At 43.7% G+C, this 72,089-nt stretch overlaps 1 protein-coding gene across 1 annotated transcript; it reads right to left on the bottom strand.

Moving 5' to 3' along the window:
- Positions 1–13,842: 13,842 nt before the first annotated feature.
- LOC149454434 (glutathione S-transferase P 1-like) lies at positions 13,843–70,753 on the bottom strand. Its single transcript, XM_089687554.1, has 7 exons — positions 70,632–70,753; positions 24,180–24,215; positions 22,234–22,343; positions 20,152–20,239; positions 17,624–17,727; positions 17,428–17,535; positions 13,843–14,111 (listed from the first exon to the last, which is right to left on the bottom strand). Coding segments are annotated over exons 1-7 (636 nt in total). The 5' UTR covers positions 70,633–70,753; the 3' UTR covers positions 13,843–13,922.
- Positions 70,754–72,089: the final 1,336 nt, after the last annotated feature.

The raw sequence follows: 72,089 nt of genomic DNA, 5'->3' as shown, positions 1-72,089 counted from the left end.
GGATATCTGTACTATTCTGACATTCTCGGACCTCAAGAAATTAGATTGGCTGTCAGTACTTCAGGATTGATCAATATTCAGATCTATACCATAAATGTGAACTCTATAACTTTCCTACAAATTTGGGTTATTTTCACCAAAGACATGTAGTAGAATACAGTTATTTATTTGCAAACTTTTATAACAGAAACAAAGAAAAGCGTGGGGTTTTTTTTCAACATTTTCGGCCTTTTTTGTTAATTTAGCAAAAAATAAAAACCCCAGCGATGATTAAATACCACCAAAAGAAAGCTCTAGTTGTGTGAAGAAAATGATAAAATTTTAGTTTGGGTACAATGTTGTATGACCACGCAATTGTCATTCAAAGTGTGAGAGCGCTGAAACCTGAAAAATGGCCTGGGCAGGAAGGTGTAAAATTGCACAGTATTGAATTGGTTAATTTTCAAACTGAGGTGTGTAGGCAAGGACCATAGAGTTTTTTCATAGATAGAAAACTGGTTACAGGGACGCTTCCAAAGGGTGATGCTAAATAACGTGTACTCCGACTGGTCTGGAGTGGTAAGACTTTGGAAACTCATTTATCCAACTTAATGTTTGAAGGAACTGGATTGTCCTTGGACGTTGGCAGCCAAGGTCCTGGCTGAGTAGTCCTTCAGCAAGTTCATCCAGGTAACCAGAGGTGGGGAAGGCACTTTTATGAACAATTGTGGTGCAGATGAGAGCCCAAATAGCAGTGCCACCAACTTGAAGTGCTGATCTGCCACAGCAAACTGGAGAAAGCATTGGTGGGATGGGAAAATGCAAATATGGAGATTGGCATCTTGTATGTCTACTGATGGCAAGAAATTACCCCTGATCCCCCGAGAGGCAATCGGATACTCCCTGGATCAACTTTACCTATAAATGTTAGTATCCAGTTATATTCTGTGTATCTAAGAAATAATCCAGGCCTTTTTTTAAGCAACCCACTGAGCTGGCCAGAACCAACTCTTGAGGGAGTCTATTCCACATTTTCACAGCTCTCACTGTGAAGAACCCTTTCCATGTTTGGAAATTACATTTCTTTTCCTCCAGATGTAAAGAGTGCCTCTTGTCCTCTTTGTTGACCTCAGGGTGAATAGCTATACATCGAGTTCACTATATGAACCACTGATGTATTTATACATGTTGATCATATCCCCCCTTAATCTCCTCTTTTCAAGAGAGAATAAATTCAGTTCCTCTAATCTTTCCTCATAGCTGAGCTCCTCCATGCCTCGTATCAGTTTAGTTGCTATTCTGTGTACTTTCTCCAGTTCCCCAATATTCTTTTTGTGAATTGGTGCCCAAAACTGAACTGCATATTCCAGATGAGTTCTTACTAATGATTTGTACAGGGGTAATATGATATATTTCTCTCTGGAGTCTATACCTCTTTTAATGCAGGGGAGGATTTTGCTCGCTTCAGAAGCCGCAGCTTGGCATTGCATGCCATTATTAAGCTTGTGATCTCCCAGAACCCCCAGATCCTTCTCCACCATTGATTCCCCCAGTTGTACCCCCCTAGTATGTATGATGCATGCATATTCTTAACCCCAAAGTGCATAACCTTACATTTATCAACATTAAATCTCATTTGCCACATAGTTGGCCAATTAAACAGTGCATTGAGGTGGGCATCTGCAAAAACTGAAGTGGGATTTTTAATCTCAGACCCTATATCATTTTTAAATATATTAAAAAGTAAGGGTCCCAACACTGAACCTTGGGGTACACCACTGATGACCCCAAACCATTCAGAGTATGAATCATTAACCACTACTCTCTGAATACGATCTTTTAGCCAGTTTTCTATCTATTTACATATGGATTTTTCCAAACCCGTAGACTTTACCTTACAAATTAGCCGTGTGTGGGGAACTAGGTCAAACGCTTTTGCAAAAACCAAGTATACTACGTCCACTGCCACCCCTCTGTCCAAGGTTTTGCTCACCTCCTCATAAAAAGAAATCAGATGTGTTTGACAACTTCTGTCTTTCATGAATGCTGTCTGTTGCTTAAAATATTTTTTTCCAGAAAGAACTCATCTATGTGGTCTTTTATTAAACTCTCCAGTATCTTCCCAACTATAGAATTTAAACTAACAGGTCTGTAATTACTTGGTAAAGATTTTGACCCCTTTTTAAATAGAGGCACCACATTGGCCTTACACCAATCCAGTGGTACTATGCCAGTCAATAAAGAGTCCCTAACAATGGCTTTGAAACGACAGAGCTCAATTCTTTAAGGACCCGTGGGTGTATGCCATCCGATCCAGGTGCTTTATTCACCTTTATTCTGTCTAAATATTTTTGGATGATATCAATTGTGAGCCAATGTGGATCATCTGGAGCTGTGTCAATACCTTGCCCATTATGGACAAGAGCTCCCCCATGCTCCTTTGTATATACAGAACTGAAGAAGGTATTAAATAAATTTGCCTTCTCTTTGTCCCCAGTCACCCACTCTAGATTATTTTGTAAAGGGCCTACATGCTCAGAACGAACCTTTTTACTATTAATATATTTGAAGAATTTTTGGGGGGTTGGTCCTGCTATCTTTTGCAATCTGTCGTTCATTTTCAATTTTTGCAGCCTTTATTTCCTTTTTGCATTTTCTGTTATATTCTTTGTAATGTTTAAACGATGATAGTGTTCCTTCATTTTTATATTGAATAAAAGCTCTTTTATTATTATCTATAGCCTTTTTAACTTTGGCTGTAAGCCACATAGGTTTGATTTTTAGCCTTTTAAACCTGTTGCCCATGGAATATATTTTGCAGTGTGTTCACATACAGTCTTTTTGAAGAACTCCCATTTCTGTGTTGTGTTCATCAATGCCAATATTCCCTCCCAGTCTAAGTCTTGGAGAGCAGCTCTCAGCCTTGGAAAATTACCTCTCTTGAAATTGAGCGTTTTTATTTTTCCCGTATGTGCTTGCGGTTTACAGCTAACAATAAATGAAATCATGTTATGGTCACTGCTACCCAGATGTTCTTTTATATGGACATTCATAATAAACTCTGCATGGTTTGAGATTACCAGGTCCAGCAGAGCATCATTCCTAGTAGGGGCCTCTATGAACTGTACCATAACATTTTCCTGTAGAAGGTTTAAACATTTTTGCCCTTTAACTGTTCATGCAATACCATTACTCCAGTCAGTTTCCAGGTAGTTAAAATCCCCCATTATTATCACTCTCCCAGCCCTTGCAGCCCTTTCGATCTGTGCAAGAAGCTGAGTTTCCACCTCCTCATTAACACTGGGAGGCCTATAACAAACTACCTTTGTAGTACGCACCCCCCATGTGCAGTTCCACCCATAATACTTCAGCCTCATCACACTTTCCATCAACGAGGTCCTCTTTCATACTCGCTCTGAGATCACTTCTCACATAGAGACATACACCACCACCTTTCCTATTTACTCTGTCTCTCCGAAAGAGAACATAGCCAGGAATATTAATGGGCCAGTCATGCGAAGAATAAAGCCAAGATTCAGCAATGCCAATTAAATCATAGCTTTCCTCATGCAACAAAGCTTCCAACTCATCTATTTTGCTTGGCAGACTTCCTGCATTGGTGAACAAACACTTTAATTGATTGACACCTTGTTCACACGTATTTTGCATATTTTTTATTCTCAAACAAATGGTACCAATTCCACTGGTTGTTTGTAACATGGGAACCTTCTTATCATTTGCCATAGCCTTCCCCCATCTTTCCCCATTCCACCCAACAATAAGTACTGACCCCTGTCTGATCTGTCTACCCCGTTATAATCTAATTCTCCCTCCCCCCTCGATCCTAGTTTAAATACTCCTCCAGCCTTCCCATAAACCTCTCCCCCAGCACAGCAGACCCCCTTCCATTTAGGTGCTGACCATCTCTAGCATATAGGTTGCAATCCAATGAAAAGTCAGCCCAGTGCTCTAGAAACCCAAATCCTTCCCTCTTACACCAGGTCTTCAGCCATGCATTGAGTTCTCTAATCTCCCCCTGTCTTTCCTGAGTTGCGTATGGCACAGGTAATATTTCAGAGAATATCACCTTGGAGGTCCTTCCCTTCAACTAGCAGCCTAGTTCTTTAAATTGAATCTTAAGGAGCCTTTACCTTCCATGTATTCTGTCATTGGTTCCAACATGAACCAAGACAGCTGGATCATGCCCAGCCCCTCCCAGTAATTTATGAACCCAGTCCACCACATGCCGAACCCTGGCACCAGGGAGACAGCAAACCATTCGGTTAAGGCGATCCTGGCGACAAATTATTCTATCAGTCCTTCTGATCATAGAATCCCCTACTACCACCAGCTGTCTAGGCCATCCTGCACTACCCTCAACACCCCTCCCAAATGGTCTGCCCTCCCGGCTGTTAGGGATAGCAGTGACATCCAGGGCTGCCATCCCTGAGCTTGCCAGCCCCACATCTTCACCCAACTTGGCAAATCTGTTTGGGTGCTCAAACCCAGGGCCAGCCTTCCTTTTCCTTCCCTACCACTCCCTCTTGTTACAGTAACCCATCTTCCTACCTGATAATCCTGATTAGCCCATCCGCCCTCCACATCAATCCCATAAACTACCCGCTCAGAGAGCAGAAGACCCCTTTCAAGGTTGATAGCTCTGCCCAGTGTTGCAACTTTCTCCTCCAGACCTCTAATGTGAGATTCCAGAAGGGCAAGCTGCTCACATCTGTCACAGCAATAACCATCCTGGAGCTGTTGCTCCATTGCTGCATACATGCAGCACACTGTGCACTGATCAAAACCTTCAACCCTGCTAGTACTCATATCCCAGTTACAATATTAACAGGAAAGATCACTTGTCACTTATAGGTTAGTAGACTCCTATTTATAATCTCCTGTTTTCAACTCTGGTTTTTTTTAACTCCACTTATCAAAGGTCCACTAAGGCTGGCCATACATTATACAATTATCTTCCAATTTTCTGCCCAATTTCCTTTAGATTTACCTTCAACTGTGTAGTGCAAGGGCCTGCCTAATTGGATACAACTGAAAGTGTTGTTTAGGTTTGTCCTCCTATTATATGGTTTTTGGTAAATCTAAACCAAAAATCTCCAGATAATTGTATAATGTATGGCCAGACTTATGCAGGCCATAGATGGGTCGAAAATCGGCCGATTTTTCGGCCGAAAATAAAATCGGCCGATTTTCGGATCGTTAGTGGGCGATTTTTTTTGGTAAAGTTGGAAAAAAATCGGCCGATTTTGCCGATCGGCCGATTTTCGCGGCAATTAGTGGGCAAATCGGTCGATTTTTTACCGATAAAAAATCTGCGCATGAGCAGTGACCTGCAAGAGGAAGACAAAAAGAAGAAAAAGAAGAAGAGGAAGACGATGAAGAAGAGGATGAAGAAGAAGAAGAGGAAGAAGAAGAGGATGAAGAAGAAGAGGATGAGGATGAAGAAGAAGAAGAAGAAGAAGAAGAGGATGAGGATGAAGAAGAAGAGGATGAGGATGATGATGAAGAAGAGGATGAGGATGATGAAGAAGAAGAGGATGAGGATGATGAAGAAGAAGAGGATGAGGATGAGGAAGAAGAAGAGGATGAGGAAGAAGAAGAGGATGAGGATGAAGAAGAAGAAGATGAAGAAGAGGATGAGGATGAAGAAGAAGAAGAAGAAGAGGATGAGGATGATGATGATGAAAAGAAGAGGATGAGGATGAAGAAGAGGATGAGGATGAAGAAGAGGATGAGGATGAAGAAGAAGAAGAAGAGGAGGATGAGGATGATGAAGAAGAAGAGGATGAGGATGATGATGAAGAAGAAAAGGATGAGGATGATGAAGAAGAAGAAGAATAGGATGAGGATGCAGAAGAAGAAGAGGATGAGGATGATGAAGAAGAAGAAGATGAGGATGATGAAGAAGAAGAGGATGAGGATGAAGAAGAGGATGAGGATGAAGAAGAAGAAGAAGAAGAGGATGAGGATGAAGAAGAGGATGAGGATGAAGAAGAAGAAGAAGAAGAAGAAGAGGATAAGGATGAGGATGAAGAAGAAGAAGAAGAAGAAGAAGAGGATGAGGATGATGAAGAAGAAGAGGATGAGGATGAGGACGAAGAAGAAGAAGAAGAAGAGGATGAGGATGAGGATGAAGAAGAAGAAGAAGAAGAGGATGAGGATGAGGATGAAGAAGAAGAAGAAGAAGAAGAAGAAGAAGAAGAAGAGGATGAGGATGAAGAAGAAGAAGAAGAAGAGGATGAGGATGAGGATGAAGAAGAAGAAGAAGTAGGATGAAAATAAGAAGAATTCCAGTCCAGCATAAAGTGTATCTGCAGAGAGCTCCGCTATTTCTGACAGTTCTCTGACAGTTCCTTGACATTTACAGCGGTTGAAACATTGTATCTATTTGTTTCCGAATAAAAACATCTGTATCCTAAATGGAAACAAATAGATACATTGTTGCAACTTCTATAAATGTCAAGGAACTGTCAGAGAACTGTCAAAGAAATAGCAGAGCTCTCTGCAGGGACACTTTTTGCTGGCTCTAGACGGGTAGAAAATCGGCTGATTTTTTTTACCATTGATGGTAACGTCGGCCACTTGAACAACCGATTTTTCGTTTTTTAAAAGAAAAATCTGCAGTTTTTCTCCCCATCTATGGCCTGCATTAGTCAAAGGTCCAGCAAGCAAAATACAGGCAAGCTCAGAGTGAGCTCTACAGCAAGTTATATAGGACTTGTATCACCTGTGACCAATTAACCCCTCCCCTTAATTAGCAGAGTGAAGGAGGACAAGGAAAGGAAGAAAAAAAAATGCTATTTAAAAAGTGACAGAAAAAGATATTTAAAAAAAGTAAAAGCTTTTAGCAAGACCCAAAGAAGAAAATAAAACAACTACAAGCACCAGCAATCACCAGCAGTCAAAAGTAAAACGTTTTCAAATTTCCCACTCTTTTTAGTGATCAGCCAGCATAAAATGGTTGATTTACTAAAATTAGAGAGTGCAAAATCTGGTGCAGCTCTGCATAGAAAAATCAGCTTCCAGGTTTTTTGACAAACTTTAATTGAACAAGCTGAATACTTTTGGCAATATAGTGTATATACAGTCAGGACATCTCCCCATAGCAACATTTACTGCTCTCAGCTTACCCTTGGCTGGTAGCAGTTTCTGATGTATACTGCTTATCTCTTTCCTTATTCTTACCCTATTACTACACTACTCTAGGGATCTCTCTCACAGCCTGGCCTCGTTAACACTTAGGCGATTTGGTATATATATATATATATATATATATATATATATATATATATATACTGTACACTGTATTGCCAAAAGTATTGAGGCACCCCTCCAAATCATTGGATTCAGGTGTTCCAAATCAACTCCATGGCCACAGGTGTATAAAATCAAGCACCTAGGCATACATATTGCTTCTACAAATATTTGTGAAAGAATGGGTCGTTCTCAGTTTCCACCTGTGCTATAAGTCCATCCTTGAAATTTCCTTGCTACTAAATATTCCATGGTCAACTGTTAGTGGTCTTATATCAAAGTGGAAGCAACTGGGAACAACAGCAACTCAATCACGAAGTGGTAGGCTATGTAAAATGACAGAGCGGGGTCAGCGCATGTTGAATTGTACAATGTACAGAAGTTGCCAACTGTCTGCAGAGTCAATAGCTAAAGACCTCCAAACTTGGTGTGGCCTTCAGATTAGCACAACAACAGTGCATAGAGAGCTTCATGGAATGGGTTTCCATGGCCAAGTAGCTGTATCCAAGCCTTACATCACCAAGTGCAATGCAAAGCGTCGGATGCAGTGGTGTAAAGTATGGCACCACTGGACTCTAGAGCAGTGGAGACATGTTCTCTGGAGTGAAAAATCATGCTTCTTTGTCTGGCAATCTGATGGACATGTCTGGGTTTGGCGGTTGCCAGCAGAATGGTACTTGTCTGACTGCATTGTGCCATGTGTAAAGTTTGGTGGAGGGGGTATTATGGTGTGGGGTTGTTTTGCAAGGGTTGGGTTTGGCCCTTTAGTTCCAGAAAAGGTTACTATTAAGGTGTCAGCATACCAAGACATTTTGGACAACTTCATGCTCTCAGCTTTGTGGGAACAGATTGGCAATAGACCCTTCCTGTTCCAACATGACTGTGCACCAGTGCACAAAGCAAGGTCCATAAAGACATGGATGAATGAGTTTGGGGTGGAGAAACTTGACTGGCCTGCACAGAGTCCTGTCCTCAACCTTTGGGAGCAGAGACTGCGAGCCAGGTCTTTGCGTCCGACATTAGTACTTCACCTCACAAATGCGCATCTGGAAGAATGGCCAAACATTCCCATAGAGACACTCCTAAACCTTGTGAATCTTCCAAGAAGAGTTGAAGCTGTTATAGCTGCAAAGGGTGAGCCAACTCAATATTGAAACAAGAAGACAAACACAGCGCCTCTAAGTGTAGACTGTAAAGGTAAAACATAAGTTTAACAACTCATATATGAATGGTAGTAAGTAGGCTCATAAAGGGCTAAAGGTGCACAGCACCTCTTAGCTGGGTTCGGGAAACAATGGGCAAGGATGCTGGCTGGACAGCAGGGAGCATTGGAGAGGTGTAGACATGGAAAGCCTGGCAAGTCTCTGTGAACTCTGGAGCAGATGAAGTGTGATGTCATAAGCATGTGATGCTTTTCTGAGCATACGCGGGATCGAGGACTGGCGCGCTCCTTTCTCACGCATAGGGGGAACACTGACACACAGGAGCCTTATATTAAGCAGGGGGAGGTGTAGAACAGAATGGGAAACACATAATAGATGACTTAAAGGAGAGAGGGGGGACCAAAAGGTGTCTATTATAAATGAATAAAAATGGCAATGCAAAGGAGAGGAAACAATGAATGGACCAGGAAAACTGACCTAATGAAGAATAAAGAAGGAATGATAAATGAAAAATAATAGAAAAACAATAAAAAAAACTTAAAAAGGGGGGAAGGGCAAGATAATGGTACATTATAAAAAGTCATAACATACACAAAATGGATAAAAATTAAAGGAATACAGGTTACAAAATTATGACCTTGAAATGAATGATATAACATCTTCCAATAAAAGAGATATAAATAAAATTGTTAATAGCATATGGACCATGGATACGTGATATAACGTTATCCAAATAATATAAAATTATATAATACAATATATAAAAGAATATTTAAAAACTATTTGAGAACTATACGTGCATGAAAAATGGCAGCTGATGGATGTACGTTTGAATGGTATAAGAGTTGTGAAAAAGTATGACAAATGGCAACCTATCTGTCTGAGGAGTGAATACTGGAGACAGGTATATAAAGGCATTTGCAAAAAAGATTTTTATCTTTATATAGACCAGCAAATGTTCATGGGTAAACGTTCTTTTTGGCTGACTCATATCAAAACTCTATATATTGTATTATAAATAATATAAGTAATCCAAATTGATTCATTCTTTACATATGAATTGTAAACCAACAATAACTCAAGGAGAACAAGGAAGAGAGACCACCCACATGAAGAAATTAATTAATTAAAAGAGCAAAAAAATATATATATAATAAAGAATAATGATTATGATGCAGAATCATAGAGTAGTACTAAACAATGATATTAATCATTAACAGAGGAAGAATGTATATATTATATTATAATTTAGTAGCTATCTCTAGTTCTTCATTGAGGCCAGCAGGGGACAGTGTGTCAAGAGTATGGATCCAAAAGGTTTCCCTATGGCAGAGCTTGTGGAAGCGCTCTGCCTTTGGAAGGTCGGTGGGCATGGACTTGTTCACCCAGACCCAAAGTCCAGTTTTGCACTTATTATGGACCTCTAGAAATTGTCTGCGAATACTATGTTCATCTTTTCCGCCCTCGATTAGGCGACAACGTTGACCAAATCTAAAGCAGAGGGTCCGGATAGTAAGGCCCACATAAAGGAGATCACATGGGCACGTAAGGCAGTAAAAGTCACCCAGATTGTAGTTTCTGCCCTTGGTACTAAATTCTCTTTGACCATTCTCTTTGACAAAAGCACAAGTTTTGCATAGAGATTTCTGACATTGGTACATACCAATGATGGGTGTAGAGAACAAATAAGGTGCTAGAGCAGATTGAATAGATTTTAGCTTACTGGGGGCTATTTTATTTTTCATATTGGGAATTTTTACATATTTCTGTAAGTGATGGTGGGTTTATTGGGAATGATGTCTTTCAGATGGGGGTCCTCAAATAAGATGTTCTAGTGTTTTTGTAGGATGTGTTTCATCTTTCGATGTTTGTCATGGAAGCTGGTGGTAAATCTGACTATATGGTCAGGCTCAGCATTGGGCCTGATTGTATTGGGTTTGCCTGGAAGGTACAGAGTATAAGCTTCTTCTATTAGTAGCTCAGGGTAGCCCTTTTCCCTAAATGTATTTTTGAGAGTAATGCTGAGATTGATTTAATCAGATTGTTTCATACAGTTTTGTTGGAGGCTGCAAAATTGGCTCTTTGGTATATTGTGTATCCATATAGGATAATGACAGCTCTGACAGTGTAAGAAAGAGTTCCCTGCTGTTGGTTTAGTGTAATTTTTGACTATAATTCTTCCATTATCATGGCTCATTTCTAAATCTAGAAAGGCAAGACGATCAGGATGTTTCTCTGATGTGAAAGATAGGCCAAAGGGATTGTTGTTACAATGAGCGACAAAGTTGTCTATAAGGGGTGTGGGTCCATCCCAAATGACAATAATGTCAACCATGTAGTGACCAAAAAATATGAGATGTGCAGCAAAGGGATTATTATGCCAAATATACGTAGAGATCACCCCAATAGCCCATGGCTAATTTGGCATAGGAGGGTGCAAAATTGGCACCCATAGCAGTCCCATGGAGCTGTAGAAAGACGTCTCCATTGAAATTGAAGTAATTGTGGATTAAATAAAAGTTGGTAGCTTAAAGTATAAAGTCAGCTTGTTTGGGATTGATGAGGAGGTCATAGGATAAAAAATACTGTAGGGCCTGGAGCCCCAAATGATGAGGACTAGACGTGTATAATGAGATAACATTCAGAGAGGCTCAACTGTAGGTGGAATTCCAGTCATATGGTGTACTTACAGCATATGACTACATGTATAAGGTGGGCTGCATCTCTGATGTAGGTTTGTAGACCTTGAGCTAGTGGCTGTAAGAAAAAATATATGTACTCAGAAAAACAGCTCTTGATACTATCTATGGAGGCGACTATAGGTCTTCCAGGGGGTTGGTTAAACTCTTGTGCAATTTTGGAAGATGGTAAAAATAGGGTGTGTTGTAAAATGTTTTACGTAAAAAGGAGGCTTCTACTTTGGTGATAACTCCCTGGGAAAGGGCAGAATCAACCAGGGAGTTGGCCTCTATTTTAAATTCAGGTAGAGGGTCTGTCTTCAGTTTGGTATATGTGATGGAATCAGAAAGTAGTCTGGTGTCCTCAGCTATATAGTGTATTTGATCTTGTAAGACTATGCCGCCACATTTGTCTGCAGATTTAATGATAATATTGGTGTTGTTAATAAGGTTTGTTAATGCTTTTTTTCTCAAAGGGGTGGAGGTTGTCGGATGCAGATGTTTTGGTTTTACATAATTTTATAAGATCTGAATAGACCACTTAGTAAAAGGGGGTGGTGCTGCGCTACCCCAATACCAAATATAGAATAAGTGAAATGAATAGAATGATGGGAACTATGCAGCAAGTGAACAAATAAATAAGTGGATCATAAATAGCCATTGTCTTGTGCTAGTATTGGTGTGGCCCAAATACAGTAGTGAGTAATGGTAATTCAATGAAGATAACGCGCTGTTGTAAATGCTTAAAGCAAAGATCTCCTGGTACTGAGGTGTAAGGGTGTCTGCATTCAGTGTCTCTAAAGTGTTGTCAGAAAGAGGTTGGGTATTCGCCCACTCGAGAATCCCATGGATAGCATGGCCTCCTAAGAACAAGGCTCTTGCACAGGCTCTTGGCTGTTCACAGAAAAGTGCAGCATTACCGCCTGATAGCCTGTCAGTGCAGCAAGTAGAGATGACTAGCTAAAGACTGGATAGTGACAGTCCCAATGCAGAGAAGCTGATGCGATTCCAGCGTGGCGATGGCAGTCACCGCTGTGCTGAACTGGTATGCAGAGTCCTGCAGTGGTAGCCAGAAATCTGTCTCCGGAGGAGAACTGCAGTCCCCCTGTGTTCAGCTCTGAATCCTGCATCCGTAGAGTGAGACAGTTCCTTACTCTAGAAAATATCTGCTCTCCCAGCAACCTTCTGGTCCCCCAGCTCTCTGGTATTTGTAGTTCACTCAACACTCAGAAATGCAGTATGTATTGACTACAGGTTCCAGGAACTTCCACTGTCAGAAGAACTGGATCCACTCTGCTAACAGTAAGTTATGTGGTAGACCCAGTAGTGGGCAGTAGGGGAAAAAAAGGATTAACCATAGTCTCATATGTAAATGTCCCTGAATGGCATAATGATATAGCCAGCACCTGGCTACAGTAGCAAAAAAGAGTCCCACCGAGTGAGCAGGGTTCTATAGGTATGCTCTATGGGCAGGCCTAGCAAGGGTTTTTCCCAGTCACCTGAAGTTAGAATATAACCCATGATCTATAAATACAAGTTCTGTTCCCTGTACTGTTCAATTAAGATAATGAGACAAGTGCAATATGGTTCATGGACAGCCATTCAAAATTAATGATATGCCTTACTGCAACATGTTTTAACATGCATGCAATAATCATTGCAACACAGTGGGTTAATGTGAATCCCCCTTAGAGATGATACAGAAAGCTTAATTGCTGAACCAATAAAGAAGTGTCACCTGAATAGATGTGCAAATCACAAGAGTTGGCAGAAGGATGTACAGAATTTCTCTGTAGAGAAAACACATTTCAGTTGTCTATTTTGTTGTCTGCCTTAGGGTTCTACTTACATTTTATGCAGCAAAGTATAGGTAAGCTAGATTAGCCTGCCTCACCATACTCCCTGCTGTGAGATTTGGAAAAGGTTGTGCTCTGTACCTTGTACAATAATTCTCTGACCAGCCATATGGCACTGTAACAAAAGTTCCAGGGTGCATCAAATGAATTATCAACACAGAATGACCATGTGAAGAACTGAGGCCCAGAAGGAAGAGAAAAGTCCAGTATCAAAAGCACTATCCATGTTGTATCTCTAAAGTTCTGTTACCAGCCATGATCATGAGAACCAAATCTTGAAAAAATATTTGGATGGAAGCATACACAAACAAGATGATGGCAGCCAAGCTGGTCATACACTGGAGGCTGAAAACACCCACACACCTCAGTTTTCCAGTCTTGCTTTACAAGGTAGTTGAACAAATCTCCTGTTACAGTGAATTAATTTTGACAGCTGGCCCTATCAGCTTACAAAATACCTGAACAGCGGCTGCAGCTGACTGGATGTAACCGCTTTTTAGCTGACAGTGCCACCCACTATGTGAATTTCAGCTGGTTCCTTAAGAATTTTGTAAAGTGTATGGCAAGCTTTAGTCAATTTTCCAAAGCACGCTAAAAACACAACCAAATCAGCCATGAGATAGCATTACACTCCTTATCCCTGAGCAAGTCTTCCATTAGTTGAGCCCAATGCTGGATGGAGAAGAGGATCTTCCATTGCTTTTTTTTTTTTTTTTTTGTAAAAAGGATTGGAATTTTAGTATAAAAACAATGTGTTACCAATGTAAGCACATGATTTATCACAGAACCAATTTTACTCACACATACACCAAAAAAAGTTTAGATGCTTCATTGTGTATCATAAATTTGTATAGATTAACAGGTGCTTAAATGCCAACACCAGGAGACAAAATATCACTGTATTATGTTTTGTTTATTACTGAAGACACAGCCCAAGATTAAACATTGTCTCATATCATCAAGGACAATATATTTCACTGCTTGTCGTTGCCATTGATTGGTCTGTTCTTGTGGGCATCACTGGAAAGGAAGGCTTTAACCTTAGGACGACTGGTGATGCGGGTGACATAGGCAGACAGGAGAGGGAATCCCGAGAAGCAGCCTGGAGCCAACACCTGGTGGTTCATGAGCATGTCCACAAGGTTATAGTCTGCATAGGAAATCTAGAGTGAAGAAAAAAGTCTGTCAGTATTATATGGCTCAAAAAGGTTCAAGAAATTGCCCTGAATGTGTCATACAGTAATGTCCTTTTACCCTCTGGAGGACAAAGCAGGCCATACAATGCCCTTTCCACATATAATGTGGATGTGCACCTTTCTGCACTGCCGACACCATATTTTAACAACCTTAGCATTGTGTTAACTTCATGAAAACATGCAAAAATGTTACATTTTATGCCACACACGTTAAAAAATTTGCATTTTAGGTCTTTCTTCAGTTCCCCAATATTCTTTTTGTGAATTGGTGCCAAATCTTCCACAGGGACTGCACTGTCTTACACTGCAGTCACATCAAGCCCGACTTTGAAATCATGCGACTTACAGTGAAGTCACATGATTTTAAAGTCAGGGAACATGCAAATTTCATGTGCGATTTGCAAGACATCTGACACAGATGTCTATGCAAATTGCACCAAAAGTAATGCATGTACTACTTTAGAAATCAGTGCGGCTCTGACCAAGTCAGAACCGCACTGATGTGACCACTGTAATTTTGGACAATAGGGTGCGACATGGCATACGATTTGAAAGCAGGGCATGTAAATCGCATGCAAAGTTGCACCCAGTGTGAACAAGGTCTTAGTGAGATGGCATGTTTCTACGGTTTAAACTATTTTACCTCTTTATTAGCACCATTAAACTGAAAGGGGTTCTAATTCTTCTCCACTGTATCCATCCCACTTGATATCAGGTCATGAGATAAAATATGTTATTTCATCAAAGTGTGAGGTATTTTACCCCTGAAACCAATGCGATATTTTATCTCAGATTTTAGGAGGAAAAAACCTCTTTTGAATTGTGCCCCCGGTCCCCAGACTATGAATTTACTTGTAGTTTACCTTGTTTAGATATACCAAAGGCCCAAGACTTTTGCTGGGCACCACCATCTTTGATGTTATGTCACCATTTCTATCAGACTCACAGCCATCATTAACAGTTGTTTCTTAGGAGACACATTCACTCCAGTCATCCCTCTCTTTTGTGGTCTGTGCTGGCCTAGCAGAGGAGATGGGACAGCACAGACCATACTCGGACTCCCAGGAGAAAAAGATAGGGCTATGACATGGTAGGATGGAGGCAGCAACTAGAGTGGTCAAATCTTCTAGCCAGTTTAAACAAATGCTGCAAGTAAACCTTTAGAAAGCTTTTAACTGCATATTTTAATGTAGCACCCTCCTAGATAGCTAGGTGGAGCTGGTGAAAAATTCAGGTCAGAGCTCTGCAGGTCAGTTCTTTGATACCTCCCCCTGCTCTAGAGATCTTGGAGATCTTGAAGATTCTAGAAGCAGTGGGAGGGGCTGGCCTGCACACTTAGGAGACCCTAGCCAATCCCCAAGTAGGAGGCTTTTCATGGGGCAGGGCAGGGCAGCCCTTAAATGTGAATGAGCATGCTCAGCAGCAGGAGAGTTCAGGTGGAAGATGAAGTGAGAAGCTGGAGAGCAGGAGCCTGGAGGGAGCCCAGGTGGGAAGGGGCTCACCTACAGGAAGGGAAGCTGGAAAGGAGGAAAGCTCAGGATCTCATCGGTCCCCAAAGCATGGACCACAGTAAGGGAAGGAGTGACCCAGCAGAAGGCCTGAGAGCAGCCACCGACCCATCAGCTCACAGACAGAGGACTGAGTGAGTAGAACTACACCTCCTGGGCCATTAAGGGGAAGGAGCACTTTAGTGGGAAACTGGATAAGCTTATATTTAAAGTGACAGGCACTGGATCCCCTGCCCAGGGATTCATGCAGAACAGCTGGATAAAGGAGTATCTGGGGTCTGGGGTGGTACATCAGGAGATACTGGCTAGCTCTCTATAAGATAATTGTTGCTGTAAAGAGACTTGTACATAGTTACAGAGAGATTGTCCTCAGTTGCCATTTCCTTTGGGCATCCCATGCATCCCTTGCCCATTCAAGTTCAATTCTCCTAATAAAATAAAAAAAAAACAAGCTCAAAGACTGGTCACTGTCTCCTGGATGCAACTCTGTGTGAAAAATGCATGTTGCCTGGCTGTGCAGGACTATAAGGGGACCCAAAACTCAGCGACTCCTAAGGGGGTAGTGCTATATTATAATAATGGTGAAGAGTAAAGGAGGCAAGACTTATCTTATGGTACATGACCTAACACTGCAACAAGGTGACAAATCACTATTGTGGGGGACTTTTGCTCCATTATGATGGCTGGAGGCTGCAGAGATTAAGCTGTGCACTGGCTTTACAATGTACTATATGAGGCAACAGAACATCTAGATGTAGGGAGTCAAGTCCTCAGAGTATGAGCAACAGGGGCATAGCAAAAAGGTAGATTGTCCAAAACAGAGCCGCAGACAGACACTGGAGCTTATATAGAGAAGAAACGAACCATATAGATTGGGAATGCTAGAGCAAAAGAAAGGGAATGAGGAAAACAATTGTTATGGATCCTGAAACAAATCAGTTCAGGATCAAGCATTTCACACGCTGAATGTTCACAGGAATGACTGCTGTGGGCTGGAAACCACCATGGCCGGGATTGTCACTGGCAGAAGTATGACCATCTTTGAAACGTTTGACAGTATTCAAATGTGCTATTGCAGCTGAGCGTCTTATCACTATACTGTACTTGAAGTCTTCTGCAGATATCAGCAGGTTTTATACCTTTGCTTACAAGAAACTTCATCACCACATGCTTTTCCATGCACACACCAACACTGCTGTCTGCCATCTTGATTAATGGTCTCTGGACTGGCCCGTGGCATGTGCGCCGCCTATCAGTAATATGACACAGTTATCACTTACCATAGTGTGTAGTAGTACCATAGTACCTGTAAAATTAAAAGTCCTGGTTTGACTTGAACACCCCTTGTATTTGCTTATTTGTAATGTAGCATGCTAGACTTGAAACATGAAAAACGCTAAAGGGTACCATGTCCTTTTCAGCTAGAAGTCAGCCTGGTAGCATAATTCCTCAGCACTGAAAGGTGCTAATGTGGGCTAAATGAACCAAAGGCCATCCACTAAAGCAAGGCAAAGCCAGTAGAACAGAAGGTATCGACATGTCAGGCATGTAATACAAATCTAAACATGCAATAGATTACAGCCAAAATCCATGCAGCCTGAAATATGACCAATATTTGTTAATAAAAGCCTAGAGATCCATAGTCTTAAATGTGTGAAGTGTTTTAAGATCACTTTTCCACTCTGCAATTTGTTTTCCAGTTGCAAGAATAAAAAGTTAGAACAAGAAATTAAATCCCCGGATAAATCTACTTCCACACAATACCAGATTCTCACCTGATCTCCCACAAGAAAGCCTTTTCCTCCTTTATTTTTAAAAAGGATACGCTCAAAATGACCGTGCTCAGTGTGAAGAGCCTTTATATAATCTTCTTTTCCATTTTCCTGAAAGAGGGAAAACAATTCACACACCTCAAATCAATTAAGGGTGAAGACTTGTGTTACAAAACCTGTACTGCCAAGTCATACTTACATAGTTTTCGTAGATGAGATTAACATACTTCAGCCTGAGATCTTCCACTCCATCATTTACCATGTCTATCTGTGCAGCCTCAACTGGAGTTTTCCCATAGAGACCTAGAAAAAGAACAATTTTTAAAGGATAAGTTCATCTTTGGGAACATGCTACATGTTCCAACCGTTATTGGGGCTCCTCCACTCCTCCTACCACTCCATCCCCCACAGCCATTTCCTCCTGTACCACTATCCCCTCCCTCCTAGATTGTAAGCTCCAAGGAGCAGGGCCCTCGAACCTCTCGTGTATTGTATTGTTACTGTATTGTCTCATGTTCTGTCCCCCCACTATAATGTACAGCGCTGAGCAAACTTTTTGGCGCTATATAAATACTGTATAATACTAATAATAACAACATGTAACATGTTCCCAATACTGCCCACTGCCCCCCCCCCCCTCCCTGTGACAGAAGTATGGGGAGAAGTTCCCCGTTCTAGCTGTCCCTTTTTAAAAACAGCGCGGCCGTGTGGGGCTCAGTGTTCTGTGAAGTCTACAACTACTGTGAAGCCGTGGTAGTTCATTGAATCATCTTGTCAGTATATCTGCTTGCCCGCACATCTGGTGCAGGCAAGTAGATACAGATCTGCAGGAGACCTGCGTGGCATCAGCAATCTACTGATCGCTGGTGCAAAGCTTTGCAGACTCCTGCAACCGAAAATAATAAATGCACATTTTTTTACCTGAAAAAAATGTGCATTTGTTTTTTTTGGTCAAAAGGTGAACTTATCCTTTAATTCTAGCTGACAATGGTGTAGAGCAGTGGTCTCCAAATTATGTCCCTCCAGCTGTTGAAGTACTACAAGTCCCATCATGCCTCTGCCTCTTGGATTCTTTCCTGTGGCTGTCAGAGTCTTGCAAGGCCTCATGGGACTTGCAGTTTCTCAACACCTGGAGGGCCATAGTTTGGAGACCAATGGTGTCCAGCTACCCTCTTGAGGGCTGCTGTGTTTCTTGGTCCCTTCAAGCTTCACACAGCCACGCAACATGCATTTTCCACACTTGCATCCACAGTCAGTGAACAGTCAATGAGCTTGATATTTTGTTATTTTATTAGGGGAAATAACTTGGATAGGGTAATAGGGGCTATGGGATGTCCGACTTGATTGAATCAATGCACAGGGACAACTTCCTTCCTATTTACAGAAACAGATCCTGGACTGTTCTTCTCCTTGAATGCGGTCAGTCTTTACAGAACAGTAGCAAAAGCACTTTATGGGCTAGGGACTCTCAGCCCTCTGAAAGTTGGCTTAGATTGTTACAATCTACGTGCATAGATATTTGCTCTCCTCTGTAGAACTGCTCCCAGGTCCACAGCCTGCAGACACTACCAGCCCTCTTAGCTGCTCTGAAGATCTCCCAGGGCAAGGAGTAAAGGATAATTTCACCTTTCGTAACAAGTTACACCCATATATTCAGGGTGTAACAAGTTATGATCAGATCAGCCCCGAATCTCCCCCTCTCCCCACTTTGACAGCTAGCGGGGGATCTAATCTCAACTCTGCCCGCGTCACTCATTCACAGTCCTCTGTGAATGAGAGATTATAAGTCCTCAATGAACTACCACAGTACTGAGGTAGTTCATTCATTCTTCCTGTCAGTATATCTGCTTGCATGTATGAACACCCCATACAAGCAAGCAGATATACTGACAGATCTGCATGAAACCTGCATTGCACCTGCAGACAAAAATAGTAAATGCACATTTTTTTACCTGCAAATAAATGTGCATTTATTATTTTTTACTAAAAGATGAACTTATCCTTTAAGCACAATGCTGTCCTTTAAAAGCTTGCTGCATGTGGCAGTCTCTGCCATTGTGAATCCCTTGGTGTGCTGATGTACTCACTCTGTCCTCCTTGCTCCCACGCAATGATCCTGTTTATACCGTGATGCTGAATGGATCTTCCTGAGCCAGCCTGAGCCCTTCCTGGAGGCTAGCCTCACTAGACCTTGGGAACCCATCCCAGGCCACCGACAGCCTCCTCAGCATTCCATCTTCTATCTGACTCCCCTGCTAGCCTGACTCTCCCATATTTATGGGTTTACCTCACCACATTACCAGGGCCTCCAAGCCTGGGATTGGTTAGATTCACATAAACATGCAGATTTAGGTGTCCACCCCTTCCGCCCACTGGCTTTTGAAAGCTTCCATGATCCTCCAGAACCAGGTGGAGGTGATAGAGTCCCAACCTGCTGAGTCACCCAGCCTGACCTGCAGTAACCTGACCTAATTACAGATTCATGCAGTTACCATTAATCCTACAACAATAATTTTACCTATACTAAAACTAGTAGCACACTATAGGGTGTTATAGTAGAAAAGGAAATCTGTCACTGTTCAAAACCAAGTGGAGCCACAGCATGTGGCAGGTTACTAGGCCTCAAAACACATGAAAAAGCACATAATAGCTGCCATAGGACAAGAGAGTTTATTTCTCAAGGACCTGTATCCCTTCCAAGACAGCCAAGTTAAAAAAAAAAATTACCATGATTCCTAGCAAGATGGCGGAGAATGGCATTTGACTGATACATAGTGAAGTCTCCATCCTTGAATCCTGGAAGTTGACCAAACACCTGTAAAGCACAAAAACAGTCAGAAAGGAAAGCTAAATGCAGGTAACAGAAACCTTTACTGAGAACCCACAGTCTGCTTTTGATAACCTGGAATAAACAGAGAAACCAATATACAGTATAGGCTCTGCGTGCTCAAACAACAATTGTGCTAAAAAATGAATAAATGTAAATATAACAATACCATCATACTATATGTACAGTGCACTTATATGCAAAAACAATATATATATATTGCTGAAGTCCCAATCAGCGTGCGAACATATAGAAGTTCCAATGTGAAAAAATGTTGGGCTCAGTGGAGGATTGGGAAGGAGCTCAACATGATGGATGACTTTCTGAATAAGACTGAACAGCCAAAACAGCAAAGATCTGTAGTACAATATACTCCTAACACTGTAAACAAAGTGCAACTTAGCTGTCCAAAATCTTTGAAAAATGCCAATAAATGGCATTGATTAACTAAACAAAATATAAAATATATGTTAGAAATCATGAGGCCTCATACAATCTACCTGGCTGGGCCCCCTACCCCCTTAATATATCAAAACTATATTTTCACTAAAGATACACTACACTCTGATAAGAGGGTGTGATGGTGTGAAGGATCTATATTTATGTGTACCCTCATGGGCACAGTTGAGGTGTCTACAATTTACTTTGGACTTATACTGTATATTGGGACTTTTTATATTTTGTTTATTCGCTTTTTGTTAATAATTTTGAAAGTGTTTCACTTTATTTTATGTTATTTATTTGAATTTGTTTGTCAGCAAATTGAGTGAGCTGCTATTTTTGCAATATCCAAGCATGGGTGTGTTTTGAACAATTTTTGGTAAACGATACACTAAAGTCATTATTAGCTGACACAAACAACCTAAGTTACAAAATTCCTGCTAAAGCTAAAAGAGTTTAAAAAAAAGTGTGTGTGAATGAGCTAATGGAGTTCATTTGCGAGGAACTGTGGCCTGTACAGTATGAATCAGTGTTTTTTATTTTTTATGTGGCTGCAGCTGTTTCCAGGCAGCTTATGTGATTCTCTGACAAGCATGTTAGTGCAGGTCTATGGCCCCAAACACAAACAGGTTGCATTAAGGGCCACTCTCTCACATGTGTCATAATAGGACCTGCGGCTGTGTTTATACAGCTGCTGTGTCCCCATAGAGTAACAGCCCCACAAACAAACCGCTCACACTGAAACTGGTCAGAAAACCTGGTGAATGAGTGAATGATTTATTTACAATTTTTTTTCACAATGCTGTTTGGGGGCGTTAGAGAAATATCAAGAGTCTAAACAAAAGCCATGATATCTCACATTTGAGACAGAGAAAAAGAAATAAAGAACAGAGCACACAGATTTCCCTGTTCATTTACAAACTGAAGCATAGAAAAACAGTCTACTAGGCTTCAGTTTTGAATGAACACAGTGAGTGATCAGTATATTCACTCACTGTGTTCATTCAGAAAATGAAGGGGCCAGTAAATATGACCTATATACTGCTTCCCACCTTCACTCTCCATCCTGAAACAATCCCCCTCTGAGCCCTGCAGCAGCCAATGGCAGCAGAGCTGCAGGGGAGGGGGGCACACAGGCAGGCACGGGCAGCAGAGGGAAATGGAACCTGGACAGAAAGGGGTGATCAGTGCAGCAGGGGACAATTACTAGAACTTATCCCTGTAGTTTTCCCCTGTAGCAGCTGAAAGCTGGCGAGAGGGAGAGGAGAAAAGCCAGCTTGCAGGGGTGAACTACAGTGGGATCGGTTACAGGAATTGCCCACTCCGCTGCACTGATCACCCTCTGCTGTCCAGGATCCCCCTTCCTCTACTTGTCACCTGCCTGGGCCTCCCTGCTGAACTGATGGGGCCCGGGCCCCAAATAGGAGGGCCAGCGATACCCCCTTATTGGTGGCCCTGGTTGGGGCTGCTCATTTTAAAATGTGCAGTTATACACTTTTTGTCACCATCAAAATAGACAATTCCTTTTTGAAAATACTTACGGTTTCTTTTTTGAGGTCCCCTTTCAGCCAGTTATCATCATATATCACCACCTCTTCTGTCCAATCCACACCCTGATCAGCCATTAGCATGCGCATGGATTCACAGCGACCTGAGACACAAAGCAACAGTAAGGATATGCTAATAAAATATTTGCCAAAAATGTAAGTAGCCCCTACATTTGTTGCCTATTTTTTGAGCATCCAATTACCTTGCACCATATTTGAGAGATATTGTGTATGGTATTTGGTGCAGCCAAGTTTGGCATCTTGAATTTCATCGCTAAAAAGAAGATCCACCTCAAATGTGCCTGGACCCAGACAATTGGTCCATTTATTTGCTCTCAGTGCAGTCCGTGTCAGTATTTGTGGCTGCCATTTTATTGGTTGGTAGTAAGGTGTGCCACAATTCAACTAATCATGCAGGAGGCACATACAGTTGAACTGTTTCAAATCCAGCAACATAAGGCTAAAAGGGTAGAATGTCTTATCTTGGTTTTGAGTAGCATGGTGTTTGATGGTCAGTTTGACTTTTCCTAAGTTGCCTTGCCAGGTTAAGCTTTGATGCATGCCTTATAAAATTATATAAAATGGCACCCCTTGGACCTAACGCAGTACCCATTTGTCTTCCTTTAAGAAGACAAGTTCTGATTACCAAGATTACATTGAAAGTGGAAAAAATGATATACAGTTTTCTTCCCTATGATTGCTACGTCATTCTTACATGATCATACCTATTTATAGGCAAGCTCTGATCGGTGTAAATGGTACATCAAGTCATGTTCTATGGTATGAGATAGTGGGCATAATAAAGTCAGAAGACCAGCCTTTTCATTTTCCTTTATGTCTGCATGTAGATGGGGTGGGGTTGGGACCACACACCATGTAGTGTGCAACTAAACTAATTAAAGCCATGTAAAATAATAGTTTAAAAATTGGCTATTTACCAACACTTCTTTTATTCCAATCACAACTCCATCTTTATTAGAAAGAATGATACAACTCTTCTGCAGGTCAAATTACTTTTATTTAGCCATGATTTAACTTTTACACACATTTTGCAGAATAAGGTACTGACCAATTAGCCAAAATTGACCAATTTCCCCAAGGGTTATTTTACCCTCTTCTAGGTCCAAACTGAAGTTGTAAAAGGTTGAACTTCTTGGGCTTTTTCCCTGACCTGGTTAGGTAAATTCAAACTATAGCTTTATAACTTTAATACCCAAAAAACAAATTAACTTTCAAAATCACATAAATGATAACTTTTCTTTTTACAGTTTAATTCTTAAGTTGACCATAAATGATCAAAATTGAATCCATTTATGGCTGTTCCTGCATGACAGAAGTTGATCTAATGGACTGCTCTCGAACAGGACTGTTGGAAAACTTTACTTACTAGCCAGTTACAGCCGCTGATCATCATATAAGCTGAGGAGTCCCACTATCCAAATGTATTAGCAAAGTAAGGAGGATTCCTCCATCCACCTTGCTTGTGTGGATGAGGGAATTCAATTCATCCTTCAATCCTTAAGTCCTGTCAACCATTGCCTGAACAAAATGCATCTGAAGTCTTCCTAAAGATATCAATGATAACTTCAGACAGGGAAAATATGTAAATCAGACATATAAACCTGGCAAATTATGGTTACATAGCAGGGGCGGACTGACAACTCATGGGGCCCCCGGGCAATAGGGGATCATGGGGCCCCTGTGTCCTTGCCCAAATTCAAAAAAGCCTATGAAAAAGGTACCAGGGGCATCTCATGGGGCCCCCTACTAACCCCCGGCCCTCGGGCAGTTGCCGAGTTTCCAAATGGTCAGTCTGCCCCTGTTACATAGCAAGTGAAGGAATAGGTCTTGCTCACTTAGTTAACTACTTTTATGCAACTAGCGACAAGATGGAGATTGTTTCAGAACAAGGTCCCATAACAAAGATAATTTCTACTTACCTCTGGCATTGAAATACACGATTGTATATTTAGGCACTGAAAAATAAAAATGTGAAAGTGATGAAGGTATGATACCAACAACTGTGCTGAATGTATAAACCAGTGATAAATGCCGTTATTAAGCAAATAGTAACTGTGTATAACCACATAAGCTAAGCTGCCACTTTAAAAATAAATAAATCATATTAAAAAAACATTTTAACAAGTATTCAAGTGGCGCATAATCAATACCATACCATGCAAAAAAACAGTAAAGTGTATGAAAGTGAATAAAAGTATTCCGCACAAAAAAAAAAAAAAAAAAAAATATATATATATATATATATATATATATATATATATATATTTGAAAATAATTCTGCATAGTCCAAAAAAAGTCCAAATAATATCAATTAGTCCATCCAAAAAAAGATCACCACGTGAAAGAATCTTGTGCACAACAAGTGAAAAAAAAAAAAGAATAAATGTGTGTGTGTGTGTGTACTCACCAGCAAGTGTTGCCTCCCACTCTCATGGTTGGCAAACCAGGCTTAATAGACGATCCTCAAGAGATAAATCAAACCTCCTCCTAATACTCCATACTCAAATGGCCAAGGGAAAGAAATGAGAAAATCCCAATGGGGAAGTACCAGCTAAAAGTCTCTTTATTGCCACAATAGACTGACACAAGATATAATGAATAAAAAGCCCAAAGATGTTAGCTTAAATCAGCTTAGAGTGAAGAAAGCCGAGCCAGTGCTCTCACCACCACCGGCCCTCGATCGCTGATGCTCCCACATCACTTCCGGTTGCCGCACAGCCATGCCTTGACGCATTTTGTCACATCCGGCTTAATCATAGGGGTGGCTGTGTGGTGCAGTGTACCACCTTTATAGTCTACTCAATTACCACAACGAAACCGATGATAGGTAAATCCCTCTTAACTGGAAGTTCCACCCAAAACCTGGCGGAAACATCGCTCCATGCAACTAGGGCAGGAGGGCAAACTCACTGAAAATACTTTTAAAAGATCCACTGAAAACTAAATGTTAATAATTGTATTACAAATATGTGTTTAGGTATTTATGCAACACCGTTGGGCTTAAATTACAAACCCTTATATAAAAAACATATATATATAAAATACATATATATATACCGTATTTTCGTCTTATACGCCGGTATACGGCATGCTGACACTTTTTAGGGGGGCGGTGTGGTGCCGCCGCCGCCCCCCCCCTTCCAACGGAAGTGAAACTAAGTACAGGGGTGGGCAGGGGCTTCTGTTTCTTACCTGGCTCCAGTCCCACGACGATCCGGTCCAGGAAGCGCAGCTGCTCCCTCCTTCAGTTCGGCCACTGGATGTTCGTGCGGCTGCTCGGCTCCGCCTCCTCACCGGTGATTGGCCGCCAGAACTGTAGCTCAGGAAAGGCACACAGGTGGCCAATCACCGGGGAGGAGGCGGAGCCGAGCGGCCCCGCGAAAATCAAGTGAAGGTAAGTGTGCCGTGCACAGGTGCTGCTGCAACCATATATGCTTGCTGCAGCAGCACCATACTGAACAGGGGTCAGCAAGTGTCAGTGGGAGGAATAGTGCCCCATCATTGGTGTCACTGATACCAATGATGGGGCATTATTCCTCCCACTGACACCGACGATGGGGCACTTCCCCCCCCCACTGACAGCAACGATGGGACACTATTCCACCCCCCACTGACACCAATGATGGGGCACTATTCCACCCCCCACTGACACCAATGATGGGACACTATTCCACCCCCCACTGACACCAATGATGGGACACTATTCCTCCCAATGACACCAATGATGGGGCACTATTCTTCCCACTGACGCCGATGATGGGGTGCTATTCCTCCCACTGACACCAATGATGGGGTGCTATTCCTCCCACTGACACCAATGATGGGACACTATTCCTCCCACTGACACCAATGATGGGGTGCTATTCCTCCCACTGACACCAATGATGGGGTGCTATTCCTCCCACTGACACCAATGACTGGGCACTATTCCTCCCACTGATACTAATGATGGGGCACTATTCTTCCCACTGGTGTGCATTGGAAGAGGGGTAGTCTTATACGGCGAGTATAGCCCAAACATTACATTTTAACAGGAAAAGTAGGGGGTCGTCTTATACGCCCAGTCGTCTTATACGCCGGAAAAAACGGTATATAAAATGCATATACTGTATATAAAAAGCATATTCATCACAAATCTTGTGATCAAAAAATCTATTAATATTAATAACATATCAAAAATATATTATTAAATAGAACAAAATAAAAATAATAATAATAATAATAATAATAAAATAAGCATAAAAATCAAGCACAAAAATTTTAATTCAAATTAAAAGAGTGTATGGCCTTGACCCACAATGAATGGATATGAATAGCTCCACATCTCCAAACAATCAAAAATTGCCTATGAAGCAGTTAATATCCAGTTCTACATTCAAACCCACAGGTATCAGAGATTTAAGCAGAAAAATCAATTTTGTCTCAGTTTGGGAGAGGTCTCTTACTCTATTTGATCCCCTCCGTTTAGGGGGAATCCAATTGACCCCCCAAAATTTCAACATGGAGGGATTCTTCTGATGATATCGTGCAGTGTTCAGACTTCTATACTCAACACCTTGAACATATGCTATCTGACGAGACCGTCTATTGTCATTTAAACAAGGACCTGACCCATAAGTATAAAGAAGAACTTAACAATTTGATTAATTGTGGTTACCGAACCCATGTTCTCACTAAAAAGGAGAAAAGGTATCTTATACTGAACACTTGTAGGATACCAGTCATCTATACACTCCCCAAAATTCATAAGGACGCATTATGTTCACCTTGCCGTCCTTTAGTAAACGGTATAGGTTCGGTTACCACTATATGGGGGAATATTTGGACAAATTCCTTCAGATTAGTGTCCTACGTAGTAGGGCCTACCTGAAGGATACCAAGAATTTGCTCCAGTTATTGGGTGATATTAAACTTAGTGATAAAAAGGAAGTCTATTTAGTAACAGCCAATGTAGCATCACTGTGCACAATAATAGGTCATGACAATGCTTTGTTGGCTTTGAATTGGGCCTTGAGCAAAAGAGATCTTTCACATGCACAGAAAGTTTTTTTGGGAAGAGCTTTGGACTTTTGTCTCATGCACAATTATTTTTGGTACATCAACATGTTTTTCAATCAAATGAGCGGTGTCGCAATGGGAGCAAAGTTTGCTCCCACTCTTGCCAATATTTTTATGGCTGAGTGGGAGGATAGATTTATTTTTCAACATCATAAACCAGAAGTAATACTCTATAGAAGGTTTATTGATGATTTATTACTTATTTGGGAAGGTTCGGAATCCGATTTACATTAATATATAGCTGCATTGAATAACAATAATAATCACATTAAGTTAGATTATCAATGGAACAAATGCTCCATCAATTTTTTGGATGTTACTATAGAAAGGCGAGATAGTGCACATACCACTAAAGTGTTTTTTAAACCAATGGATAGGAACAGTTATCTGTCAATTAGGAGTGGACATCATCCAGTGTGGTTAAGGAACATCCCTCGTGGACAGTTTATGCGTGTCAGGAGAGATTGTTTCCCATGAAAGTGATTATATCTCCTATCCAACATTATTAAAACGAGATTTCTACAAAAGGGTTATTCTCGGGACTTTCTTGATCAAACTATGCAGGAAGTCCTGTTGATACCCAGAGAAACATGTTTGTTGAACCAGGATAGAGTAAGTGATGACAAATATCAATGTAATTTCTTGTCTGATTATCACCGCCAGTATAAAGAGGTCGAATTCATCATACGACACTGTCAGGGAAGGCCTGCCGTAGTACAGGTGAAGCTCCACAACGCACAAATATGCACATGCGCAGGGTTCTGGCAAGCCGAGCAGATGTGCGGGCACCTGGACAGAGGCTGTGGTTGTCTCATTGCCGTATGGTCTTTTCCCCCTACTCGTGTTTCCTGACTTCTGTGATTGATTCCTGTTGCCAAACCAGCCTGTTCCTGACTTTTGCATGATCGCCTCCTGCCCTGACTTCTGGCCTGTCCTCGGATTATTCTTCTGCCTGCCGTTTTAAGCCTGATCTGTCTCGCCAATATTGAACCCGGCTCGTCTGACTCTGCTTCTTCAGCACACAGTGCTCCAGCATCCATCCATCCACGGATACATCTGCACCCTGCTCTGGCCTACTACTCATCAGTCCAACAGCTGTTACCGAACAGATCTCAGGCCCTCATACCCCGCCGAGCTCCTGCGACCGCTGTCCCACTATCAGCAGTCCCTGAACCGGAGTTGTATGAGAGGTCTGCCTCTTCACATCAGGCTCACTACCCAGGTACATGACAGTACCATATGGCCATGTCTGAGCCTGCAAGAGGACCCTCTCCACTGGATGAGATATGTCATCACCTGGCAGCACTCACTCAAGCAGTGAAGACTCTGCAGGATGGATATGTGCACCTGAAGGAACGCATGCAAACACTGGCTACACCTGCTCCTGTGTCTGTAGATCCTGCTACGCCAGCCACGGCCAGAGATTCCACAGAATCCCGCACCAACACAGTTGTCACGATACCACCACCTGAACCCCGTGTACCTACTCCTGAGCGGTTTAATGGAGACCGAAGCAAGTTTAGAGCGTTCCGTAACGCATGTCAACTGTACTTCAATCTCCAGCCAAGAACCTTCTCTACAGAGACTGTTAAGGTTCATTATTTCCCTGCTTCAAGGTGAACCACAAAGTTGGGCCCATTGTCTGTTAGAGAGTCATCACCCACACCTAAATACCATGACCACTCTCTTTGACGGAATGGCCCAACTATATGATGACCCACAACGGACCACCACCGCTGAAGCAGCATTACATGTGCTCCAACAAGGTCGCCGGGCGGCCCAATATTATGTCACAGATTTTAGACGTTGGAGTGGGGATACAAACTGGAATGACGCAGCCCTGTGTCACCAGTTCCGCTTGGGTCTGGCTGAACCCCTCAAGGACGAACTGGCTTGGGTTGGCATACCAGACTCTCTGGAAGACCTGATCGCTCTAGCCATCCAGATCGATCGTCGCCTACGTGAACGCAGGCTAGAAAGGTCCAACCATATTCCTAGGCCCACATTGATGCTACCTAAGTTTCCAGTCCACCCTAACCCTCCTGCTAGAAATCTTGATTCTAAAACATCAGACACACCTGAACCTATGCAACTTGGGCTGATTTGTCCCTCACTTACTCCGGAAGAACGGAATAACCTCTGCCTATACTGTGGAGAAACTGGCCATTATGTGCATTCCTGCCCAGCTAAGCTGCGTAAGTGCGTCTCTATCTCTTCTGCTGTTCCTCCACCATGTTCTATCAGCACAACTCACCTAGCTGTACCTATTTCCTTCCAGCTCCCCGGAAGAACTGTGTCGGTAACCGCGATTATTGACTCTGGGGCTTGTAGCTGCTTCATCGACCTAACCTTTGCAGCCCAACAACACATCCCGTTACAGCTGAAAGAACACAGGTTGAAAATATTTCTTGCTGATGGGTCTCATATTAAGTCCAGATTAGTAAACAAGGAGAACCCACCAATCCTGACTACTATAACTAATCATCACCAAGAATTACTACGTCTAGACGCAATCCCCTCCCCTCTGTTTCCTGTTATTCTGGGCCTACCCTGGCTACGGGCGCACGACCTCAAACAGGGGCGGACTGACAACTCATGGGGCCCCTGGGCAATAGGGGATCATGGGGCCTCTGTGTCCTTGCCCAAACTCAAAAAAGCCTATGAAAAAGGTACCAGGGGCATCTCATGGGGCCCCCTACTGACCCCGGGCCCTCGGGCAGTTCCTGAGTTTCCAAATGGTGAGTCCGCCCCTGCCCTCAAATTGACTGGAGGACCGGAAGGATCCAGTTTCCCTCTCCATACTGCCAAAGACACTGCTTACCCATGGCACCTTCAACAATACCTACATTACTTTGCATGGACTCTGATGCTGAACTCGTCCAAATAATTCCTCCAGCCTACCATGGCTATCTGGATGTCTTTAGTAAACGAGGAGCAGATATCCTTCCTCCTCATCGATCCTATGATTGTCCGATCGATCTACTCCCAGAATCTGAAATTTCCTTTGGGCACATCTTTCCCCTATCGGAACGGGAATTAGGAGTTTTAAAAGAATATATTGATGAGAACCTTCAAAAGGAATTCATTCGTCCCTCTACATCCCTGGCAGGAGATGGAATATTTTTCGTAGAAAAGAAGGACAAATCCTTACGGCCTTGTGTGGACTATCGTGAACTAAATAAAATTACGGTGAAAAACCGTTACCCCCTCCCTCTGGTTCCTGAACTCTTCCAAAGACTTAAGACTGCAACCATTTTTACCAAGCTGGATTTAAGAGGAGCATATAACTTGGTTAGCATCCGGGAAGGGGATGAATGGAAAACGGCTTTTTGTACCCGATTCAGCCATTTTAAATATCTAGTCATGCCATTTGGATTGTGCAACGCACCTACTACCTTTCAACATTTCATTAATGATATCTTCAGAGACTACCTTGACATTTTCGTCGTAATATATCTAGAAGACATCTTGATCTTCTCCACATCTCTGGAAATCCATCGAGAACATGTTAGAAATGTCTTGGGACGACTTCGCCAGCATGGACTATATGCCAAGGCCGAGAAATGCAATTTTGAACAGCAGAGTATCCCATTTCTCGGTCTGATCATCTCCACAGCTGGAATCAAAATGGATCCCCAAAAGATTTCAGCAATCCTGGACTGGCCGGTACCCTCAGATAAAAAGGGAGTCCAACGATTCATAGGGTTCGCTAATTTCTATCGAAAATTCATCAAGAATTTTTCAAGCCCCATCTCACCCATTACTCAACTCACCAAGCTAGGGGTTCGCTTCCACTGGACCCCTGAGGCACAGGCTGCTTTCAAATCTCTAAAGGAATTATTTACAGCTGCCCCTATTTTAAGCCATCCGGATCCCTTACTACCATACAGTGAGGAACAGAAGTATTTGAACACCCTGCGATTTTGCAAGTTCTCCCACTTAGAAATCATGGAGGGGTCTGAAATTCACATTGTAGGTGCATTCCCACTCTGAGAGACAGAATTTAAAAAAACAAATTCAGGAAATCACATTGTATGATTTTTAAAGAATATTTGTCTTGCACTACAGAACATAAGTATTTGAACACCTAAGAAACAGCAAGAATTCTGGCTCTCAAAGACCTGTTACTGTGCCTTTAAAAAGTCCACCTCTACTCCACTCATTAATCTAACTTAGTAGCACCTGTCTGAGGTCTTTAAAGACACCTGTCCACCCCACAGTCAGTCAGATGACAACTACTACCATGGGCAAGACCAAAGAGCTGTCAAAAGACACCAGAGACAAAATTGTGGACCTCCACAAGGCTGGAAAGGGCTACGGGCCAATTGCCAAGCAGCTTGGTGAAAATAGATCAACTGTTGGAGCAATTGTTAGAAAATGGAAGAGGCTAAAGACGACTGTCAGTCTCCCTCGGACTGGGGCTCCATGCAAGATCTCACCTCGTGGGGTATCACTGATGATAAGAAAGGTGAGGAATCAGCCCAGAGCTACAAGGGAGGAGCTGGTCAATGACATGAAGAGAACTGGGACCACAGTTTCAAAGGTCACTGTCAGTAGAACACTATGCCGTCATGGTTTCAAATCATGCATTGCACGGAAGGTTCCTCTGCTCAAGTCATCACATGTCCAGGCCCGTCTGAAGTTTGCCAATGACCATCTGGATGATCCAGAGGAGGCATGGGTGAAAGTCATGTGGTCAGATGAGACCAAAGTAGAACTTTTTGGTCTAAACTTCACTCGTCGTGTTTGGAGGAAAAAGAAGGATGAGTTGCATCCCAAGAACACCGTCCCTACTGTGAAGCATGGGGGTGGTAACATCATGCTTTGGGGGTGCTTTTCTGCGAAGGGGACAGGACGACTGCACTGTATTAAAGAGAGGATGAATGGGGCCATTTATTGTAAGATTTTGAGCAACAACCTCCTTCCCTCAGTCAGAGCATTGAAGATGGGTCATGGCTGGGTCTTCCAACATGACAACGACCTGAAGCACAGAGCCAGGATAACCAAGGAGTGGCTCCGTAAGAAGCATATCAAGGTTCTGGAGTGGCCTAGCCAGTCTGCAGACCTGAATCCAATAGAACATCTTTGGAGGGAGCTGAAACTCCGTGTTGCTCAGCGACAGCCCCGAAACCTGACAGATCTAGAGGAGATCTGTGTGGAGGAGTGGGCCAAAATCCCTGTTGCAGTGTGTGCAAACCTGGTCAAGAACTACAGGAAACATTTGACCTCTGTAATTGCAAACAAAGGCTTTTGTACCAAATATTAACACTGATTTTCTCAGGTGTTCAAATACTTATGTTCAGCAGTGCAAGACAAATACATTCTTTAAAAATCATACAATGTGATTTCCTGATTTTTTTTTTTTATTCTGTCTCTCAGAGTGGGAATGCACCTACAATGTGAATTTCAGATCCCTCCATGATTTCTAAGTGGGAGAACTTGAAAAATCGCAGGGTGTTCAAAACTTCTGTTCCTCACTGTACATCCTGGAAGTAGATGCGTCAGAAAATGCAGTTAGGGCAGTTCTTTCACAAAGGAAAGGGCTTAAAGAATTGATGCATCCAGTAGCTTTCTTTTCACGGAAACTCTCTTCAGCTGAAAGGAACTACGACGTAGGGGATCGGGAACTTCTGGCAATTAAAGTAGCCCTAGAGATACTTGTTAGAAGGGGCCACACATCCGATTCTAATCTATACAGATCACAAAAATCTGGAATACTTAAGAACTGCTAAACGCCTCAAACCACGTCAGACCAGATGGGCACTGTTCTTTTCCAGATTTGCCTTTCATATCACTTACACGCCAGGATCCAAGAACACCAAACCTGATGTGCTCTCACGCATGTTTGAGGATCCAAAATATACTCTGGTGGCCAGATATGGCTAAAGACTGTAAGACCTATGTAAAAACATGCACCATCTGTAACCAAAACAAGACCACCCAAAATAAAGCCTGGGGATTGCTCAGACCTCTGCCGGTACCTGACAGACCATGGAAGAGGATAGCAATGGACTTTTTAGTGGAACTTCCACCTTCCGAAGGATATATCGCTATCTTCATGGTAGTAGATCAGTTATCAAAGATGGCCCATTTTTTGCCTCTAAAGAGTACACCTTCTGCTTCTAAGACTGCTCGGGTCTTCATCAAGGAAATTGTCAGACTCCATGGAATTCCTATGAACATTGTCTCAGATCGGGGGGTACAGTTCATGTCTAGATTCTGGAGGGCACTATGTGAGACCCTGGAGATCGAGTTGTCTTTTTCTTCTGCCTATCACCCGCAAACCAACGGACAGACCAAACGGACCAACCAGACTCTAGAGCAGTACACATCCGGTGTTACACGTCTTTTGTCCAAGATGACTGGGTATCACTCTTGCCCCTGGCAGAATTTGCATACAACAACGCCAGCCATTCTGCCACCAGTCACCTTTTTTTTCTAACTATGGGTTTCACCCTACCTTTTTACCTGACCTGGTGCCGGAGACATCTGTCCCTGCTGCCCAAGATACGTTAAATGAGACGGTCACAAAAGCCCAGGAGGACAACAAGAGGGTCTTCGACAGAAGGAGAAGGGGAGAACTGATTCTGCACCCAGGAGACCAGGTCTGGCTTGCTACAACCAATCTAAAGATGGCATGCCCTTCGAGGACGTTGGCACCAAAGTTTGTGGGACCGTTTCCGGTAAGACACAAGATTAATGATGTCTCTTATGAGTTAGCACTTCCGGAATCCCTTAGAGTGCACCCAGTTTTCCATGTGTCACTATTAAAGCCTGCAGTACCTGATCCCTTTTCTAACCAAAGGTCAAGGCCACCTGAGCCTATAAATATTGACGGAGAGGAGGAAATTGAGGTCGAGGCTGTTGTGGACTGTAGGAAAAGGAGGGGCCAGACACAGTATCTTATCAAGTGGAAGGGGTATGGGCCAGAGGAAAATTCATGGCAACCGGCACAGAACGTACACCCCACGGACTTAATTCGTGAATTTTTCCTTAGCCACCCACAAAAGAAGAGCCAATTGGGCATCCGGAGGCTGCCCATAAGGAGGGGCAATGTCAGGGAAGGCCTGCCCTTAGTACAGGTGAAGCTCCACAGCGCACAAATATGCGCATGCGCAGGGTTCTGGCAAGCCGAGCAGATGTGCGGGCACCTGGACAGAGGCACGTGCAGTTGCACTTGTGCATGCGCACTCGCACATGGGGGCGCGCGCCTGTCATTAATGCTGGCACCAGAACTATTTAAACTGACTGCTGTGGTTGTCTCATTGCCATATGGTCTTTTCCCCCTGCTCGTGTTTCCTGACTTCTGTGATTAATTCCTGTTGCCAAACCAGCCTGTTCCTGACTTCTGCTTGATCGCCTCCTGCCCTGACTTCTGGCCTGTCCTCGGATTATTCTTCTGCCTGCTCCTATCTTATTGACCTCCTGTTACTGAACCCGTCCTGTGACCCGACTATTCTCCTGCCTGCCGTTTTAAGCCTGATCTGTCTCGCCAATATCGAACCCGGCTCGACTGACTCTGCTTCTTCAGCACACGGTGCTCCAGCATCCATCCATCCTGCAGGGATACATCTGCACCCTGCTCTGGCCTGCTACTCATCAGCCCTACAGCTGTTACCGGACAGATCTCAGGCCCTCATACCCCGCCAAGCTCCTGCAACCGCTGTGTGAGATGGGGAAACAGCTCTCATTGTTTGAATACTGCTTGTGTGGAGTAAATTAAATGTTTTGACTGACATTCTGCAGTTTAGCCACAAGATGTCACTGTTTTTCTAACACAGCCTCAGACTGTATAGATATTTCTATATTCATGAAGAGGTGGAGTTTTCACACAGAGTTGAGAGAACAGGAAGAGGAGAGAGAGCAGCCATGTTTAGAGGATGGTGAATGCAGGGGTTGTATGAGCTGAGAATCTGATGACATCCAGGTGTGAAAGCATCCCTCTGTAACCAGAGCTGCAGCTAAGTGAAGCTGATGAGATTGCTGCCAGGAAACTGATAAGATTGCTGCCAGGAATGCTGATGAGAGCAGAGGAACTAAGCAACATATACGGCGAGACCGCATGCTTGTTGAAGAGACATTTGTTCTGTTCAGAGTCACCAGCATATGCAAAGCAGACCCAGGTCGGTAAGATCGTGCACGCACCTCATTTCAGTGTTGGCGCCTTGAGACTGAGTCCAGGCGTATAGTTAGTTAGGGTCTCTGTTTGTGTCAGGCCACAAGTGTTGTTACTGATTATTGGAAGGACTCCACAACTTAAAGTGACATTTCACATTGGAGAGCTGATAAAATCCCACAAACTCAAGCCAGACTGGTGTTTTGCTCAGAAGGAATACTCAGGCACATGCTACAGGACCAGTTATGGGAGGGGGAATACTGTAGATTTGTGTAAGATTGTAAGCTGTTGTGCTGCACTGCATGCTAGCCCATACCATACATCCATACACTGATTCCTGCTCTTATAGGGTAATAACGGGTAAGGTGTGGCAGCTTAGTTGTGCCCGCCAGTAGGTAAATTACTTAACTTTTTACCTTCATCCATCAGAAGGCGCCGTGCTGTGCAGCACAAGGGTCTCAGCCTTTGGGCTGGGTGTATGTAACTTTATTGTATGTTTCCAGCATTTGTGGTTGTGTTTATTTGCCACATCTAAGTAAAATTCTGTTGTGGCAAAAGCTGGTGTTGAGGTTGCTTTCCTCGTTCATGACTTCACTGTATCCTGGGGAGCCCACCCCGGTACACGGCTTACAGCTGTCTCACTCTCAGCTGTCCTTGAGCCGGAGTTGTCTGCCTCTTCATGTCAGCTCCCTACCCAGGTATGTGACAGACACTGGCATGTCCTATTGATGGATAAAATGTTTGGGACCCATTATATTTAAGTCACCCAAATTTATTTATAGAATTTTGGGCACGTAATTTTGGAGAAAGGGTTGTTATAAAGATTTTAGACGTGCCAGGGAAAATTTCCATGTTCCCCCATAAAAAAGGCTTTATGGCTTGCAAAAAATGTAAAGCTTGCCACTGCCATTAATAATTCAACCATACTTCAGTCTTTTGTATCAGACACAGTAAGACGTGAATTTATTATTACTGAGTACATCACATGTGATACCACTCATGTGGTCTACGCCTTACAGTGTCCATGTGGTTTAAACTATATAGGTCGAGCTAAACGTCCTTTAAAAGTACGATTTGCAGAACACATCAAAAATATTAGGAAAGGATTTAGTCAACATAGTGTGTCTGAATGCTTTGCGCGATATCATCAGAGGGATCCCTCCATGTTGAAATTCTGGGGGCTCGATTGGATTCCCCCTAAATGGAGGGGATCTAATAGAGTAAGAGACCTCTCGCAAAGGGAGACAAAATTGATTTTTCTGCTTAAATCTCTGATACCTGTGGGTTTGAATGTAGAACTGGATATTAACTGCTTCATAAGCAATTTTTGATTGTTTGGAGATGTGGTGCTGTTCATATCCATTCATTGTGGGTCAAGGTCATACACCATAAGAGTAAAAGACAACATTTTTTGTTTTTCCACTTGTTTTGCACAAGATTCTTTCACGTAGTAATCTTTTTTTGGAAAGACTAATTGATATTATTTGGACTTTGTTTGGACTATATACAATAATTTTCAATTTTATATATATATATATATATTTTTTTTTTTTTTCTTTTTGTGGAATACTTTTATTCATTTTCATACACTTTACACTTTTTCTTGCATGGAATATTGATTATGTGCCACTTGAATACTTGTTAAAGTAAAATTGAGGAGTTTACAGGAACAGTAAACACATTATTTCCTCACAGTAGTAACCGCTATGTTCTTGAGTAAACATTACAAAATCACTTTTTCAGACAATTAAAACACAGTAAAGGGAAGGAATTTGTGGCATATGTGAGATGGGGAAACAGCTCTCATTGTGAATTAAATGTTTTGAAATGTTTTACTGACATCCTGCGATTTAGCCACAAGATGTTACTGTTTTTCTAACACAACCTCAGACTGCATAGATATTTCTATATTCAGGAAGGGGTGGGGTTTTTACACATGGGAGCTCAGTGAACAGGAAGAGAGACTGCAGCCATGTTTTGATGATGGTGAAGGGAAAGAGCCATGTGAGCAGAGAATCCGTTGGCATTGAGGTGTGAGAACTGCAGCTAGTGAAGCTGATGGTGTTCAAGACTCTGATTCTGTTCAGAGAAAGGAAGATCGCTGCCAGAAAGGCTGATGAGATCGCATGCTTGTTGGAGAGACATTTGTTCTGTTCTGAGTCGCCAGCGGATACAAGGCAGACCCGGGTCAGCAAGATCGTGCACGCACCTCATTTCAGTGTTGGCGCCTCCAGAGACTGAGACAGGCCTATAGTTAGTTAGTTAGTTAGGGTCTCTGTTTATGTCAGGCCACAAGTGTTGTTACTGATCATTGGAAGGACTCCACAACTTAAAGTGACATTTCACATTGGAGAGCTGATAAAATCCCACAAACTCAAGCCAGACTGGCGTTTTGCTCAGAAGGAATACTCAGGCACGTGCTACAGGACCAGTTATGGGGGGGAATACTGTAGATTTGTGTAAGATTGTAAGCTATTGTGCTGCACCGCAGGCTAGCCCATACCATACACCCATACACTGATTCTTGCTCTTTTAGGGTATTAACAGGTAAGATGTGGCAACTTAGTTGTGCCCGCCAGTAGGTAAATTACTACACTTTCTACCGTCATCCATCAGAAGGCGCCGTGCTGTGCAGCACAGGGGTCTCAGCCTTTGTGCTGGGTGTATGTAAATTTATTGTATGTTTCCAGCATTTGTGGTTGTGTTTATTTGCAACATCTAAGTAAAATTCTGTTGTGGCAAAACCTGGTGTTGGGGTTGCCGTCCTCGTTCGTGACTTCACTGTATCATGAGGAGCCCACCCCGGTACACGGCTTACACATATACCTAATTTTTTAAAAACCCAATAATGATCTTCTTATTTTCTACCTTTTTCATCTCTGAAAGCAGAGCTCCGCTCACCCTGTCAAAAAATAAAAGTCAGCAGCTACAAAAACTGTAGCTGCTGACTGTTAAAAAACAGCCTCTTACATGTCCCTCTGTCCCACGGTGTGTCCCCTGCAGCCCGTTTCACTGGCCGTCCTGTATTCCTGAAGGCCAGCATCTTCAGTGTGGGCACCCGACTGTGACTGCTTGCGGCTTCACAGCCGGGTACCCACTGCGCATGCGCGAGTAGCGCTGCGCTTCATGTATGGTCCTGTAGTCTTCTGGGACCTGTTGTGTCCCAAAAGACTACAGGGAGGGAGGGAGGACACCTTCCGTTTCCTATCGCCTAGGCGATCGGACTGGAAGTGGGAACGGGTACCTGTCAAATTCAGGTACCCGTTCCCCCATCCCGCCCCCCAAAGGTGCCAATCCTTAATGGGGAGGGGGGGAGCAGTCCTTAAAGTGGAACTTCCCCTTTTGGGTGGAGCTTAAATATGCAAATGAAAGGGTTTTGTTAAAAAACATACCTGTTGGAGATCCAGAGCTATCCTATATATTCTGTACCTTAAGAAGTCTAATCAGCCATTTAGGACCATCTAAAAATGCTACTTTGCAGTTTCCGCAATGTAATCTGAATCAGCCAAAGCACATCTCTTAGCAGAGTCCTTCTCTCAGCTCACCTTACACCACCCTCTCCCAGCACCTGTTATGTGTTTGAATTGTGTTAAATTTGAGATAAGGAAGCTAAAGGTCGATTGGGGAACTGGAGAAAGTGCAGAGAAGGGCAACCAAACTGATAAGAGGTATGAAGGAGCTTAGCTATGAGGAAATATTAAAGGAACTGAATTTATTCTCTCTTGAGAGGAGGAGATTAAGGGGGGATATGATCAACATGTATAAATACATCAGTGGTTCATATAGTGAACTCAGTGTAGAGTTATTCACCCTGAGGTCATCACAGAGGACAAGGGGGCACTCTTTATGTCTGGAGGGAAAGAAATTTATTCTCCAAATACGGAAAAGTTTCTTCACAGTGAGAGCTGTGAAAATGTGGAATAGACTCCCTCAAGAGTTGGTTCTGGCCAGCTCAGTGGATTGCTTTAAAAAGGCCTGGATTCATTCCTAGATACACAGAATATAACTGGATACTAACATTTATAGGTATAGGATGCAGGAAATATCTTCCCCTCTCGGGGGATCAGGAAGGATTTTTTCCCCTGCAGGAGCAAATTGGATCATGCTTTGCTGGGGGTTTTTTTTGCCTTCCTCTGGATTAGTGGTGGGTATAGGATTATACATTTTTTTGGTTGAACTGGACTGACTTTTGTCTTTTTTTCCAACCAGACTAACTATGTAGCTTTGAAAGACTACTTCAGTGTTTCCACTGAACTTTGAGGGTGAACAGAGGTCTGCAGCTACAGAGGTTAATGAGGGCTCGTTTCTGCAAAGGGCATCCTCCATCACCATTAAAAGAAGTTTAGGAATAATGTTTTGTTAAATTATACATAGGGCAGGGGTGGGCAAACTGCGGCTCTCCAGCTGTTGCAGGACTACAAGTTCCATTATGCCTCTGCAAGTCATAGCTGTAACTGTCAGTTTTGTAATGTTGCAATGCCTCATGGGAAATGTAGTTCCACAACAGCTGGAGACCCGCAGTTTGCCCACCCCTGACCTAGGGGGATGCAGCATCGATTTGATGCTACATCTGTCCCCCACTGGTTCTAAGTATGAGAACTGAGCAATCAGATGCAGGACCTTTTTTTCTTACCCGCTCATGGATCGCATCGCATCGCAAGGGTGTTCCTGACAATCGCACTGTGTTTTATGTTCTTTTCCGGGGTGTCATTAATTTAACATTGACATTTACACCTGATTGAATGAACGCCATGAAATTGCAATGTGGTGTAGAAAACGCACAGGATTGGCAGTGTTTCCCACACCGCATCAGTGTGAACCAGATCTTAGCCCACTGGAAACAGCTCACAGGAGTGCAGAACAAACTGCACTCCTGTGATCCACAGGAGAAGTACATCCAAATGAGCTTTGGCTGTATTTCTCCTTTAAACTCACCAGGTACCCTTGTAGCTCCTTCAGGAAGACTACCCTGCACTTCTGGTTAAGGTAAAGCATATAAACTGCTCCTTGCTCCAAATGGAGCTAAGTTTGACTGTCATTGACACAGGTGAGTGTCCCTACTTTATTCTCTTAAGACTGGTTTACACCATAGCAATTTGCTTTTGATTAATTTTTGCATTTCACTTTGAGTTTTCATTCACACATTTGTTACCGCATTTTGCGTTTTTTCAGCTTTTTTTTGTTAAAGGGGAAATGTTTTGTTACTAAGCAGAATAAAAAAGCAGAACGCTGCAAAAAAGCAATACAAGCATTTTAGCAGAATCTCTATTAAACTATTGTAGCAAAAATGCTGCATTTTGCACTTAAAAAAGTCCCTGACCCTTTCCAAAAACGCAACTGCTCAAAAAAGCATTGATGTGAACAGGTCTCATAGGAAAGCATGTTAAATGGACTGTAGTGCGTTGTGTTGCCAAGCAGCCAATCACTAAGGGAATAAAGTATGGATGTCACTACTTTCCTGGGTCACTGATGCAGCAATTTTTTGGTAGAGGTAAACTGTGCCTTTTAATTCATATTTTCTAAAGCAACTAAAAGTTTACTTTAAATAAGAAAAATTAATAATAGCGCCTATGGTCAAAATTATATAACTTACTAATAGTGTACCAGCTGCAAAAAATCACCATATATAAAGTGTACCAATAAATAAATAATTTGCGCTAGTAAATGTGTATAAAAAGAAATCATCAAATCATAAGTCCAGAAAAAAAAATATATATGCCAATACCACAAAAAAAATTAAAACAACTTTTAAGTGCAAAAAACTTTTGTGCAAAAAAAGTGTCTAAATATGAAAAATTTTCACCAAAAACCTTGATAATATAATGGCAGATCATCCATAAATATATCTTCAGAAACGGAAACTCTGCAACACATCGATCCTCATCGATCGAAATAACAGGATGAAAAACTTTGTAGTTAATCGAAAATCCACTTCTCCAATAGATAAAGAACCACCTTCAAACGTATCCATGGGGGGAAATGCCAAGCACTCGAGAGAAACAGAAAGACTTCATGGTGCAATATTATAAAAACCAATTCCTTTATTAGGTACTCATTGCACTTACTCAAGAGGTGTCCCAGCCTACACCAGCATCAACAGCATAACAGCAATCACATAAACGAGCCTGGCTACTCAGCACATGCGCAGTAGCTGGCAGCCAAAAATGTAATGACGTCACATCAATCAAGCTCCGCCCTACGCGTTTCGTCATCCGTGAGGACGTCGATGACGAAACGCGTAGGGCGGAGCTTGATTGATGTGACGTCATTACGTTTTTGGCTGCCAGCTACTGCGCATGTGCTGAGTAGCCAGGCTCGTTTATGTGATTGCTGTTATGCTGTTGATGCTGGTGTCGGCTGGGACACCTCTTGAGTAAGTGCAATGAGTACCTAATAAAGGAATTGGTTTTTATAATATTGCACCATGAAGTCTTTCTGTTTCTCTCGAGTGCTTGGCATTTCCCCCCATGGATACGTTTGAAGGTGGTCCTTTATCTATTGGAGAAGTGGATTTTCGATTAACTACAAAGTTTTTCATCCTGTTATTTCGATCGATGAGGATCGATGTGTTGCAGAGTTTCCGTTTCTGAAGATATATTTATGGATGATCTGCCATTATATTATCAAGGTTTTTTGGTGAAAATTTTTCATATTTAGACACTTTTTTTGCACAAAAGTTTTTTGCACTTAAAAGTTTTTTTAATTTTTTTTGTGGTTTTGGCATATATATATTTTTTTCTGGACTTATGATTTGATGATTTCTTTTTATACACATTTACTAGCGCAAATTATTTATTTAAAAGTTTACTTTAGCATTCTTTAAATTGCTTGTGTCTTTACCAGATAGGTAGCTACCTAGCTTTCAAAATACACATTGCGCTTTGTGATGTATATATTTTAGTAAAGATACAAGGTCCGATGGGGAAGAAACACAATGAGTAACTTGTATCAATGTTTCCTTCAGTGTCCTTCTACTATACAAGATACTGACCTGTGTCTCTGTCAGTGAGGGGGCTAGCGGGCTTTCAAAATACATTTATGTCTTGCCATGTATACATCACAGGATAGTTATGAGGCCCAGAGAAGAAGCAACACAATGAGTGGTTTGATTAGAAGCAACACCTTGAGGAATCGTCTATTCCCCTCAGTGTCCCCCACTACACAAAATACTGAGGTCAAGAAAACCATAGAACATTACCATAGTCCAAGTAGTAAACCTTGACAAGCTCTGTAATATATTAAAAAATACTGGATATATTATCCACGCTGCACATACAGATACAGGCGTGTAAACCTTGTAAAGGCTGAAGAGATATGCTGCTATTTTCTGCCCTAGATACTGCACATTTTTTTAACTCTTAGATTACTCAAGTAAAAGCAGATTCTTAAATCAAATAGCAAAGTGTACAGTAGTTTACAGTAATCCATAGAAACCAGCTGCTGTCTCTTTTCTACCTGGCTACTTTGGAATATTGCATTGCTGATTTATATAGACTAGCAAGTTAATTGCTTATTACCATATTTCCTGTTTTCTCCAGTTTAAATATACATGTACCGTGAGAACCAGCTTCAACCAGAGCATTGAGGACTCTTTCTTGAATTTTTTAAAGGCTTTTCTTGCCCACTTTTATTAAAGCAAGCTCCAGTTCAATACATGGGTTTCTCTCACAGAGGTTTTTCAGCATCCTAACTTACATGTGCAGCACTGCTGCTCTGCCCTTAGGCCCCGTCTGTTTCCTCCACACAGTCTTCTCATTCAAACTGCATGCATGCACCTAGCAGCTCTCCATTGCACTGGTTCCCACCAGTCCCCCAAGTGGAGCCGTCCAGGCTTCTAGAGTGAGATCCCCTTGCTGCCTGGAAAGAGCCTGAACATTAGTCATCTCTAAGAAAAGCCCTGCACAATCAGTGTGCAAGTTGTCCACAAAACATGACAAAAACACCCTAGAACCCCCCAACTTTCCAGGATGTGAACCCTGAATGACAAAACCCTTTTCACACAATGGCAGGGCAAAGCACTACCACTGTACAATCGTGTCACAATTTCATTCAACAATTTGGAGGGAAGGGGAGGAGGTTTAAATTGCATTATTGCATGCATTAATGTGCCAATGTGTTTTTGCTACTAGGCCACATTGCCAAGATCCGCTCCTTCCTCACCCCAGACACCACCAAACTTCTAGTACACTCCCTCATCATCTCACGCCTTGACTACTGCAACTCCCTCCTCACTGGCCTACCCAAGTGCAGGCTCTCCCCGCTCCAGACCATCCTGAACTCAGCTGCCAGACTCATCCACCTTACCACCCGCTCCACCTCTGCCACCCCCCTCTGCCTCTCCCTCCACTGGCTCCCGATTGCCCAACGCATCAAATTTAAACTCCTTACCCTGACCTACAAAGCCGTTCACAACACTGCCCCTGACTACCTCACCAATCTGATCACCAGGTACCACCCTACCCGTACCCTTCGCTCCTCACAGGACCTCCTTCTATCCTGCTCCCTGGTCTCCTCCTCCCATGCACGACTGCAGGACTTCTCCAGGTCCTCCCCCATCCTCTGGAACTCACTGCCCCAATCCATCAGACTGTCGCCTTCTCTATTCACATTCAGGCGCTCCCTCAAAACCCATCTCTTCAGGGAAGCCTACCCCACCCTCACCTAACAGCCATCCTCCCTCATTCCTCCTACCACTTCATCCCCCCCAGCCACTTCCTACTGTACCTTTACCCCCTCCCTCCTAGATTGTAAGCTCGTAAGAGTAGGGCCCTCTTACCCCTCGTACGCTGTCTGTCTTTGTTGTACTGTGCCATGTATTGTCCCCCCCTATTGTACAGCGCTGAGCAAACCCTTTGGCGCTATATAAACTCGTAGTAATAATAATAATAATAATAATAATCTAGCCAGTGTATTTCTACTGGCACTATTTTATTTTTGCACATTTATTTGCTCTCCACATGTGTCACCCTGCACTTGTTTTCCTTTCCACTCAGGATGAAGGGTGTGGGTCTTCGGGGCTACCTTGAAGTCTGGAAAGGGGGGGGGTGAATGTATGGCCATTAGGTTCCTTTCTCCCCTGCTTTTGGGGTCTCTTTGTTAAAGCCCCTCACCTATTACTCATTGAGTCGGCTTTGGCTGATCATGGGGAGTAGGGTCCACTGGACCATTTGGCTAGGTGGACCTGAGTGTGCCTTACCCCAGTCAGGATGGGGTCATTCCTCTTTGATATGGGACTAATAGACATACCCTATTGGAATGTTCACACCTGCCACTGTATTACAATTCAGCAGTTAGTGTGTGGTGCTTCCAAGCTGAGATTGGATGATCATGCAATATTAATTGGTCCAGTAATACTTTAGTGTTCCCCCTTAAAATTGTGCAGCATAAATCAAGTCCAAGTAAAAACTTGTGTGATTCCAAAAACTTTCTAGTGTACATCCACCTTAAGCCTTCAATAAATGGACTTCCACCATATGCGCACACCAAACACACTGACTGTGTGTTCACTCATAAAATCAGAATCATTCAAGCAAATCACTCCATGCCTGTGATAGCCTCACGCTCTCTCCTTACTCTTAGTGTGGTAACAAGTCTGTGGACCCCACCTTATGTGTTACCTCTATCAACATGACATCATCAAAGGCTGGGCATCACAGGTCTGCCCCACTATTATATGAGTCTTTAACTCATTGTTATAACATCACTCCACTCCTGGCCAAAGAGTGTAACCTTTCATTTATACACCGGTCAGCAATAACATTATGACCACTGACAGGTAACGAGAATAACTGATCATCTTGTTACAATGGCATTTGGAAATGGTTGGGATATATTAGGATATTAGGATATATTAGGATAAATTAGGCAGTAAGTGAACATGTCCCTGAAGTTACTGTGTTAAAAGAAGAAACATTTTTAGCCCCGGCCGCGGGATCGAGTCTTCCCCTGGAGACCGCAGTTGAAGCCCCGGTCCTGATTTCGGGTCCCCCGCTGCCCCTACCCATGGGTGGGCTGGATCCCAGGGGTGAAGATGACCTGGCATCAGCAGCTTCCCTGCGGTCTTCCCCTCCAGGTCTAAGGGATGCTGAGCTTCTGCACCGTTTTAAGGCGATGCTACAGTCAGAACTGTCCTCCGCTACCGCCAAGCTTGCTGACCGACTTTCGTGTGAAATCCGAGAATTGGGCAATCGGACGAATGATCTTGAGGATAAAATGGATGCAGTGGCCACGGTCACGAACAGGACTTGTGTGACCTCAAGAAAGAATTAGCGGATGTGCTGCTCCGACTTGAGGGTTTCGAGAACCGTTCCCGTCGCGGCAATTTGCGGTTAAGGGGTATACCTGAAACGATCACAGATCTCACCTCCACTGCTACTGCTGTGTTTCAGGAGCTGACGTCTGCAATTCCCATCGACCGGCTCGAATTTGACCGCATTCATCATGCATTGGGCCCCAGATGACCGGATGGGCCCCCGAGGGACATCATCATCAAGTTCACTTTTTACCGCCATCCTCTTGGCGGCCAGAAACAAACCAGACCTCAGATTCCAGGGACATCGCTACCAGCTCTTCGCGGACCTCTCCCAGACCACTCTGCAGAAACGACGTCAGTTGAAGCCCTTCACTTCGGTCCTGGTGAACCACAGAATTAAATACGCCTGGGGCTTTCCGTTCCGCCTCACCTTCAACTACCAGGGCCGCAGTCACTCTGTTGTTACGCCGGAGGAGGCCCAATCGCTCCTGAAATCTTTGCACCTTCTTCCGCCGGGGGCCGCTGCTCAGAGCCCGGCTCACTCCAATGGATCCCCAGCGAGGCCGCTTCTACCGGGCCGCCTCTGGGAGCGGTCGTCCAACAGGAAGAGGGCCCTCCCTCAGACCCCTCAACGATCAAGTCCATCCTGCTCTTCTCCGGGCTGAAGATGCGTCTTGGATCTCCCGCGTTGTGTTTCACCGTTGGACTCTCCTGATGGGACTGTGAGTTTGGCCCCAGGGCTCTTCCAGTTTGTTAGTGTTCCAGGCTAGGCCTGATCCAGCCTACTCCCTTGGGTTCCACCACTGAATGGGGGGTAGGGTCTCCTCTTGGACTCGTGGATTATGACTGTCCTGGCCTATCTCGGGTCCGGGTGCCGTTGTTCGGGTTCCCGTTTGGGTATGGGGTGATGGTTCCCTCGGGCTCCGGTGGGAGGTTGGTCTGGTGGGCCTGCTCGGGTGTTGGCCTTTTTGGGAGATGGGTGGGGGACCACTTGGGCTGTGTAGTGGTTCTATGGTGGCCCGTGGCCGTCCTCCTGGAGGGGGTTGGCCCCTAGTTTAGCTGGGTTTTCTATCGAAAGGTTGCTGCGGATGTACTCACTTCTTAGTTATTACTTTTGGTGTTCTGTTCTGTGTTAATTGCCTTTTTGCCCCCTGGGGGCTTATGTTTTTGATGTTTTCATTTGCAGCCATGTGTCCGGTGGTAGAGCCACCCCCAACCGGTATCCTTCAGGTATAGGAGGATGCATGTCAACATTGACGTGACACGTTTGTACTGCTATATATATTTCTTGTTTCTTCTTTTTTTTCTCCCTTCTTTTTTTTTCCTTTCTGTTTTTTTTGTTTTATCCTTATGCAGGGCTTCGGGATGCCATGGTCCGAAGGCCATTGGGAGTGGTAACTGGTGGCCGACCTATGCTTTTTCTGCTGAGTGTGCTCAGCTGATACCGCCATGGCCTCACCCCTTATGAAAGTATACTCACAGAATGTTCAAGGTTTTAATTTGCCTCAGAAGCAGGCTAAAGTTTTCCATCACCTCAAATCGCAACAAATTGACGTGGTATGTTTACAGGAGACTAGGTTTTCTCAGTCCTCCGCTCCACGGTATCTTTCGCCTCACTTTCCCACCTTTTACACTGCCTCGGCCCCTGAGAAACGCCGGGGTGTACTAATAGCTTTCAAGCGCAATCTTCCTTTTGACTGTGCTTGGAATATAGCAGACCCCACGATTAGGTACTTGCTTCTGCAGGGCACCCTCTGGGATCAGGAGGTTACCTTTGTCTCTTACTATGCACCCAATCGCTTTCAACACAAATTCTATTCTCATCTTTGTACCATTGTCTCCCAACACTCCAAGGGTCTTCTTTTTCTTTTGGGAGATTCTAAAGTTACCTTGGATTCCACATTGGATAGGCGCTATGCCCAGGGGGCAGCCCCTTCTCACGACTCAGTGCTAGAGGAACGTATGCGCTCTCTCGAGGACGGCGGGGCTGGCGGACGTCTGGAGAGAACTTCACCCAACTGAGTGCGACTTTACATTCTACTCCAACCCTCATAACAGTTTTTCTAGAATTGACCATATATTCATGCATGTTCAGCAGCTTCCTTTGGTCAGGCGGATAGCTATTCCCTCCTCGCCCTGGTCAGACCATGATCCCCTGGTACTCCTCCTGGCCCTTTCTGGGTCTGTGCAGCGCCCTTTTCACTGGCGCATTAATGATTCCTTATTGACCACTTGCCAACAAATAGAATCTTTCGTACGCACGTATTTCGCGGAAAACTCGGGATCTGTTTCTTCGGCAGTTCCCCTGTGGGAGGCGCATAGAGCCACGGTGCGGGGTCGGGTTATACAGCTGGCGGCGGTTTGGAAGCGGGAACGGGGGCGCCGACTTTTGGAGCTTCATTCTCTGTTGGCCTCTGCGGATACTCGTTGGAATTCATTCCCATCCATGGCCCATAAACGTGCTCGGGACACCCTGGCGGCAGAGTTGGATCTACTTGCCTCGTCAGAGGCGGAACGGGCCCTGCTTTGGACCAAACATAAATTTTATTCCTGTGCGAATAAGCCCGGTCCGATGCTGGCCAGGAAACTCAATTCTGTGGGGAAACCCCACAAACCGATCCGATTGCGACTTCCCGTGGGTGGCTGTACTTCTAATCCCCAGCAGATTGTCTCCCGTTTTGTGGACTTTCTCTCGCGCCTTTACGCTAAACCAGATCCCTTCCCTGTGGCTCAGGCAGAGGCATTTTTTCAAGACCTCCACCTTCCTGGACTATCTGAGGCAGCGCAGAAGGCCCTTAATGCTGGTGTCAGTGCACCAGAAGTGCTACAAGCTATTAAATCTCTACGGTCCACCGCGGCCCCAGGTCCGGATGGTTTTTCCGGACTCTACTATAAGAAATTTGCAACCCTGTTAGCACCCTTCTTGGCTGATTATTTTAATGAGTTACGACAGGGCTCCTTGCCCTCTCCAGACGCGCTTAGAGCTCATATCTCTATGATTCCTAAGACGACCAATGATGTGCAGGAACCGCAAGCCTTTTGGCCCATTTCTCTTCTTAATGAAGACCTAAAGATATTAGGCAAGATTCTTAGCTGTCGTATCAATAAATATTTGCGTAGCCTGATTCACAGGGACCAAGTGGGTTTCATCCCTGGGAGACAGGCGGGTGATAATGTTCGTAAGGTGGTCCATCTTATACATTTTCTACAACAGCGGAAAATACTTACTGTCCTTAGACATATATAAAGCCTTTGATTCTCTATCCTGGGACTATCTGCAGTTTGTGCTGTCTCGCTGGGGTTTTGGGGACTCGATTCTTTCTTGGATTCAAGCCTTGCATTCTTCCCCTTCGGCTTCCATAAAATACGCTGGATATTTCTCAGATTCCTTTCCTATTTGGCGAGGTATGAGACAGGGATGCCCCCTGTCCCCAGCACTCTTTGTTCTGGCGCTTGAGCCATTGGCTATGGCACTCCGGACTGATTGTAATGTATCAGGGGTTCCATACGCTGGACAGGAGTTCAAGTTGAACCTTTTTGCAGACGATGCCCTCTTGACTCTCACTAACCCCTTGATGACGCTTCCAAATTTGCAACAGGTTCTTGAGCGCTTCTCCTTGATTTCGGGTCTCTGTATCAATTTGGATAAGACTGTTGCACTTAATATTACTTTGGCCTCAGATTTGGTTTTGCGCCTACAGTCCCATTTCCCTTATAAATGGGCTTCTTCTTCTCTTGAATACCTAGGCATCCGCTTAGCCCCCACCTAAGACTCACTGTTTGCTGCAAATTATTATCCATTGCTTCGCTCTGTGTCTTCTCTTATGCATTCTTGGCAATTTCCGCACCTGTCATGGATAGGACGGATTAATTCAGTAAAAATGACCATCTTGCCAAAATTGCTATACTATTTTCGCACCCTCCCAGTGCGGGTTCCTCCTCATTTCCTTTGGTTGCTTCAGGTAAAGATTATGCGTTTTATCTGGGCCGATAAACGCCCCAGAGTTTCCAGAACTACGCTTTTTGTTCATAGACTCCAGGGTGGCCTTGGGGTTCCCAACGTTACTAAATACACTGTTCAACAGGTAAAAAGTTTTGGGCATAAAATTAGCTAATCTTACATAATTTTGGGGTGCTGAAAATGAAAGTGACCCTAAAAAATGTTGATTGGCTCTAGTTTCCATGATATATTCACCCATCTAATGACGTAAGCCATTCAAAATTATGATGCAACTTCAGCTGCATATTGCGCAATTGATACTGGTGACCAATAGAAAATTGCATGTATACTGAGATGATGCAATATTAGCCTTTAATTGCATCACTTCACTGCATAAAAGCTGCAGTATCTGTAGCTGATTGTAGTTCGACAGCGTCTTTACATTTCGTTTTATGCTTATATAGGCTACTCAGTAATGCCTCGAACTTGTGTGAATAAAGCAGATAATTTCTGCTATATCTGCGGTGAAATAACTTTTATCTCACAAAAAAGGAGGATAACAGGAATGATTAAAAAAGCCTACAACTTGTATTTTGGCTGCAAGATAGGAGACCAGGACAAGAGCTGGGCACCACATATATGCTGCAATTCTTGTGGGACGGCACTGGAGCAATGGTTGAATGGAAAAAAGGCATCTATGCCTTTCGCTGTGCCAATGATTTGGAGAGAGCCAACAGATCATGTTAGTAATTGTTACTTTTGTATGGTGCCTCCAACAAAAGGGCTAAATAAGAAGAAAAGTTATCTGTGCACTATCCAAATATTCCATCTGCAATACGTCCAGTTCCTCATGGAGAGGGGCTACCAATTCCTAAAGCACCAGAATCCTTCGTGGTTGAGTCAAGTGAGGAAGAACCTGAAGCGTGTAGTCATCAACCGTCAACCTCACATGACCCAGACTTTCTTCCATCCACACCCACTGAACCACACCTCATTACACAAGTGGAATTGAGCCATCTTATCAGAGACCTGGATCTTCCCAAGAACAAGGCAGAGCTTTTGGGGTCAAGACTACAACAGTGGAATCTCCTAGCAAGTGATGTTCGTACGTCTTTCTACCGTCATCGTCAGAAAGATCTGATCCCATTCTTCGTCCAGGAAGGTGATATTGCTGTATGTAACAATGTTCATGGTTTAATCTCAGCCATCGGCGTATACTATGATCCCGATGAGTGGAGGCTGTTCATTGATGCTTCAAAGGCGAGTCTTAAAGCTGTTTTGCTCCATAATGGTTGCTTACGCAGTTTCAATGAAAGAAACGTATGAAAACTTGAAAGAGCTTTTAAGGTGCATCAACTATGATGAACATCAATGGTCGATTTGTGGTGACCTGAAGGTGATTGCTATCCTACTTGGACTTCAAGGTGGATATACTAAGTACTGCTGCTTCCTCTGTGAGTGGGACAGTCGTGCGAGAGAAATGCACTATGCCAAAAGAGACTGGCCATTACGCCAGTCATTGCAGCCTGGAGAAAAAAATGTTAACTATCCAGCACTTGTAGACAGCAATAAGATCTTATTACCTCCATTACACATCAAGTTGGGATTAATGAAAAACTTTGTTAAGGCAATGGACAAGAATAAAGCAGGTTTCAAATACCTGATTAGCAAATTTCCAGCACTTAGTGCTGCAAAAATAAATGAAGGAGTCTTTGTTGGGCCACAGATTCGTAAACTTATTCATGATGATGAGTTTCTTTCTCTGTTGCGTGGAAAGGAAAAGGCTGCCTGGACAGCATTTGTATCAGTGACATCAAATTTTCTTGGAAACAATAAAACACCAGACTACAAGAAAGTGGTAGAAAAACTCATCCAGACTTACAGAAATCTGGGTTGCAACATGTCTCTAAAAATTCATTTTCTACATTCGCATCTGGATTTTTTCCCACCAAACTGTGGAGCAGTGAGTGATGAACACGGAGAGCGCTTCCATCAAGACATTGCAGCTATGGAAAGAAGATATCAAGGTAAATGGAGCCCATCAATGCTTGCTGACTATTGCTGGTCAGTTGTAAGAGATAGCCCTTTCCTCGAATACAAGAGAAAAGCCAAGAGAAGCAAAACCGACACAAACTGAAGACAAAACTAGTGAGAATCCTAAGTATTAAAATGATTCAACTTAGCTTATGGCTATAATTTTTCTTGGTAATCCTATGCAATATATTATGCCATTTAGGCTTTGTTATGTAGTCAATATCACTTGCTTTATATTTGTGGAAAGACATCTATCTATATAATTATTGTGCATTATGTAGTCATTACGCCTATAGTAGAAAACTTTCCGTTTACAGAAAAACTAGAGCCAATTGACAAATTTCATTGTTATATTTGAACTCAGAATGTGAAATTCATTAAGAAATGGATCCTTTTGTTTCCAAAACTGGCAAAAAATAAAAATTTGTTGAACAGTGATATTATCAGGCGAGCCAGATCGCCCCGCTATCCATGTTGCATGCTTCCTCAGACATACCTCTCTGGGTCCTCCTGGAATTACCTAATTGTGCTCCTATTGCGATATTAACACTTCTATGGCTTCCCCCTGCCCTGCGCCCCACAACACTGAGTCCAATTTTGTTCCATGGCTTACAAGTGTGGGACTCGGTACGTTACTCCAGTGGCCTAATGTCACCTTTTTTGCCTTTGCTCCCAATCACTAACAACCCCCTCTTCCCACCAGGTTTAGATCAACCAAGGGCGTTTTCTTGGTGGGTGACCAATGGTTTTTCACAGGTACGACACTTTTTGACCCCTCGGTCCTTCCCTACCTGGAATTCTCTTCGGGAGTCACGGGATGTCCCTCCGGCGGAATTTTTTCGTTACCTTCAATTGCGGCATTGGCTGCTCTCATTGCGGGGCACTTCTGTCTTCCCGTATCAGAAATCTGCCTTTGAACTGCTTTGCCAACAGCGGCCGGGCGCCCCAGGCCTTATTTCTCTTCTTTATGCAGCTTTGAAAAGACGCTCGTTGCATACTTCTCTTTCATATGTTGTTCAGTGGGAGCGCGACCTTGGAGTGGCTGTGGATCCGGGGGACTGGAATAAGGCCTGGTCACTCATAGCTAAATGCTCATTTAATACGACCACGCTGGAGGCGGCTTACAAGGTATTGTTTCGTTGGTATTGGGTTCCGGCTCGATTGGCACAGGCAAATCCTGCCTGCAGTGATCAATGCTTTCGGGGTTGTGGCCATCGTGGTGATGTATTGCATATCCGAGGCTGCTTTGTTTTTGGTCTCGTGTGTTTGGCCTCCTTTTCACTTTGTTCCATCTCTCCATACGCCGGGATGCTCGGTATGCTTTGCTTCATTGTCCCATCCCGGGCCTCTTGGCTCATCAGCAGAAGTTGGCTTCCTATTTGTTTTTGTCGGCCTCTAGAACAATTGCCCAGGCCTGGAAGAGCGTATGACCACTATGATGCTCAATGAACAGATGTCGAGTATCTGCAACGACTCCCAATGTAAATTCTTGAAAATATGGGAGCCGTGGCTGCAATATACCTTTCCCACGCTCCCCCCGGATAGTCTGGGGATGTGATGTTGTTTGGCTTTGGCGTCTTGGATCCCTGCTCTTGGTTTGGCTATCTTTTTTCTTTCGTACTTCTCCACTTCTCCTTCCTCCCCCCCCCCCCCTTTTTTTTTTCTTTCTGTTTGCTTTTGGTGTGGCTGTGGATAGCTGCCTTTAGTCTGAGTTATTCTCAGTGTTATATTTATGTTTTGTTATTTAAGTGCCATTGATAGCCCCTGTGTGGGCGATCTTTTGCCCTGTTGGTGTTAGAGCACTGATTTCTTTAATTTTCTACTTCTTTTATGCGCAATTGATAGCCCCTGTATGGGCGTGATTTGTTGCTCCTGTGTTATTTGTTATTAATTAATAAAAACCATTGAAATACAAAAGAAGAAACATTTTTAAATGGCCAAACAAAAGACCACTTTGTCATGGGCCAAATAGTAACAGCTAGATGACTGGGTCAGAGCATCTCCAAAACTGCAGCTCTTGTGGGATGTTCACATTAATGATGTTACTGACACAGCAACATAGTAAAAGAAGGCAATTATTATAGGTAGTCTACTAACTCATCAATTCAGGCATGAGTCAGCATACCTCAAAGATGAACTGACAGCAAAAAAATATAAGGGAAAGACCCCTAAGAAAAAGAAGTACCAAATGCGATCCAAGTAGTATAACTAAAATCACCTCCTTGCTTGACTCAGATTTCTTGCAATTTTGCTGTCTAACTGCTTAGAGAGCAGTCGCCATTAGCTGTATGCTCTTTTTTACTTTCCCATTGATATTTAATATCTTGCCTATATAGGTAATGTTCCTGTTTTGAGCAGGGGAGTTTGTAATTGAGCATCAAACCTCATGGTGACCAATTTATGTTTATTATTATGCCTCAGTCCAGACTGTATTTATTCACTGACAATGTTTGTAAAATTTTAAAGGTATTGGGTGAAGGTTTAGTCAATGTGATACTTTTTCACTGAATTCATATGTACTAATTGTCATTAATAAAGATTGTTAATTTTAGTTATACTACTTGGATCACTGTTGTGGGATGTTCCCTGTCTGCAGTGCTCGTGACCTACCATAAGTGGTCTAAGGAAGGAAAACCAGTGTCATGGGTAGGCAAGGCTCAGTGATGCACATGGGTTATGTAGTTCGACCCAACATAAAAGCTACTGTAGCTCAAACTGATGAAAAAGTTAATGTTGGTTCCAATAGAAACCAACACACAGTGCCTCACAGTTTGTTGTATAAGACACTGTGTAGCTGCAGACCGGTCAGGGTTCCCATGCTCACCCGTGTCCACAGCCAAAAATGCCTACAATGGGTGTATGAGCATCAGAACTGGACGGTGGAGCAATGGATGAAAATGGTCTGGTCTGATTAATTCAAAAATAGTTTGAAGAACACAGCAACAAGTTTGAGATGTTGGTGGCCTCCAAATTCTCCAGATCTCAGATCAAATTGAGCATCTGTGGGATGTGCTGGAAAAACAAGTCCGATCCATGGAGGTCCCACCTTGCAACTTACAGGACTTAAAGGATCTGCAGCATACCTTCAGAGTCCATGCCTCAATGGGTATGGTGAGTGATCATAATGTTATGGCTGATCGGGGTATATTCACCCATCACTGAGCAAAGTCTCAGTACTGTTATCTAGATTCTTTAGCCTTGCCCTTTGGATCTTTTGACCTGTTCCCCTGGCCACCCTAACCTTTTATTTTTCCTTCATCACAATCAATCTTTATGGGGTAATGTCAACCACTTTGTGTGTGGACAGTGGTAGGTAAACTGTAATTTAGATGGTGTAAGATATTGCTGATCAAGTCTTTACAAGCAGACATGTTCTGTTAATTGTTAACAGCGGTTCTGTTTGTTAATCAAGGTTAAACTTGATTTCATAGTTAAAATTTATTTAAACCCAATAAAGGTGCCGCAGCCTAAAGTTTTTCCAGATCCTTTGACAGGTGTTTATTATATAGGTACTGTTTGCCATTATGGTATGATGGGTGTTATGGGTTGTACAATCCTATGACACTTGCTTGTGCTTTGAAGATTTTGCCTCCAGTTCTAGCTAAAGCCTACATAATTTGACTTGGTGAGAACACTAAAGTATTAAAATCAATAAGTCACTAAAGTTTTCAAGCCAGTAACTTTCATTTTCTTAAAGGTGTTTGTGTGTGTGTGTGGGGGGGGGGGGGGAGAGCAATGGCCTCTGCAATTCAAGTTCAAAGTTCTATTTAGTGTACTTATTCAGCAAGCAGAATAAAGCATCTAATCTCGGCTGACTGTATTCAGGTCAGCGGAAGTTTTTTCTTGGCTACTGCAATTTGGAAATTAAGTGATGACTGTCTAGTTTAGTAGCTAAAGTATATATAAACATATCCTGCAACAGAGTTTAGCTGCCCTATATGCAACAAAGTGGCTCGTGTACTTTTTTGAGAGTCAAGCTTTGCGTGTTATTTAAGCCTAGGTTCATAAGTCTGAAACACTTAAAAAAGAAAAAGCATACTTTTCTGACCCACAGGCAGCTACTAAGAATTAATGGCACCTCCATGTATCTGCAAAATGTCCACTGAAAATAGGAAAAATATCAGCCGCTCTTAAATTAGCTCTTCTTGCATTGTTTTTAAAAATCAGTGAATGAACTGCATACAGTGATGTCTCCAAATAAAAACCTTCTTTCCTTGACATGTTTCACCACTGCTGGCTTGCTCACAAGGATAGGGGACTGTGATGGCCAGAGCAGGAGCATGTGTATGGAGCAGCTGGTTTGGACATGAACATTGTCCATGTGCATGGAGCAGCTGGTTTGGACATGAACATTGTCCATGTGCAAGTTTTGAGCAGAGCTATGGATCTGTGTCTGTTTCTGCAAAATGCCCATGCTTTCCTGCACACAATACTGCATGGTGCTGCAAGCACCACAGGATTCTGTGCGGCGTGATTTAATAAAAAAGGGTCTGAAACTTCTTTACACGTGTTTTTGCAAGTAGAGCAACCCAATAAAATGAATAGGCTGCCCTATGCACAGAATGCGGGTTGCGCAAATTTAAACCTTGCCTTTTTTTCACACAAAAACATACCTGGTTTGCTGCATTCGAGGGTGCCATTAACTATGGATAGCACCAAAAGCACAACATGTATTTTTCATGTATCCATGAAATGCTATAGTGTTAATGCAGCTGAACCACTTAGTATGATCTTTATTGCATAGTTACTAGCTATACATATCTCATAGCAAAGGAGCCGCTGGGGAAGGACAATCACTGTAGTAGTCAGCGCTAATACTGTGATCACTGCCAACTTCTAGGTCATGTGTGAGGCTTTCCCTCTGCACACCGAACACAGGGGGTCACTCACTTGGTACTGCTCAGAACACCTTATACTTTTTTCAATGAATAAAATTATTTGAAAAAAAAAAAGTGTTCTGTGAATGGAGGCCGTGCTGAGTGAGTGACCACCTGTGGGCAATGTGCAGCATAAGACTGCAGTGATCACTATAGTAGTGTCTACTAATCTAGTGATATTCAGATGTGCCAGCATTCCTTCAGATATGAGATATGTATACTTACATATTTCCAAGCTGGACCAATGGACATTTCCATTCCTTGAGATCAGACTTGAGGTCTGGTTCAACACGGATGCAGTCCAGTGCATTTTTAACAGCCTCCTGACCATGCTATAGCCAAAAGACGGCTACAAAGTGACTCTCTAGTTCTGGGACATCCTCCCAGGTGCCCACCTCCTGTGCATCCCCTGGGGTGAGCATCAGGCGCGCTCTGTGGCCGCTTATTGCTTTAAACACAGCTGATCCCAGATTGGGGTAAAGGGCCAATCACAGTGACCCGTCACCATATGATAAGCTGTGTCCAATCACAGTTGTCACAATGTAAACAGCAGTTTGCCTGTTATCGGCTTTTATCTGCTCTCCTTTCCTCACACAGAGACAGCCTGTTGGGTAAGGAGAGTCAATCTTGGGGGGCACAATGAGTAGAGTAAATACACTGATAATCAGTGCCCTGATTATCAGTGCAGCCTTATCGGTGCCCATCAGTGCAGCTTATCAGTGCCCCTCATCAGTGCCTATTAGTGCCCATCAGTGCCTAGCAGTCCTCATCAGCACACATCAGTGAAGTAGAAAAATTACTTATTTGAAAAATTTTAGAACAGAAACTAGAAAAAATTTTCTGCCTTTTTTAGTTTATTTAGAAAAAAATAAAAACACCAGAGGTGATTAAATACAACCAAATAGAAAGCTCTGTCTAAAACAAATGCTAAAAATTTCATTTCTGTACAGTGTTGCATTCTGTGTAATTGTCATTCAAAATATGACAGCGCAGAAAGCTGAAAAGTGGCTTTGGCAGGAAATGGGGCGTGTCCAAGATGGTGACCGGAGAGGCCTCATAACCCGGAGCTCCGGCGCCTTAGTGTACAATCTGCTGCCATCCTTACAGCAGCAGACTCCAACGGGGCAGCGGAGGCTATTGGTGGTGTCCCCTGGGTCTGGCAGTATTGCCTCCCTTCACAGCAGAGGATACCCGCGGCAGGTGCGGCCGCACGATCTGTGGCTCCTGCGCCTCGGACCTGCATCCACTGCCATCCGGGCGGCGGTGGATTGCCCAGAGGACATCAGAGGCACCCTCTGCATCCCTTGAGTCTGGGAGAGGGGCGCCGTGATATATTGCCCCTCTCCATGGCGACAGACGTTTGCAACCTAGTGCGGCCTGCTCCATCTACACAGATCTCCCATCCGGGCCACAGTGAGTACAGGAGGCGAGGGGGCGGGCTGGTACTGGCAATTGGGTCCCCCTCTAGCAATCCAGGGACTGGGGCTCCCATTCATCATCCCTGAAACCACTTCTCTCTGTGGCCACGGCCCCCGTTGGGTTTGGAGGCCTATCGTGGCCTATATATTGCCTCCAGTGAAGTGCCAGGGCTTCCTGTGTCTGTCCTGGAGGACCCTGAGATTATCATTAGAGATGAGCGAAGTATTCAAAAATTCGATTCGACTGATTCGGCGAATTCGTGGAAAAATTTTGATTCGAGTCGAATATATTCGCTGCGAATTTAACTTATAAAAGGGTGTTTCTAGGCTTCAGAGAGCCTTTATATTAGTGCAGAACACTGTACCTTTAATTTAAATGCCATTGGAGTCTGCTGGGGAAGAGAAATAATACTGACAGTCAGTATGACATGCAGATGAGTGCCGTCGATCTTAGAATCACCGCACACTTCACTCATTTGGGCAGTCACGGGGCCAAAACCAGAGTGTGGAGCCACAGTGTGGCGGTGGAGGCAGCAGCAATGGGAGGCCATACAGCACCCTATGACAAAAATGGAAACCACCAGCAGTGTGAGGAGACCTGAAAGTGGCACATGGCAGAGTGTGGCGATGGAGACAGCAGCAATGGGAGGCCGTACAGGAACCCATGACACACTCTGGACCTGGCAGCAGCATGAGGAGGCGGTACAGGGGCCCATGACAGATTACGGGCCTGGCAGCAGCATGAGGAGTCGGTACGGGGGCCCATGACACACTCTGGACCTGGCAGCAGCATGAGGAGGCGGTACAGGGGCGCATGACAGATTACGAGCCTGGCAGCAGCAACTTGGACAGGAGGACGTTCAGCTTCTGCACCGTCGGGTGCGTGCTCGCAAACTGTTGTCTCTTGGAAACGGATTCCAAGAAAGACTGCTGACGGAATCCGTGAAGAGGAGTAGCAGGAGAAGGAGCATCTGAACGAGCGGAATATTATTATTATTATTATACAGTATTTATAAAGCGCCAATAGTTCGCTCAGCGCTGTACATGTTGGCAGCAGCATGAGGAGGCGGTATAGGGGCCCATGGCAGATTAGGGGCCTGGCAGCAGCTATGGGAGGCCCGTAATCTGCCAGCACCCTATGACAAAAAATGGAACACACCAGCAGTGTGAGGAGACGTGAAAGTGGCACATGGCAGGGGCATGATTCATGGCGGATTTAGTCAGTTGTGTCAGGAACTGGTGGTTTGAAATCCAGACAAATAATCCGAAATCCTCCTGCGCTATACAAATGGAACTACTAAACCTCTTCTCTAGCTGCCAGCACTCAAAACTGATACCAAAAGCAGTGTGAATAAATTGTAAAAAAGTAGTGCAGCGCTCAAAACAACTACAACTCAAGAATAATACAAATGACAAAAAAATCAACAGTGATATATATTAGTGCCAACCCTTAAAAAATAAAAAATTAAGTGCCAAACCATGACCATAAACATAATGTGCATACATTTAATAAATATTGCTTCAAAAAATATTGCTTCAAAAAAATTGTCCAATAAGGAAAAAAACTTTAGCAGTGCTCACAAAGTGCCACACAAATAAAACCACATATGTGTATAAATAAAGAACAATGTCCTTTCAGTGAAAAGAAAAATATATATATTCATGCGACGTGCAGCTGTGATAATGAATAAAACCGTGACTGTGCCAAACTCCTTCCGTAAATGGCTAAATTGCCCCCTCACCTCCTCCTACTGACCCCGAAGGGCCAACAGGCTTGCAGGATCACCTGGATCCTTATTTTGTCAAGGCCAGCAGCTTCCTTCCTTCCCTGGATCTCCTCAGCAGGGTTCCAAAGAGCCCCTATTCAGTCAGGGCAGTCCTGAAGAGTAATAGCTCACCAATCCAGTGAGCCAAAGAAATACTCTCTAAGTGTAGTATTAAATCCACTTGTTTTATTTTCAAAGAGTAAAAAAGATAACACTCACATTGCAGACAATCTTCCCTCCTCACTGATGTGTGGGTGTACTGCATGCGAATGGGACCTCTTGGGTGTAGCAAGATGGCGTCTCACGCCGGAAATGCGTCACCACGCACCGGAACTACGGACTCGCTACGCAAGCAACCGAGCATGCTATGGGCCATTTGTGCCAAGGAATGCGAGGGACTCCCTGCCTCCATCTCCACAGCATACTGCCACGGTGCGTCTGGGTCCTCTGTCTCCTCCTCCTCCTCCTCTACCAGATGCTCCTGCTCCTCCACTCCTGTCCGCTGAGTGGAAAAACCACCCATTTCACTCAATAATTCCTGAGCACAAATGTCCTCCTCTACCTCCTCTTCTTCTTCCTGTCCTGCCCCCACAGGGGTCATGTGGCGTTGAGATCTGTGCGCCACGTCTACCGCACCCTGACCAGCCATTGTTAACAGCATTTGTTCCAGGACGTGCAACAGAGGAATGACGTCGTTCATCCCATAGTCCTGCCGACTCACGAATAGCGTGGCCTCCTCAAAGGGCCTGAGCAAGCGGCAGGTGTCACGCATGAGCTGCCAATGGCTGACATCGAAGTTACACAGGGGAGTACCTTTATCCGCTTGTAACATCAGGAAATCGGTGATGGCCTTTCGCTGTTCGTAAAGGCGGTCTAACATGTGTAGGGTTGAATTCCACCTTGTTGCAACGTCGCAGATCAGGCGATGCTGTGGAATTCCGTTCTGCCGCTGCAGCTCAAGGAGGGTGTGCTTTGCGGTGTAGGAATGGCTGAAATGCATGCAAAGTTTACGTGACATTTTAAGGATGTCTTGCAGTGGGATGGTGGATTTTAGGAACCGCTTGACAACCAGATTGAACGCGTGAGCCATGCATGGCGCATGGCACAACCTTCCTTGACGCAGAGCAGACACCATGTTCTTTCCGTTGTCGGTCAACATGGTTCCGATTTTGAGTTTGCGCGGAGACAGCCGTCTGTCGATTTCTCTGTTCATTACACTGAGAAGTTCCTCCCCTGTGTGACTACGTTCGCCAAGGCATACCAGGTGCAGCACAGCGTGACACCGTTGCGCCCTGCACATGTGATATGCCGGTCGGGTAATGGGACTTGGCACGGGGGTGGCGGACATCTTTTGTGGACCAAGGACGTGCAAACGTGGAGGCAAAAGCGGCGTGACCTGTCCAAGTTGCTGGTGCGGCTGTGACGGCACCACGTTCACCCAGTGGGCCGTAAATGACATGTACTGTCCCTGACCGTAGTTACAGCTCCACACGTCGGCGCTGCCGTGCACTTTGGCAGAGACCGACATGCTCAAAGACTGGCCCACCATCTCTTCTACATGTGAATGCAGGGCTGGCACTGCCTTGTTGGCGAAGAAATGACGGCTTGGCACTCTCCACCGCGGCGCGGCACAAGCCATCATTTCTCGGAAAGGTGCTGAGTCCACCACTTGGAAAGGGAGGGACTGCAGCACCAGCAACTTGGACAGGAGGACGTTCAGCTTTTGCACCGTCGGGTGCGTGCTCGCAAACTGTTGTCTCTTGGAAACAGATTCCAAGAAAGACTGCTGACGGAATCCGTGAAGAGGAGTAGCAGGAGAAGGAGCATCTGAACGAGCGGAAGATGGCAACAAGCGACAACTCCCCTCAGCAGAGGTGTTGGAGCCTTGACTGGCTGATAGAGGGTGATTGACGTCGGGTGACAGAGCAAGTAACGGAGCGGGTGATGGAGCGGGGGCTGGGGCGGGCAGAACCGCCGTATCTTTATCACGGTTTTCCCAGGCCACCAAATGGCGACGCTGCATATGCTGCCGCAACGCTGTAGTCCCAACATGGGCCCCCTGGCCACACTTGACTCTCTGGCCACATAGTCGACATACGGCTACGTTTACTTCCTCGGGCGGCTTGACAAAAAATTGCCACACCGCCGAGTAGGAAACTTTGCCCCCGATACTCCTCACTGGCTGACTGCTGCTTCCTCCGTGCACACCGGCACCACTACTGGCCGTGGTGGTAGGCTGCAGTGGAGCTGGTGCTGTACTCCGTGGCCGTTTGCCTCCACTGACACTGCTGCGACCCTGCTGCCTCCTGGGCAACCCACCGACTGTTTTGCTCGCTGCCAAGCTGCCACCCTCTTCTCCTGATGATGCGGAAGCAATAGCCTGATGACGACGAGGCTGCCAAGTGAGATCAGCCTCATCATCATCAATTAGGGTCTCCGCCTCACTACTAGCCCCCTCGGCTGCGTGTGGGTCAGGAGACAGACCTGTCTCTAGACCGGCTACCGAGCCACTCTCCTCGCCACTACTTCTTCGCCTGGCTGCTGAAGAGGCGGATGTCTCCCCCCGTTCCTGACCGCCCTCTGTTAGCTCTTCCTCACTGTACAGTGGGGCTGAGCCCACAGCATGCGATACTTCGCTTGGTGAGGGAACACCAAAGGACAGGGGCAGGTAGAGGACACGTGATTTCAGTGGGCTTGCTCCCGGGCCATGCCAACTAACGGTTGTGTCTGACGTACCCACCGACCGTTGGCTGTAGGTGTCAGAGGTGACCTGGGAAGAGGAAGACGACCGAGCCAACCAATTGATGACGGCAGGGTTGTCGGTGGAGACACGACCGCTGGATGACACCGGGAGCACTGGCCTCTGGCTGCGAATAGTGCTGCCTCGACCCCTTCCTCTGCTGCCACGTCTGCTCGCTCCTAAAACATTGCCTCCTCTGCCACTCCTCTGCATGTTGTCTGACATACTCTTTAATTAAACGATTCTGTGTCCCTGAGTAACAATTCTGTGTCTGTCCCTGAGTAACAATTCTGTGTCCCTGAGTAACGTTTCTGTGGCCCTAAGTAACAGTTCTGTGGCCCTCAGTAACAATTCTGTGTCCCTCAGTAACAATTCTGTGTCCCTCAGTAACAATTCTGTGTCTGTCCCTGAGTAACAATTCTGTGTCTGTCCCTGACTAACAATTCTGTGTCCCTGAGTAACGTTTCTCTGGCCCTAAGTAACAGTTCTGTGGCCCTCAGTAACAATTCTGTGTCCCTCAGTAACAATTCTGTGTCTTTACCTGAGTAACAATTCTGTGTCTGTCCCTGAGTAACAATTCTGTGTCCCTCAGTAACAATTCTGTGTCCCTCAGTAACAATTCTGTGTCCCTGAGTAACAATTCTGTGTCCCTCAGAAACAATTCTGTGTCCCTCAGTAACAATTCTGTGTCTGTCCCTGAGTAACAATTCTGTGTCTGTCCCTGAGTAACAATTCTGTGTCCCTAAGTAACGTTTCTGTGGCCCTAAGTAACGGTTCTGTGGCCCTCAGTAACAAATCTGTGTCCCTCAGTAACAATTCTGTGTCTGTCCCTGAGTAACAATTCTGTGTCCCTAAGTAATGTTTCTGTGGCCCTAAGTAACGTTTCTGTGGCCCTAAGTAACGATTCTGTGGCCCTAAGTAACGTTTCTGTAGCCCTAAGTAACGTTTCTGTGGCCCTAAGTAACATTTCTGTGGCCCTAAGTAACGTTTCTGTGGCCCTAAGTAACAGTTCTGTGGCCCTCAGTAACAGTTCTGTGGCCCTCAGTAACAATTCTGTGTCCCTCAGTAACAATTCTGTGTCTGTCCCTGAGTAACAATTCTGTGTCCCTAAGTAACGTTTCTGTGTCCCTAAGTAACGTTTCTGTGGCCCTAAGTAACGATTCTGTGGCCCTAAGTAACGGTTCTGTGGCCCTAAGTAACGTTTCTGTAGCCCTAAGTAACGTTTCTGTGGCCCTAAGTAACGTTTCTGTAGCCCTAAGTAACGTTTCTGTGGCCCTAAGTAACGTTTTTGTGGCCCTAAGTATCGTTTCTGTGGCCCTAAGTAACGGTTCTGTGTCCCTCAGTAACAAATCTGTGTCCCTCAGTAACAATTCTGTGTCTGTCCCTAAGTAACAATTCTGTGGCCCTAAGTAACGTTTCTGTGGCCCTAAGTAACGGTTCTGTGGCCCTCAGTAACAATTCTGTGTCCCTCAATAACAGTTCTGTGTCTGTCCCTAAGTAACAATTCTGTGGCCCTAAGTAACGTTTCTGTGGCCCTAAGTAATGATTCTGTGGCCCTCAGTAACAATTCTGTATCCCTCAGTAACAATTCTGTGTCTGTCCCTGAGTAACAATTCTGTGTCCCTAAGTAACGTTTCTGTGGCCCTAACTAACGATTCTGTGGCCCTAAGTAACATTTCTGTGGCCCTAAGTAACGTTTCTGTGGCCCTCAGTAACAAATCTGTGTCCCTCAGTAACAATTCTGTGTCTGTCCCTAAGTAACAATTCTGTGGCCCTAAGTAACGTTTCTGTGGCCCTAAGTAACGGTTCTGTGGCCCTCAGTAACAATTCTGTGTCCCTCAATAACAATTCTGTGTCTGTCCCTAAGTAACAATTCTGTGGCCCTAAGTAATGTTTCTGTGGCCCTAAGTAACGTTTCTGTGGCCCTAAGTAACGATTCTGTGGCCCTCAGTAACAAATCTGTGTCTGCCTCTGTTGAATGACTGGAGGCAAATGGAGAATTCTAAAATGGCCGCCATTTATAGCTCGACCATTACACTGTGCTGGCTGGCTGGCTGCTGATTGGCTAATGCGATCACATGTCATGAATGAATGCATTATGGGTCAGCGCGCCTTGTCTGCGCGCCTTCCCAGACATCCCCGCTCCGTCGCCGCACATGTCGCCGCCATTTTAGGAAAAATTTTGATTCGCGCATCCGAAGTCTGCTTATTTTCGGATTCGACGCGAATCGAAATTTTCCTAATATTCGAAACGAATTCCACTTCGCCTACTTCGATTCGCTCATCTCTAATTATCATAAGGGGACTTCCGTTCCACAAGGGCCCCTCATCTCTCTCAAACCCTGTGGTGGGAGGTGAAGCCAGCATCTGGTTCTTGAGCTTTATTAATGGTGCCTACCACAGCCTATGTCCACTCTAAATCTCCACGGTCTGCTAATTATTTTTACAATATAAAGTTTTTGCGAATAAGCTTGATAGCCTCTATGTAACTATAACCCTAAACCTGTTTTGGGCGTTATAGGTCTCCTGGAGTTATCTCCCTTGGCTATCCACTTTTCAGTTGATCACCCCCAGGAGACTCCCTGTTTGCCGTCCACCAAGAAAAAAAGGGGACAAGCTCAAAAGTCCCTTACTTAAAACACACGAGATTTGCAGCATGTCTCAAGATAATACAGAACGAGCATCCCCATCCGATCCCATACAGGATATCGTAGCTCACCCATCAGCTCTGGACAGTGATTGTGCACAGCAACTTACAAAGGGGGACTTGGAATCTTGCTTGGAAACTATGTACACTAAGCTGGCCGCTAAATTCCAATCAGAACTCCACAAGAGCACAAATGTTCTCTCTCAGGAAATAGCCACATTGGGCTCCAGAACCGACCGCTTAGAAACCAAACACGATGAACTCAGCCTGGCTTATGGTGAACTTTCCAGAGATCATGATCATTTACAAACGGCCTTTGCGCAATTGCAGGCACAGGTTGAGGACCTTGATAATCGCAATCGCAGCAATAATTTGCGAGTCAGGGGAATCCCGGAGTCAATGTCTGACCTTTTACAAACCATAACCAAGCTATTCAAGTCACTCCTTCCGGATCGCGACCCTGGGTCCTTTGCTTGTGATCGCATCCATAGAGCCCTGCGCCCCAAACCTCCTAATGATAAACCGCCTAGGGACATTATTCTATGTATGAAGGATTTCCTGACCAAAGAAGACATACTTAGAGCTGCTCGCAATACCCCAACGATCACCTTCGAAGGTTCGGTTTTACAAATATTTCCAGATGTTTCTCCGTCTACATTGGAGAAACATAGAAAATTGAAAGAAACTACAACTGCCCTTTTCTCAGCTCGTATCCGCTATAAATGGGGCTTTCCTTTTAAGTTGATAGTTCCACATAATGGGAGCACATACATAGCTACATCCTTTCCCGAAGGTAGAGAAATCTTGGCCAAATTGGGCCTGGCGGACGCCCCATCACCTCAACGTCCACCTTCCACCCTTCGAATCTCTCCCATTTGGCATACTCCATCTCCACGAAGGGATAGAAGGAGAGTCCGACAAGAACCGGGTTGATAAGACCATGTCCACTTGCATATTACCTACTGTTTTGATAGTCCTTTGTAGGATGCTGCAACTTGTTACATGTTCATATATCATTATTTTTGATCTAATACTTAGCTGCTTGAATGTGTAAAAATCTAGTTTAGGTCTTCGGACCCTCTTTTTGCTGCCCATATGTTTATAGAGGTTTCTGACAAGTGCCCCACCCTGCCATCTAGCGTGGTTGGAGATGTCGCTGCCTTGATGAGGTAGTAGGTAGGTTTATCATTCTTAAAGGCATCCTTTCGGGTCGTGAACTTACGATTGCTAATATTATGTACTGAATTCGGCACAAGCTTCCTTTTTTTCTAAATTTTTTGGTGTTCTGGATAGGTTTTTGTCCCCCCATCTATTGGTGGGTGGTGATTTTAACCTGGTAGCAAACCCTCTTTTGGACCGAAGCTCCTCCTCACAATCTTCCCAGGCTTTCCCAAAATCCCTTACTAAAAAGCTAGATGCCCTCCAGTTGGTGGACACCTGGAGGGCGCATAATGCGGGAGCCAGGGATTATTCATTTTATTCTCACCCACATGATTCTTATGCTAGATTAGACTATATCTATTGTACCCCTATTTTACTAGCTAATTCTAGGAAAGCTTGTATTCACTTGAGCCCCTGGTCGGATCACAATATTATGGCGTTATCTATCACGTTTATAGGCTTGGCACCTACCCCCTACTCTTGGAGACTTAATGACTCTATGCTTACTGATATTGACTCTCGCCAAGAGGTGGCTACATCCATTCAGGAATATTTTCAGTCTAACTCTACTCCTGATATATCTCCAGCCACACTATGGGTAGCTCATAAGGCGGTTCTACGTGGCCGCCTTATTTCTATGGCTTCATTCAGAAATAGGAAACGATGGCAGCAAATTCTACAACTTACCTGAGAATTAGAAACACATTATAGAAATCATATTGCTAATCCATCTCTTCTTAATAAACAATTATTATCTCAAAAGCGTTTAGAATTGAATACTCTGCTTTCTCAAAAGACTGAAAAAGCTCTCCGCTGGTCGAAGGCCTTGTTCTTGTTGCATAGCAACTTGGCATCCACTATGTTTGCAAGGAAATTGAATCACTCTCTACGCCCCCCACATATTTATAAGCTATGCACTAACTTGGGCGCTATTTCATCTCTACCTCAAGAAGTTTTGGGTATTTTTGAAAACTTTTATTCTAACCTATTAGCTCCTCCACAGTCGAATTCTGTTCCACCATCCGACTCATGGTTGGATACTATACCCCTCCCTGCTCTCACACCCTCTCAGATAGCCTCTCTTAATGCCCCCTGTACTTTGGAGGAAATAACCATGTACGATTAGCGCGCTAAAAAGTTCTACTGCACGGGGTCCTGACGGATTCACCGCTAGTTATTATAAACATTTTGCCTCTACGTTGGCTCCCTATTTGATAACTTTATTTAATGATGTTTTGCAGGGGGGTAAGTTCCCGGAGGAGATGCTATTGGCTAATATGTCTTTAATACCCAAACCACAGAAAGACCACCATTTACCACAAAACTATAGACCAATCTCAGTGATGAATAACGATCTGAAAATATTTAGCCGTATTTTGGCAGACAGGTTGGCCCCTATTATCTCATCTTTGGTCTCTCTGGACCAATCGGGTTTTATTCCAGACAGATTAATAAAACTAATGACATTCACCTCACCCTAAATGTTATTCAAGATGCCAATTTACATTCTAAAGAGGTTCTGTTGGTGAGTCTAGACATAAAAAAGGCTTTTGACAGTGTTCTTTGGCCCTATTTATTTTCCTTGCTACAGAAAATGGGCTTCAGTGACGAGTTTTTGGCTGGTATACACGCCCTATACAACTCTCCTAAAACGAGAATAAGGCTTCCTGGCTGTAATTCTGATTTTTTTACATTGGGTAGAGGTACCCATCAAGGCTGTCCTCTTTCACCCCTTTTATTTGCGCTGGTGTTGGAACCTTTGGCAATAGCAATTAGATCACATCCGGATATTTCTAGCTATCCATTATTAGTTTCACATTTCAAAATATGTATGTATGCTGATGATGTAATGCTTTTCCTTACTAATCCGTTAACTTCATTGCCTAATTTATGTGCCGTATTGAATGATTTTGCTATAGCGTCAGGTCTTACTGTCAATTTTACCAAATCGGTGATTATGCCTGTTAGTGTTCCTGATTCCCTAAGTGCATCTCTCCGTAGCTCTTTTCCATTTCGTTGGGTCACAGATCGGATTTCCTATTTGGGTATTAATCTCACTCCTAGATACTCAGATATGTTTGCTGCTAATTATCCACCATGTGTATCATGTCTCTCTACTCTATTGAAGATTTGGCATGGTTACCCTATTTCTTTTCTAGGTAGAGTCACGGCAGTTAAAATGAATATTTTGCCTAAACTACTTTATCTTTTTAGAGCACTTCCAGTTCCGGTCTCGAAAACGTTTTTGGATGACTTTCAGCGGACTATTAATAATTTTATCTGGGGTAATAAACGTCCACATTTTACTTTGTTTATTTTGTACCGCTCGCAACGGATGGGAGATCTCGATCTTCCCAATTTTTGGCTATATTATCTCTCAGCTCGTTTTGCGCAACTATCACAATGGGCAACTGCTAACTCTCAGATCCCCTGGATCAAGTTTGAATCTCAATCTATACGCCCATTTTAGTTACCGGTTATATTGTGGTCTAAAATCTCTCCTCGATCGTTTACTTTTCATACCTCCATAGTGACCCATTCACTGACACTTTGGTCCAAATACGAATTTAAATTGAATCTGGTCTCTTCTATTCCCCCAGGTGTTTCATTTTTTGGCGATCCTACTTTTGTTGTAGCTTTTTCTTCTCCTCAAGCGTTTCGTTGGTGGTATGATCGATCTTTTATTAGATTATCTGATTTTCAAAGAGGAGGATCTTATATTACTTTTGATATGCTGCACGTGTTTTTTGATGTCCCTCTTCGTGAGTACCATTGTTACCGACAGATTAGACATTTTTTAAATTCACATTATGGCCTTATACCCTCTTCTCCGATTTAATTTTTTTAACGTATCAGCCGTGACTCTCCTAGGGGTAGGGGTCTTATTTCTGATCTTTATCACCAATCTTTGATCTGTCTTTCTCATACACCCCCTTTATATAGACAAAAATGGGAGGAGGATAGTGGTATCACTTTTTCAGATGAGGATTGGGATTCCATGGTGGATAACATATGTAAGTGTTCTAGATCTCTTTCTGTTCATGAGACTGCCCTCAAAGGTTCTAACCAGATGGTAATATACCCCATCAAGACTACATGTATTGTTCCCACAAAAATTCCCTTTGTGTTTCCGGGGCTGTGGCCTCACAGGTACATTGGTTCATATATTTTGGGATTGCCCGACCATATCTTTGATTTGGCGCAAGATATCTGAGGTGGCTACCTCACTGGCGGGTATCCCGGTACGATTGCCTATACAGACCTGTTTATTGGGGGCTCATATCCTGGGGGTCTCTGATGCCACTATGAGACTGATACATACTATTTGTATTGCCACTTTATGGGCTATTGCCTTACATTGGAAGTCCAATGCTGTACCATTGGCCTCTCTTTTACGCAGGGTTGATGCTGTGATGCTCATGGAATGTATTCATTATACCTTACTGAATGGGATGCACTTATTTGATAAAAAATGGGAATCATGGAGGGATTATAGACATTTATTGCATGATTAACAACATTCCAAGTGAAGGTTGACTGGCATATACTGTTGACAGATGTATCATTCAACCTACTTTATCGTCTACATATTGCATGTACTTGCAATCTATTCTTTTCTATTTCTTCTCTTTCTTATGTTAATATACTTTTCTGTATTGTATTTTTCAAAAGTGCCTTGTTTTTGCTGTAAGTATCATTTGAAAATGTACTGTTGTTTTACAGTCTACTTTTGCAAAATTAAACCGTTTGTAAACAAAAAAAATTGGCTTTGGCAGGAAGGGGGTGAAAGTGTCCAGTATTGAAATAGTTAAACTGCATCGAAAAGGTATTTACAGTGTTTTCTATGTATTCCTATGACCTTAGTTCATACCAGTTGCAGTGCGTCAACAAAAGTAGAACATTCTGCATTTTTTCTGTATGGAAGGACAGAAGCCAGGCGTTAGACCAGCTGAAGAGACAGTAGTGCACACAGAGCAAAATTAGGTTGGTTCCTACTGAACCGGACGATTTTCAGTCTGTGTATACCAGGTTAAGGTTGACATCTACTTAAACCCCCCCCATTTGAAATGCAATAAGATTTCATAAAAATAAATTCCTAAATACAACATTGCTGTACATTTGCAGATCAGATTATCATGGACGAATGCTGATAGCTCAGTCAAAGGGTAAACCTCAGGTAGAGATAATAATATAGAAGCAAAGGACAGGGATGTTAGATAACAGGCTATGACAGACAGCACTAGTATATTGCTAATGTCAGCAATTTTCAAAGACATTCCAAAGCTTGTTCAAGCAATAAGGCACACAATACATGCAATCACCGATTGCTTGCATACTTTGGTCTGCTAAGCATGAACTTACTGTTTGTTGGTAATGGATGGCAGCTGCAGGATAAAGGTTACAATCACAATGATCTGGCAGTATAGCAAGACCTTTTTAATAAAACAGGATTAGCTGACATCAAGTCCCTCCTATGGGCAGCACTGTGATTGTGCAAGGGAGAGGAGGAGAGAGGGAGATTGTGCAAGGGAGAGGAGGTGTGTGCGCGCAATTTCATTGCTGAGTGGAAATAGACTTTAATGTTGGGGTGGCAGGCTCACATCTCGTAAAACAATGCATATTGTTCAATACATTGATAACAGGTTGTATGTAATCCATTATAGATTGTTCTCATTGTTATTCATCCACAAGCTGCTGACAGTTATGCACTGATTTGAGTTTATTAAAAGGAAAGCACAGGCTTTTTTGTATATATGTTAAATTAACTAGCTGTACAGATGAAACTCAAAAAATTTGAATATCGTGCAAAAGTTCATTTATTTCAGTAATGCAACTTATAAGGTGAATTAATATATGAGATAGACTCATTACGTGCAAAGCAAGATAGTTCAAGCCGTGATTTGTCATAATTATGATGATTATGGCTTACAGCTCATGAAAACCCCAAATCAACAATCTCAGAAAATTAGAGTATTACATGCAATCAATAAAACAAGGATTGTAAATACAACAATATCGGACCTCTGAAAAGTCTAAGCATGCATATGTACTCAGTACTTGGTTTGGGCCCCTTTTGCAGCAATTACTGCCTCAATGCGGCATGTCATGGAAGCTATCAGCCTGTGGCACTGCTGAGGTGTTATGGAAGACCAGGATGCTTCAATAGCGGCCTTCAGCTCTTCTGCATTGTTCGGTCTCATGTCTCTCATCTTTCTCTTGGCAATGCCCCATAGATTCTCTATGGGGTTCAGGTCAGGCAAGTTTGCTGGCCAATCAAGCACAGTAATCCCACGGCCATTAAACCAGGTTTTGGTGCTTTTGGCAGCGTGGGCAGATGCCAAGTCCTGCTGGAAAATGAAGTCAGCATCCCCATAAAGATCATCTGCGGAAGGAAGCATGAAGTGCTCCAAAATCTCCTGCTAGACGGCTGCGTTGACCCTGGACTTAATGAAGCACAGTGGACCAACACCAGCAGATGACATGGCTCCCCAAATCAACACAGACTGTGGAAACTTCACACTGGACTTCAAGCATCTTGCAGTGTGTGCCTCTCCATTCTTTCCTCCATACTCTGGGTCCTTAGTTTCCAAATGAGATGCAAAAGTTGCTCTCATCAGAAAAGAAGACTTTGGACCACTGAGCAACAGACCAGGTCTGTTTTTCTTTAGCCCAGGTAAGACGCTTCCGATGTTGTTTGTTGTTCAGGAGTGGCTTGACAAGAGGAATATGATATTTGAAGCCCATGTCCAGAATCCGTCTGTGTGTGGTGGCTCTTAATGCACTGACTCCGGCCTCAGTCCACTCCTTGTGAAAGTCCCC

The sequence above is a fragment of the Staurois parvus genome, unplaced genomic scaffold, assembly GCF_062004578.1.
Source record: "Staurois parvus isolate SC_StPar_1 unplaced genomic scaffold, SC_StPar_1.0 ptg000430l, whole genome shotgun sequence".
In the NCBI taxonomy this organism is placed as follows: domain Eukaryota; kingdom Metazoa; phylum Chordata; class Amphibia; order Anura; family Ranidae; genus Staurois; species Staurois parvus.
This window is presented reverse-complemented; position numbering and strand designations above follow the sequence as displayed.

Excerpts from the sequence above, each read along its gene's own strand:
- LOC149454434 (XM_089687554.1), bottom strand. Across the intron at positions 20,240-22,233 it reads GGGACCTCAAAAAAGAAACC|GTGTTTGGTCAACTTCCAGG; the intron begins GTAAGTATTTTC and ends TGTGCTTTACAG. Across the intron at positions 17,728-20,151 it reads CCATCTTGCTAGGAATCATG|GTCTCTATGGGAAAACTCCA; the intron begins GTAATTTTTTTT and ends TTCTTTTTCTAG.